Genomic DNA, 72,089 nt, shown 5'->3' with positions numbered 1-72,089 from the left:
CAATCGAACTCTGCACGATCTCCTTCGTTCCCTTCCACCTGAACAGAAACGCTCCTGGACTCGGTACTTGGCACAGGTGGTCTTTACGTATAACACCACTTGCCATCAGACTACTGGTGAGTCTCCTCACTTTTTGATGTTTGGGCAAACTCCACGGCTGCCGGTGGATTTTCTGCTAGCAGGAGTAGAGGATCCAGTTGGGGGCAGTGTGGAAGAATGGGTGGCTAGGCATCAGGAGGGACTAAGAGTAACATATGGACGGGTAAAAGCCCGTCTTGAAGCCGCTGCAGAACATAGGAAAAACTTGTATGATCAGACAGTAAAGGGTCAACCACTAATCGTGGGCCAGTTAGTACACTTGCGTGAGTGTGGAGTTCGGGGCCGTAACAAGATTCAGAATTTGTGGTCAACTGTTCTGTATCAAATAGTAAGAGCTCCTCAGGAAGGTGGTCAGGTGTATAGTATATCTTCATTGGAAGAGCCCACTCGGGTAAAACACGTGCATAGGTCCCTGTTGAAGCTGGCGCCCGAAACTGTACAACAGGCTTATCATGTTGATTTAGGTTTACAGGGACAAGATTGTCAGGAATGTTTGCAGGAGGGGGACTCTGTGATGGTGGTTATCGAACCTCTACCGCCTGCTGCTGTGGAGGTTGTTCCAAATGTGACATCTGAAGGGACCCTCCCCTTAGTTTCTGGTCTAAATTCGCCGTCTAGTGAGGTCTCTACTATGGGGGCACAGGGCGTACGGAGATCGACTAGGACAACGGCTGGGAAACATTCTAATCGTTATCATTTGCCCAGGACTGTAATTGGTGATGTATCCGCTAGCGTTTCATTGCCCGCTGAGAACTCCCTCCCGGGACCGGGAAGGGACTGTCATTTCCGCCCTTGGCTGTAGAAGGTTGAATCATTGGGACAATGATTGAAAATCCCGGGGTAGATTGTAGTGGGATTGCCCCTTTAACAATAGTTGGCGTAGCCCTTTAAAAGAGCAGACAGATTGCACCAGGTGCGTGGTTGCGTACGTCAGGCAATCACGTAGCTATATAGGCACAGGTGATTTCGCTTTCTTCGTGCCATTGTACTGATGTGACCTGTTGCTGTATATCGGCACAGGTGATTTCGCTTTCTTCATGCCATTTGTACTGATGTGACCTGTTGCTGTAGGTCTTGTATCTCCTTCACTCCTCGGTAAATGTAGGTTTGGTTAAATTGGAGGGTATAGATGGGAGGGAATTATAAATTAGAATACGGGTGTTCGTGGGGAAGTTTATTTAATTCACAGGTGTGATTAATGTGCTTGCTTGGTGTTATTTTAGATAAGTCGGATATATCCAGGCATCCGTTGTGAGTATGTGAGTGTTATACACGCAAAAGGTAATTTTATTTTCCCTACCCTTCTGGTGTGATTATAAATGGGAGAGGAGTGGGGAGGAAGAAGAAAAGCAAACGAATGTATGTCTAATGTTTTTCAGAGTGCCAGTTGCTGCTTTGCTGCGGTTAAATCGGCGTTCCCGTCTGAGAAGCGGGTTTGCAGTGCACGCTCGTGGTTTGTATTGAGCGCTCGCAAGTTCATTGAACATTCTTAATGCCTGTACGAGGCCCATTGGAGCCGCTCTAAACCCGCAACTTGATTTTGGGATTTCATGGTGTTCGCCACCTCGCTGGCGCAATTTTATGGATGGTTTATTAACTTAGTTATTTAAAAATCTGGGGTATTGTATTTGGGTTGCTTCCTGCATATTGACACCGCTCACTTACGGAGCAGATTAATAGTGACGCAATCCTTTTGATTTTCATTTTATTTGCCGATGGTACTTTGTTGGGTATGTGTGTTTAATTGAAATTGTGTTTGTTGAGACTTCCGGTATGCAGCTGATTGAGTGAGGTGCGTCCGGGAGCTGCTCCGTATATTTCATTTCTTTTTAATAGTTAACGGGAACATAAATTACTTTTAATACTTTAAGGCGACATCTACAACGCCAGAGATCACTTGATTGCTTGTTGGAGTTTGTTGCTATCGTTGTAATGCCGAAATCTAAACGTACTTTTCCTGCTCCTGATGAAACTGACGAAGCCAGCAACATGGCCGCGGCTGCCCCGGGGTTAACGCCAGCTCTTTTAAAAGAGATGCTTACCACTACAATTCGTGAGGAAATCGCGTCGTTAAGGACTGAGTTTCTCGCTGAAATACGCACCTCTACAGCTGCTCTTCAAGCCACTATTTCCAGTCAAGGCTCCAAAATTAGAGACCTTGAAGCTTCGATGAACAGCGTGGACGAAAGGCTAGACATTTTGGAGCGCAAATGCCAGTCCCTGGAAAAAGATAACGAGGAGTTAAAGAGTAAGGCGGATGATCTGGAAAACCGCTCGCGTCGGAATAATCTCCGTATATTGGGTATCCCCGAGAATGTCGAAACGTCAAAACCCTCTCAGTTCATGGCATCGTTCTTCACAGAACTTTTCGGGGATAAGCTACCTTCGACGCCGGAGATTGAGCGTGCACATCGGTCCCTCGCACCTAAACCACGATCCGGCGCTCCACCGAGACCCATGATTGTACGCTTCCTACGTTTCCAAACCAAGGAAAACATTTTACGGTTGACACGCGAGCATGGAGAATTACGCTACAAAGATTCCAAGATTTTGATCTTTCCTGATTTCTCCGCGGAACTCAAAAAACGACGAGATCAGTTTAAATCAGTCAAGGCGGAATTGCATGGAGCAGGTGTCAAATTCAGGATGTTATATCCCTGCAGACTTCTCCTTTCATTCAACGGCGAATCGCACAGCTTTGACAGCCCCGATGCTGTGTCTACGTTCATTACCACCGCGGTTAAACCCAAATAGTAAAGCGAAGTAGCTACTGGGATCACAGGTAAATAAATGAACACTTTTGGACAGTGGTGTGCTGCTCGGGGCAGTTGCCTATATGAGCCAGTTCTTTCTTCTGCTCGGCTTGACATTGAAGTAGGTCTACAGCGTTGTATCAGTTTCTGTGGACTTTTTGCATTATAATCACGCACAGATCATGCAATGTTGTCATTATAGTTATTTTAATATATGGTCTGTGACTTATTTGTTCCCATTTTTATACTTACTAGTTGTATTTACTAGTTGTTACGGAGCTCTCTCCATAAGTTCAGTGGAGAGAAGTTTTGTTGTGCTGTGTTATGGGTAACGTTTGTACTTACGTACAGGTTTTTTTTTTTTTTTTTTTTCCTCTTTTTTCTTTTTTTTCTTTTTTTTTCTCTTTCTGCATTCTATCTCACTATATCAGACATGTCAATACAGAAGAAAAACAAACCCATGCTTTCATTATGTATACTTGTTGTTGTTGTTATAACCAATGACCACTAGTTTAGGCAAAGCTCAGTCTTCATGTGTAAATTTTACCAGCTGGAATGTCAAAGGGTTAAACAATGTAATCAAACTCAATAAGGTCCTGTCACATTTAAAACATTTAAATACTCATATTGGTTTTTTGCAGGAGACCCATTTAAAAAATCTAGATCATGCTAGACTTTGTAAGAAATGGATCGGACAAGTATTTCACTCTAAATTTCTCAGTAAATCTAGAGGGGTAGCAATTGTTATAAACAAATGTATACCATTCTCTCCTTCACAAACCTTAGTTGATTCCGGTGGTAGATATGTTATTGTTTCAGGCCTTCTTTATGGTTTAACCGTTACTCTGGCTAATATATACGCACCAAACTATGATGATGAAAATTTTATTCAGAAAATATTTTCTTTACTCCCTGACCTAAATTCACACTATCTCATTATGGGAGGTGATTTTAATTGCGCTCTGAACCCTTCTCTAGACCGTTCATCTACTAAACCTGCTCAACCTTCTAAAACTGCAACTATACTTCAATCACTTTTAACTACATGCGGCCAGGCCGATGTGTGGCGTTTTTTATATCCCACAGCACGACAGTACTCATTTTTCTCCCATGTCCACCACAATTACTCCCGTATTGATTATTTTTTCTTAGATAAAAAATTATTGTCTAAAGTGAAGGATTGCTCATATGCCAGTATTGTTATATCTGATCACGCTCCACTCTCACTTTCTCTCCAGTTTCAAGATAAGATGTTGGGTTCTCCAAGTTGGAAATTTAATTCTTTACTGCTCTCTGATAAAGCATTTTGTGATTCATTAAAAAATCAACTAGATATGTTTTTGGAGATAAATACCACCCCTGAGACCTCACCTTCTATAATTTGGGAAACATTTAAAGCATACGCTCGGGGTCAAGTAATTTCATATTCAGCTTGTGTAAACAGACAAAGAAGGAAGGAGCTAGAAAAATTATCTATTGAAATAATTCGCCTTGACTCAGCCTATGCAACTTGTCCAGACCCCGGAATTTACAAAAAAAGACTCAAGCTTCAATCAGAGTTTAACATGTTATCAACTCATCAGGCTGAAAAAATATTGCTGAAGGCTAAACATGGACTTTTTGAACATGGTGACAAGCCAAGTAAACTTCTTGCACTTCAGTTAAAGGAAAAGTCAGCTCAGAATTTAATTTCTAAGATTCGTTCATCCAATGGCGATTTGATCACTGACACTGTCAGTATTACTAAACATTTTGAAGACTATTACTCTTTGCTATACAAATCAGAACCCCCTTCGGAAAGGTCCCTTATGGATCGCTTTTTTGATCCACTGCCCATACCTACGATAACGGACGCAATGAGAGAAGAGCTAGAATTACCTTTTTCCACAGAGGAAATAGTTCAAGCAATTGAGAGTATGCAGAATGGCAAGACCCCAGGGCCAGATGGGTTCCCTGCTGAATTTTTTAAGAGGTTTTCTCAAACACTTAAAACGCCGCTCCTTAACATGTTATTGGACTCCCTTAATAATGGCAGCCTGCCTCCAACTCTTCGTCAGTCTTCTATTTCTTTGATTTTGAAAAAAGACAAAGACCCATACGAATGTGGTTCGTATAGGCCAATCAGTCTTTTGAATGTAGATGTAAAGATACTGGCTAAAATGCTTGCGAAGCGTCTTGAATCTGTTTTGCCAACAATTATACACAGCGACCAAACTGGTTTTATTAAAAACAGATTACTGTGTCATAATATTAGAAGGGCATTTAATATAATTTACTCCTCTCATTCTCACCCATCAGAGGCTCTTCTTCTGCTTGACGCAGAGAAGGCCTTTGATCGGGTGGAATGGGATTACCTCTTTTATGCGTTACAGAAATTTGGTTTTGGCAAAACATTCATATCCTGGATAAAACTTTTATATGCCTCCCCAGTAAGCTCTGTGCGGGCCAATGGAGTATCCTCCGCTACTTTCCCTTTAAAGCGTGGCACTAGGCAAGGCTGCCCCCTTTCACCTTTGCTTTTTGCACTGGTAATTGAGCCACTGGCAATTGCTATTCGTAGCGAGCAGGCTATACAAGGAATTAAGAGAGCGGACGTTATTCATAAAATCTCATTATACGCCGATGATGTGTTGCTTTACATCTCAGACCCGGCTGTCTCCCTACCTGAAACTCTGAAAATTCTAAACTCCTTTAGCCTCTTCTCCGGCTACAAATTGAATATAAATAAAAGTGAGTTGTATCCAATCAATTTTCCCATTTCTAATTTACCAACGAGTTCATCAATGTTTAAAGTCGCATCCCATAGTTTTAAATATTTAGGAGTAACAATTACACGTAAGTGTTCAGATCTATTTAAGGCTAATTTTACCACGCTTCTCCAACGAGTCCAGAAAGATTTTGATCGATGGTCAGCTCTTCCTCTCTCATTGGCTGGACGTGTGAATTCTGTGAAGATGAACGTTTTACCTAGATTCGTATATTTATTTCAATGTGTCCCAATTTTTATACCCAAATCTTTCTTTAAGATTCTAAACCAGCACATTTCATCTTTTATTTGGAATAAAGGACCAGCCAGAATTCGTAGAGAAATACTTCAGAAACCAAAGCTTGAGGGCGGGCTCGCCCTTCCTAATTTCTTATTTTACTACTGGGCAGCAAATATACACTCGACTTTATTCTGGTTTCAAAGTCATTTTGGGCTCAGTGACTGGGTCCCGTCTTGGGTCAGTATTGAAGAGGGTTCCTGCTCCCCTGCCTCGCCTGCTGCACTATTGTGTGGCCCTCTTACTGCCACCTCGCGTTGTCCCTATGGTAATTTTATAGTCCGGCAATCGTTACGAATCTGGTCCCAATTCCGGACCCATTTTGGCCTTCAGCGATTACCAGTGGTTTCACCTATTAATCGCAACCCTTTATTTCCCCCTTCACTTAATGACAAGGCATTTAACATCTGGCAGAGAGCAGGTATTTCAACGATCAATGATATCTACATTGATAATGTTTTTTCCTGCTTTTCTCAATTGCAACAAAAATTTTCCCTCTCTAGTACACAATTTTTTAGATATTTGCAGCTCCGAAATTTCGTTAAAAATTCATTCCCTGACTTTCCCAATCTTCCGCCAAAATCTTCACTTGATCAGATTCTTGAAGTAACCTTGGATAAAAAGGGTGTGTTATCTACATTATACAGACTAATTTCCTCAATTTCCACTCCCTCCCTCTCTTTTATTAAACAACAATGGGAGTCAGATCTCTCTCTTGCATTTGATGACGAGACCTGGAACCAGATCCTGTCCCGTGTTCATACTTCCTCTATTTGTGCACGTCATAGCCTTATCCAATTAAAATTTATTCATAGAATTTACTGGACAAAAGTGAGGTTGGCAAAAATCAAGCCTAGTATTGACCCTCTCTGTGATCGTTGCCTTCAGGCCCCTGCAGATTTAATACATATGTTTTGGTTATGTCCATCCATAACTCCTTTTTGGCTTTCAATCTTTAATTGTCTTTCTTTAGTGACAAAGAAACAGATCGAGCCTTGCCCTTTGATTGCACTTTTTGGACTTCCTTCAAAAGTTACTGGCTTACCCAGAAATACTGCAAAGGCTTTTGCCTTCTTAACATTATTAGCTAGACGCCGCATTCTCCTGCTGTGGAAACAAAAACTCCCTCCCTCTTTCGACGACTGGGTGAAAGATGTCATGAGCTTCATACATTTGGAAAAGATTAGGTATACGTTAAAGGGCAACACTAGTATATTTTCTGAGGTCTGGGATCCCTTCATTGCTTTTCTTTCTGAAAATATCAATACTTCTTAGAGTAACTTAATACCTAGGTTGACATAATGTGTACGTGGCTAGATTCTGGTTAGATGTGGATGTAGATACTTATGTATGCATATGTATATATACACTTTAAAGCTGTAAGGTTTTGTTGTTCTTTCTTAAAAACTTTTATGCTCCAATGTACACTGTATACTCTGGACATTTGTCTTGACACCTATTGCTTTTCAATATGTATTGAGTGTTTTATTCATTTATTTAAATTTTTTACTATTATTTATTTTCTTTTCATTTTTGTCTTTTTTATCCAGTTTGTTTGAATTTACTTTAATATAGTTTTCTATTTTTTTTTCTTTCCTTTTTTTTCATTTTTTTTTTTTTTTTTTCTCTTTCCTGTTTTTGCTCTTTTGGGGGGGTGGGTCAGGGCTAAAAAAAAAAAAATCTTGTTCATGATTCTCCTGTATATTTTTGTAAGAGGTCAATAAACAGATTTAAAAAAAAAAAAAAAAAAAAAGAAATTGTGTTTGTTTGTTTGTTTCTTTATTTTATTTCGGTTTTGTTGAAATTATCAGCTATTATCATTTAGATTTGTTTATTAATTGATTTAGTCATTTCAGTTATTTTGGGGTTTGTTATTTCTTTTTGTCTTCTCTTGTATGGATACTGCTAACGGAGCAGATCAAGTGTAATCTTTTTGACGTGTTTATTTGCTCAATTGTAATTGTTCTGTGTGTACAATGAAGTTAATGTAAGGTTGTGTTTTTCTTTTACTGACATTATCTGGTATTATTATTTAGACCTGTCTATTTATTGATTTATTTCGGTTATTTTGGAATTTGGGGTTTGTGATATTTCTTGTTTTTTGTATTAATGCTGCTCATTTGATTTTGTTATAATCCTTTGGTTTGTGTGTATTTGTTGGTTGTATGTGTGTGGTGTGTGTGAGTTGTGTTGAAATTTCGTCTTTGGTTGCTTTATTTTTTTCATTATTAGTACAAGTATAATAGTTTTACTAGGCTTTGTTTTTTTTAATTGATTTAGTATTTTGATTTTGTTATTCGAGTTGTATTATTTCTTTGATCTGCTTTACATTAAAACTGCTCCAGAATGTAGTGTAGTTATTGTGGGGATTGTGTTTTTTTATTTAATTTGTCTTTTGACTTATTTGGTTTGTGTTGGGTGGATTTACATAATTTTGGTTCTTTATTTGGTTTGAAGTGTGTGTTTATTAGTTGAGCAGTAAATTGTTTATTGCAATCAGAGAAAATTAACTTGATTAGTTGTTTTTTTTATTTTCCTTTTCTTGTATTTTTGAATTTGTTTGTGTTGGTCAGTGTATGGTGGACGGCCCATGTAAGCCAACCACAACAAAGCCTATTTCATTGACCTGTTTCCATTGGTCAAAAGGGTCTTTTAAAATTTACCGTCTCGCTCAATGTGGTTTTAGTAATTTAATTGATTAATAAATTTGTTATCTGTGACTTTGTCTCTGCTTGTCCTTTTCATTTGGTTGAAAGCCTGGAGTGCGGGCCTTATTAGTATTTGACTGTAATCCAGTCACAAAATGAACAAGCACAGCGTAACAAACACAAGGACCTTAAATAGGGGAGAACTAATGAGGACAACAGGTGACATAGGTTAAACAATAAGGATGACAAGGGAGTGAGGGAAAAGTGACAAGACACCAGGAACACGCGGTGTAGTAAAACCAATACTGAGACCACGTGATCCCACACAAAACATGGGTCTGTCAACTAGATTAAACAAAGGACAAGATGGCAGAATCATGACAATATCTGCCTAGAAAATCACAACTTTTCATTTTCTGTCAGTCTTAGTACACGATGTAACTACAGAAGAGTCAAGTTTTAAACAGGAAAAATATTTAAAGTCTTTGGTTATTTTTTAGCGTGATGCTAATGGTCTAATCAGATTCAATGGATATGCTAAAAGTGGTGCTGCCGGACCTGGAGATCGGCTGGATGAGTTCCGAGACGGTAGAAATCTAATATTTAACTCTACAGGAGCTGGAGAATGAGCATGTTTTCGAAAGGAAGTGGAGTGTCCCTTTAAAATTACCATTCTTGTGAGGAAAATGAGTCTCGTTTTTGGACGGAATATATATATACAGTAAATTGTATATATATTTAATGTACAACAATTTAAGTGAATTTGTGCTTAAAACTGGAAAAAAACTGCCAATGGTCTAAGAATTTTATTTAAAAAAATTTTTACTTAAGTGTTTAAGAAGATTTTTTTACCCCACTGGCAAATTTTTTTGCTTGTTTTAAGCACAAATTCACTTAAATTGTATATTTATTGTATATATATTTTTTTTGTCTAAAAACTAGACTTATTTTCATCATAAGAATGGTTAAATTTTATGTTATGTTTTCGGTCTTAAAAAAGTATTTTCTTAGGTCACTTTGCTCATCAAGAAATTCATCTTTATTTAAGAATTTTTTAGATATTTGTACAGAAAACAAAACAAAAATACTAAGTACATTGCAAAAAATGATTTTCAAGAAAAAAATTCTTAGTATTTTTGTCTTGTTTTCAGTAAAAATATCTAAAACCATAATTTCTAAAATAAGATGCTTTTTCTTGATGAGCAAAAAAAATATTAAATTTAAGTGATTTGTAAGCAAATTTTTCTTGAATTTTTCTTGAATTTATTGTTTTGTTTAAGAAAAATGTTCAAGATTTTTTGCTTACCCCACTGGCAGAAATTTTTTGCTTGTTTTATGCACAAAATCACTTAAATTTGATATTTTTGGTCTAAAACTAGACTTATTTTCTCGGGTTGTTTTTTGCTTATCAAGAAAAAGCATCTTTATTTAAGAATTTTTAAAGATATTTTTACTGAAAACAAGACAAAAATACTAAGAACATTTTTTCTTGAAAATCATTTTTTGTCGTGTGTGTTTCAAGACACGAAAAATGCCGTTGTCTTTTAAACGAACAGCCACAAAAGAGTGAATTAGGTAAAAGGTAGATTGGTAAAAGTGTTGTGGTTTATTGTTGGTGCTGATGTGGGTGGATCTCCGGCGCCTGAGCTTCTGCTGAGATGAGCCACAAATCTCCTGACAGCTCAGCACGTCTCACAGCAGGTGCTCAAATGTGTGAACTTCACTGGCAGTTCATCAGATAACTGCAAAAGCGACACAGCGCGGGGATCATTTTTCAATCCCTCAGTCCAGATCAGACATCATCAGAGTCACGTGTCAGTCTGCCGACTCGGAGGTGGCCGGATGTTAAACTTGAGCTCTGTATCAATGATTTAATTGTCCTGAGAAGCATGAGAGGAGACTCTGTGTGTGATTGCAGCTGGAACAGATGAAGGGTGTTTTTTTTTGGTTTAGTCACGTTACAATCTCCTCCCCTCAGCCACCAAATGCCCTCTAATCTCCCAGCATGCACCAGGACGCCACCCTTACTCCATCTCTAATCCGCTTCCTGCACTTTGATCCGTGTTTGGCACCATCTGAAAGAGTTTTGCTCCTCAACACGGCTTTCTTTGAGGGGAAATTAACATGCAGGTTCTGTTTCTGAGCTAATTTGTGGTCTATTGCCTACATAGGGCGCTTTCAGTGATGCTATGCTGTCTAGACAGTGAGCGCACTAGGGTTTGAAAAGGAGCTCCTGCCTAATAAAATTCAGTTGCATTCACTTCCTCTTAGTCAGACAGCACACACCTTCAAAGCAAACAGAGACGATTCTTTTGCATGATCTGATCATTTCTGTAATGCCGTATCATATCTGACTGATTATTTAAACACAGATCTAAAGTAAACACAGATGATTCTGCAACTAACAGACAGGCTCCGTTCAGTCGACTCAACAACATGAACATGATTTCTCTTGACGTCTCCCCTTAAGCACAAATAACTCGCTCACCACTTACTCTTAATTCATTGGTATTAAACATAACCAGATGTCCAGTCTCCTTTAATTCAAGCAACAACAGCAGCCATAGCAATACACAAGTATTCAAGTATCTATCCTCTGAGGTCAAAGAGGAACAATGTATTGAATGAACCTGTGCTTGATGTTATCCAAAGGTGGCAGATATGAGTGGGAGACAATCACATTAGAAAGGGTGTAACCTTTCCTTCAGGAGTTGTCACACCCCTCATTCAAAACATCATTCTGACTTCTGTATAAACATCATTCATCCCAACTGACTCATACCCACAGATCCACACAAAGATCCCAATGACCTCCTCACATCTAAACAAAAACATCTGTGAGGATTCCTTCACTCCATCATTAAACGATCTCAAATTCTCGATTTGTGTTTAATCAGACCACGACAAGTCGACCACATGCACACAAAGAAAAGAAGAATCATCTCGACCACCGAGATGAAAGATTGACCTTCAGCTCGGCGGATGGAGAAAAACAGTAAGACATTGTTTTCAACACCGGAAAATACCACAGATGAAGGAATGAACCTCACTATCCCATTTATTTCATTCCTAAACTCCCTTAGGTTTAAATTCATTCAGAAACTTTAAAAAAAAAAGGTGAGGTTTGGAGAACAAAGGTTTGTACGTTCTATCATTCACGCATTCCTTAAAGATGTTAAAAATGCTTGATATAAAACTAATAGTTATGATCCTAGATGCTACAATCTTAAAAATAAAAGTGCTATTGACGGTTTCAGCAGTTACAACATAAACAAGCGGCTTTTGTGGAACAAAGTTAACTTCCGGTAAACTCCGCCGAGAATCAATAACAACAGAGTTTATTTCTAATAACACGCAAAATAAATAACAAGTTGATTACATTAGTTCAAATCATAGCTAAAGTGTATCAAAAACTTCACTTGAGCCCTATTCATACCGGATTAGTTTTAAAGGGGTAGATGGCGTAATGTAATTTTACCACAGGACGTCTGTAATATTAATGGTCAATTCGGACGGGATTAATAATCTCAGTAAAACATTTAGAAGTATGAGGGGTAACTCGTTTGCGCAGCGCGTCACCTCTCGTCGTCACATGCACATTACCTTGCTTCCTGATATCACATGTGCAAAACAAAGAGACACAGCCGAGGAAAACGCGAAACACTGTTTAATTTCAGTTTGTGAAAGTGAATTTGACTTTTTTTAAAGTTTGTGTCGTGTTATTCAGGAACTAGTCTCAGCCTCAGACGTCACGCCCACAAACCGCTGGCTGAACGTCTGATGTTTTTCGTACACTTTTCTGGAAACCCTGTGAGAATGTTAAAGTCGCCTTTGATTGGTTGAAAAAAAACGGATTTCCAGGAGACGCGAGTGTCGCGATTAGTTTCGGTCCCTGGAAAACAAAGCTCTGATGTTCCATTGAGGAAGAGAATCAGTCGTGTTCACATGGATAATAATGAGCAGTTATCATGATCAGCTAAACATTGGATTCTCAAAAATATGCAAAGTTCGCGGCATCGACTCTCTAAAAGACGTCCAAGAGTTTTGCTTAAGGCAGTTAGTGGAGTCAAAAAGTTTGGTTCTCCTGAATTGCTTGTATGTGTTAAAAAGTGGAGAGATAAGCTTCAAACAGACGTTTAACGGGAGCGTCTCATTGGTGTGGCTGTTGATAAAGTGCACAACGTTGTCCTATGGTGAGTAATGTTGTTTATTTAGATGCTATTCGGTTGCGGCTGGTGATTTCAATAACTGACTTGTTGCCAGCCGGCTCGTTATTGTGGGGAGTCCGAAACGTGACGCTAGATGAAACAAACTGTGATTGGTTGTTTGACATGTCGGTCAAACAGCTCGTGGGCGGGCTTTGTCCAGAAAAAGCAGCGAGGAACACCAGACCTTCGGTGTTGAAGGTCTGGCTACGCGAGACTATTCAGGAACTGACTTGTCACGGACAATTGTTTTCCACCTAGAACGCAAGTAAATGCTTCTTTAAGCGCTTTTATATCTAAAAGAAACCCACAAATTAACAGGAAACGAACCAATTTATGTGTACATTTACAGCTGGTCTATTAGTATTACCTGAGGTAATTTCTCCGGACCTTTTTACAGAAGGTAAAAGTTGCCGTAATCTTTACTGACATTGTCCGTAATGATTACTGACATGGAGCATTCAGACAGGACTAAAATCACTGAGAAACTCTGATAAAAATTGTTTTACCCTACATCCCTATGTAAAAATCCCGTCCGAATAGCTAATATTACTGTGTAAAATGTTTACTATGTAATGTATACATTCATGTAAACTACAGATTGGCTGCCAAACCTCCCTTCACGTAGCGGTAATCTACGTTCGCCCTCTTCTGTCGACTTTAGGAAACCAAAATATTTGTTATTTTCCAGAGTTCAGTTTAGCAGCTAGTCAGACCATTAAACAAACAGAGACCGGAAGTTAAGGTCCGCTCAGACGCGTAACAGCGTCACCGCACGTGCGTCCAATAAAAAACAGTCTATACACAATACCACAAAGAACCTCCAAAAAACCTTTCACTAAAGCTTCTTTAGGTTAAGAAAAGATATAAAAGAAATGGTTCCTTTAATGCTCAACCCTATACCTAAAGGCATTTCGTGCTACAGTCACAAAATATTTGGTTATTTATTCGTGTTTATGGACACGATTTTCTGCTTTTTTTGTGACACTCAGCACACATTTGTATAAACAGTTTTTCGTGTGTGTTGCTCAACTTTCTTTTTGTGTCATTTTATGTATTGTGTTTTTTTCTTTTTTTTCTATTGTCGCTTGGGGTTAGAATTATTTTCTTACATTTCAGATATCCTAACCTAAACCCTTAAGCAAAAATGGTTTAAAAAACAGCAAAAAAATATACATATAGAAACCAAGACTTAAATGATATCCTAACCCAAACCCCAAATCCAACCCTAAGCGACAATGATATAAAACTATAAAAAAAAATGAGGAAAATAACATAAAATATGAAAAATAAAGTTTTGCTAAGGACATGAAAAACTATTTATAGAAATTGTGCTGAGTGCCAGGAAAACATTGTGTCCATGAACACAAATAAATAAATTAAATATTGTGTACTATACCATGAAATGCCTTGAGGTAAAAAATTACTCTCTTACTTTTTTTATACTTTTTTTTTCTTGTTTTCAGTAGAAATATCTAAAAAATCTTAAAAAAAGAAGTATTTTCTAGATGAGCAAAATGACCTCAGAAAAACATCTAAAAAATCTAGTTCTAGTACAATTTAAGTCAATTTATGCCTAAAGCAAGCAAAAATATCTGCGGGGTTAGAAAAAAAATTAAATGTTTACTTTTCTCTTAAACATTTAATTAAAGAAAATTTAAGGCATAAATTGACTTAAATTATATATTTTTGGTCTAAGAACTAGATTTTTTTTCTTCTTGATTTAAGATTTTTTAGATATTTCTACTGAAAACAAAACAAAAATACTAAGTAAGAAAGTCGACTTTTAAAACCTTAAACCTTAAAATACAAAATGTAGGCGAAAGACAAAAGCAAAAATGGTTATAAATAATAAACTGTATTTTTAATGAAACCCCTCGTGGTTGATTGTAAAATGCTTGCAAACATTTTCCACTTGAACACACAAATAAACTCTCAACAGCTCTCAACGATTTTTTAGCCTGTTATTCAAATCATTACGCTGGTAGCAAGGGATCGACCTCGACTGATTTAAATGTCAAAAGATAATTTGTATGGGTATGTTTGGGAGTTATTTTAATTACCCAGAAACCCTATAGGCAGAAAGAAATTGAACACGAGTAATTTTCGTGAAATGTCAAGCTTTCTGATGCATTCACTTTCAGTTAATCAACCTGATGTGAACTGGCTTTTGTTAGGCTGACCCATTACATCCGTTGGGCTTATTTGGTTATTTCAGCTTTAACATATGAATAGATAAGAAAGTGGGTGCCGATTGTTTGTCATGTTTGCTTTGGGAAGAGACCGAGTTGATTTTTCTTCAGCCGTTTTGTATCCGGGACTCACGCGGACTCTCTCCTTATCTACGACCTTGAGCTGTTTGCCGTGAAATACAACAGACACATCCACCAGGACTGAAATGAACAGGATTACCGGTAACACCTGCACTGTGTGGGTGTGTGAAAACACTGATAATAAACACACACAATCGCTTCACAAAAGAAATACAAAAACAGTCCCGCAGACAACCACCAAACATGAAAAACAGACGCTTGTGTTGGACGTTTAAGTGGATTTAACTTGCAAAATGAATCCATAAAGAAGAATTATACAAAGTGTGTTTAATAGATTTGTATTTTTGTGGTTTCGATAAGAGTGTTTCCACAGTGTTTACTCGCTGTAAATGAGAAGTATGATGTGTCTTATTCTGACTGCCAGTGTTTGATATGAACAAGGTGACATTCATATCTAATCTGACTTCCTTTAGTGTGGGCTGAGAGACAACAGCAGCTGTGCTAATGAAGACTGGTGTGACCCACTCAAGGGTGAGCTGCTGGAACAGGTGCAGACCGGGACGAGAGACACACAAATGAGAGAGAGAGAGAGAGAGCAGGATCATTCAACCATAACAGACAGTAGTGTTGATCCCATGGCAAAGTCAAGTTTCAGGACATTTAGTGGTAAACCCTCTCTCACCCTCTTTGTTGTTTTGTTTGTAGAGTTAACAGATAACAGATTGTGCTCATGGTCCATCTGACCAGCAGCTGACCTCCTCTAAGTACAGAGAGAGAGACCGTACATGATGTGTCTGCATCAGCTCTTTCATCAGCAATCAAGTTAATGACAAATATCCTTACACAACCTCACTGAAAAATATTTTACCAGATATCCAGCTGGATTTTTTTATTGGTTAATATGACAATCATTATATCGTTAGTAACAGCTTGTCATCAAGAATCCTCTAGATCCTCTATACAGCAGTGTGCTGTCTAGAGATTATAGGCGAGACACAAGAAAAGAAATAATTACTGATAACTTCTAAGCATCTTCTTTTGCACATTTTCTTTTTTGTGCATTATTTTAAAGGAATAGTTCTCCCCAGTCGCAGCCGGTGACTTCTCTTCTGAAGGCACAAATTCAAAATATGTGTTCGTTGCGTCATGTGAACCATGTGCATTATGCGTCTTGTCAAAATAAGTGCCTGCTGCACACGCTTCAAAGGGTTTATGATAAAAGAGACAAAATACTCAGTTAAAGGAATATTCCATTTTCTTAAAAGAAAAATCCTGATAATTTACTCACAACCATGTCATCCAAAATGTTGATGTCTTTCTTTGTTCTGTTCAGAAGAATTTTTTTTTTTTTTTTTTGAGGAAAACATTGCAGGATTTTTCTCATTTTAATGGACTTTAATAGAGTCCAACATTTAATACTTAACTCAACACTAAACAGTTTTTTTCAATGGAGTTTCAAAGGACTATAAACGATCCCAAACGAGGCATAAGGGTCTTGTCTAGCGGGGCGATGGTCATTTTTGACAATAAGGATTACAAATGTGCATTTTTAAAGCACAGCTTCTCGTCTAGATCCCGTCCTGAAAGCGTCAGCGTGACCCCACGCAATACGTCATGACGTCAAGAGGTCACAGAGGACGAACACGAAACTCCACCCCAGTGTTTACAAATGTGTTGAAAGAGGACCGTTCCGATGTTGTTGTATGTGGAATGATACTAATTAATGTCTTTGTGTCAGTTTATTGTTTACAATGATCCGCAAATGTGCGTTTTATATATGTAACACGTGACCTCCCTACGTCACCACGCATTTACGTTAGGTCGCGCTGGACCGGATCTAGACGAGAAGCTGTGCCCCAAAAGTGTATATTTGTTATTTTTATTGTCAAAAATGACAATCGTTTTGCTAGATAAGACCCTTATGCCTCGTTTGGGATCGTTTATAGTCCTTTGAAACCCAGTTGAAAAAAACTGTTAAAGGAACAGTATGTAAGAAATTTATATCAATTAATCATAAAATGGTCCTGATATGTCACTAGACATTAAGAAATAATTTTCATTTTAAATACTTATATCACTGACAATAGTGGTCTGGCCTAGATATTGTCATTTAAAAAGTGGAGTTGCAGCACTCAACTGATGTTTATGTTGTCATTTTGTGTATTGGCCACCAGTTGTGTGATTGCAGTACCAGTTTTGGCAACAATCCTACATACTGTTACTTTAAGTGTTGAGTTAAGTGTTAAGTGTTGGTGTCCATTAAAGTCCATTAAAATGAGAAAAATCCTGCAATGTTTTCCTAAAAAAAACATAATTTCTTATCGACCGAACAAAGAAAGACATCAACATTTGTGATGACATGATGGTGAGTAAATAATCTGGATTTTTCTTTTAAGAAAATCGACTATTCCTTTAACATTCACTTTACAGTAAACTCTGATTATACATGAGATTATGCAAGTATCTGGTAAACGCGAGCGTCACTTTTATCACAAACCCTTTAGCCGCGTGTGCAGCAGACACTTATTTTGACAAGACGCATGATGCACATGCTTCACATGAAGCGTCGAATACATATTTTGAAATGACAAACCACACCCATGACGGGCTAAATACATGTTGTGACGAGCTTCACACCGTGCACCCTCGAAGAAAGTCACTGGCCGCCACTGTCCAAGTATAGCCCAAAAGTTTCTCGTCCAGGTGAGGTAGACGTTTGGTCGGAGGACAAGACAGAAGAGGTGTCTTGTGACATCACAAGAACCATCAAGTGCATGACATTTAAATACGGTTAGGATGATTCGCGATTCGACAGCTGTTTATGATTTCAAGCCAATCTTGTGGTATTTTGATATCATCCGCACATCGGTCTGCGCGGTACCATATGAAGTTGAACCAACATGATCTCACGGAAAGTCACGTTATATTGACGAAAAAATTGATTAATTTATTTGTGTCCATGGCATGAAATTCATGCCTTGAGCACAAATTTCTATTAATAGTTTTTCTGTCCATGGCACAACTTTTTTCGTGTCATTTTATGTATTGTTTTCCACGGAGCCCCTAAGGCAGTGCTTCTCAAATAGTGGGGCGGGACCCCCAGGGGGGCCTCGAAGCGACACCAGGGGGGGCGCGCGAGACCCCAGGGAAAATACTTTTTCAGGAAGTGATTTTTAAAGACATTACACCCCAATCACGCTGATAAGCCGCTTGTGTTTTTTATTATTATTTATTGATTATATTTAATTTTTCAGTATCAAATGGTCAAAAAATATTATACTTTAAATAAGGATTGATTTTATTATTTCAGGCAAATTGATGCATTTTAAGTCTTTTCTGTTACAGACTAAAAAACAATGTTAAAAAAGTTATTCTTTGTTGTAAGTTGATCGATATTTCTTTTTTTGTGTTTTCTTTTTGTGTTTTCTTAATGTTAATAAGGATACAATGTTTTGCAGATGTGTAATTTTATAGACAAATTATACTATTTACAGTCGCGGCGGAGAGTTGGGGGGGCGCAAAATGTTTACCTCTTCTTAGGGGGGGCGTGACAGAAAATAATTGAGAAGCACTGCCCTAAGGGGACATGGAGCAAAAATTAAATAAAGTTTAGTTTCGCGTGCTCACGTGAAACTGTCGCGTGCTCAACTTTCCGTGAGATCAGTCTGAGTTGAACAAACATGTTGCGTGGTTTTTGGAATTAATTATCACGAGACAACAAAATTATGTATTAGTAGCATGACATCGTTTAATCGAAACACCTTTATTTTTTTTTGTCAATAATTAGAAAAAAACACTAACGTTTTCAGCAAATCTTTAATGGAAACGCTTGTGATAGCTCCACGTTAATACCCAAGATTATTGGTACTCGAGAGTCTTGTGACGTGTTGTCATATGCATCATGTCAAAACATGCTTGCTGTCACAAGGCATGCAAGAACCGTAGATGTGAAGCAGGCATGTGACGTATTGATTCCTAAACATGCTAAAAATACTGTTTTCTCTCACAGATGTATTGTGGGTGTGTACTATTATTTCAAGTTGTTATCTATTAAATAGCCACTTACATGCTTTTAACGATGCTATACAGGCGGTACAATCATTGTAATTTTCTAATTGCTGGTTAATCTGTGTGATCATTGACTCACCAGCAGTGGTGTAGAATTAAACTAAAGGTTGATACCAGACCAGCAGATATAAGATAGAACGCTGAAAATGAGCCTGATAAAGTGCAGAGGGCCAGGTAACCTTCAGCATCTGTTTCAGATGAGCAGTCGCGCTTTGTGCGCTTACACGGCAAGATCTTTCAAAAGAACTGAATAGATATAAGATACACGGGTCTGAGTTCACTAATTCACTTTATTTAACATGTTTAGATCCAGAACAGCTAACATTGTGGGTGTTTTCATTTTAAAAGAACCAAACCCAGTTCCTTTTGGTGTTCACAATACAGTGGACTCAAAAGAGGACCCAGTAGGGCTGTCACACTGATTATATAATCGTCTCACTGCAATTGTTTGACCTCATCGCGATGATTTCCGATCACCGCAATGATTGCACATCTCTCTAAAAAACACAAGGGGGAGCTGCAGCGCCTGTATAAATGAGACTGGATCAGATTACTTTTAAATATGTGTTATATTTACTGCCAGATAAACCCTGCAAAAGATTTAATTTAAATAATCACAACAATGTGTGAAAATTATTTCATGAACAAACAAAAAATTTATGAGAATTAAATGTCAAAGTATATTCTATATTGTCATCACCTGGACACTTGTTAATTATCACATCATTCATTCCACCTGTGTGTCATTAGTCTTTGTGTATTTATACCAGTGTTTGTGTCACACTCATGGCCGGATTATTGTCATTACTACCCTGTCTGTTCCCCGTGTCACATTTTGATGTTCCTGTGTTTTGCTTACCTGTACTCCTCGTGTTTTGTTCCAGTTTTACTATTAAATGTTATTTATTTGTCCGAACTCTGCGTTTGTGTTCTCCCTCCACTCCCGCGTCGTGACAGAATCATCCGGCCAGCATTGGACGCAGCAAGTTCACGGAGGGCGGCTCCTCCAGGAGTTTCGTCGAGGGGGAGTAGTGACATCAGGGTTCATTCCCCATCAGCCCCGATGTCTATTGGGGACCACCGTGAGCGATCGCTCGCTCCTGCGGGAGGAGGATCGGCCCAGGCGGTCCCCCAACGGTTGAGTCGTCGTCGACGGTCCCTCGGACGACCACCGTCCCGCTCGTAGGGTGATCCGGAACGGACCACGCCCGATCATTTCCTCGGGGTGGCTACCGAGTGAGGGTCTCCATTTCCGCGAGGGGACCGGAGATGACTTCCGGGGGGCACCTCATCGTTGACGATTCCCAGAAGGGGGGGTCATTCGTCTGCCTCGGTTCTCGGAGCGATCGCTCCGGTTCTCCTGGCGCTGTCCGGCCCACCATCCTGTTGGTTTCGTCCCGGCGGCTGCCGGCTTCGCCAGGGTCCCCAAGCCCTCCACCCCTCCCTTGGACTCTCGCTACCAGACTTTGTTTTGTTTTGTGTTTATGTGAGTGTCTGGTAGCCACTCGTCGAGGGGTTATGTCACGGTGATCCGTGTCATGTTTTGTGTCTGTTCTATATTGTCATCACCTGGACACTTGTTAATTATCATCATTCATTCCACCTGTGTGTCATTAGTCTTTGTGTATTTATACCAGTGTTTGTGTCACACTCATGGCCGGATTATTGTCATTACTACCCTGTCTGTTCCCCGTGTCACATTTTGATGTTCCTGTGTTTTGCTTACCTGTACTCCTCGTGTTTTGTTCCAGTTTTATTATTAAATGTTATTTATTTGTCCGAACACTGCGTTTGTGTCCTCCCTCCACTCCCGCGTCGTGACAAAAACAGGCAATAAATCATAAAAATCGTCACAATTTCTTAGTCAATTAACCGACAGCCAAATTTCATAATCGTGACAGCTCTAGGACCCAGTTCTTTTTTGGGTCCTCTTCAGAACTGAAGTGATCTCAGACCCGTTCCTGTTCACATTACAACTTCATAAGAACTCAGACCCCAACTTTCTGTGCAGCGGTTAAATTTGATACTTATCAAAACCACAGGCGAAGCAAACCGGGACCTCATTGCTTTCACATGTCAAAAAGAAATCGAACCACAAAAGAAAACCGTACTCAGCTCCAGATGTGGTCCAAGTACGGTTCGCCTTTGGGTCCTTTTAGGGAGATCTGAGATCATTGGGTTTGGTCGCATATACACATTTACTTGCTCCGAGACCGTTTGGGGGGCTCACACGAACTAGGTGTGAAAACTGTAGTCCTTATACATTCTTAAAAAAACAACCATTTCTTACTTTTTTTTTATGAGAATCATACAGCCTGACATCGCAAATGTCCAGATTTAAAAAAAAATCAGGATTGGGTGTAGCATAAATAATAGTCACGATGGTGCAAAAACTGCCACAAAATGATGTGACTCCATCCTGCAGTAGTGTGACAAACAGTAAGGTTAGTAAACATATGAGATCAGCAGCTATAAGAGTTACAGTCCTGGCAGAGACCTTCAATTACACACAGGAAGAGGGGATAAGAGGTGTGTTTGTGTGTGTGTGTGTGTGTGTGTGTGTGTGTGTGTGTGTGTGTGTGTGTGTGTGTGTGTGTGTGTGTGTGTGTGTGTGTGTGGACAAAAAATAGATCACCAGGGTGTGTCTGTATAGCGATGGGCAAGAGAGTGAGTCAGCCTGCCGTTTTTACATGCCATTACCCATAATGCAACACCAGGCCCTTGAAAATGAATCTGAGCTAGTGATGTGTGTCACTGTACACTGCAACACACACACACACACACACACACACAGTTGCATCTGTCAACATGACTTCATATGTTTCTACTAACCCTCCAGCGCATGGCCACACACACAATGATCACATCACAAACCAACTCAACCTCAAAAGCCCTTAAAAAAACAGTACACAAAAAATTATTACCATCATCACGTCTTTCCAAACTGAATTTTTTTTTGCTGAAAAATAACCACATGAATATCAGAAGCTGTCCGCATCTATAAGGGTCACGTGTATCCAGTCACACACCCTACATGGTGGTCTTGCATTAGATGTTCATTTGATTTAGCGTCTGGGTTTTAATTAAGTTAGCTGACTCTCGGTCTGTTCATAACCGTTGCTGTCTCTCTGTGACCGCTGTGACAGTGACAGATTATTCTAGGAAACAACTTCTACTTATAGCTCAGGAAGACGGGTGAGCAGATCACGGACCGAACGGTGAGAGACGCTCGCCAGCGGAAGAGTGAAAGACGAGCAGAAACGCACGCCGTGGTCACACACGCTTACACACACAGTGTTGTGTAGCAGAAAGTGTCCAGAGCGCACAAATGTCTCACATTCTCACTACAGCGGGATTCCATTCACAGCCAGATCAACTGATGACATGAAGCAGAAATCTTGCTCAGCATTTTCGTAAAATATGCTCACGTGAAAAAAATGTCACCTTGGCACAAACGTTTGAAGGTTTAAATTCAATACTGAGGTTTGTTACCTTATCATAACGTTAAAGGGACACTCCACCTTTTTGAAAATACGCTCATTTTCCAGCTCCCCTAGACCTAAACACCCGAATCCCACCGTTTTGGAATCCACTCAGCTGATATCCGGGTCTGGCGCTAGCACCCCCAGCATAGCCCAGCAAAATCCATTGAATCTGATTAGACCATTAGACTTAAAAATAACCAAAGAGATGCAATGTTATTCCTATTTAAAACTTGACTCTTCTGTAGTTACATTGTGTACTAAGATTGACAGGAAATTAAAAGTTGCGATTTTCTAGGCAGATATGTCTAGGAACTATATTCTCAAACTGGCGTAATAATTAAAGACTTTGCTGTCGTAACATGGTTGCAAGAGGCGCAATGATATCGCACACTGCCCGAAAATAGTCCCCTGCCATTGAAAGTATCCAAGGGGACTATTTTTGGGCAGTGCGTAGTATCACTACGCCTGCTGCAGCCATGTTACGGCAGCACAGTCCTTGATTATTACGCCAGAATGAGAGTATAGTTCCTTGTCATATCGGCTTAGAAAATCGCAACTTTAAATTTTTTGTCGGTCTTAGTACACGATGCAACTACAGATGAGTCAAGTTTTAAATGAGAAAAATATCGAAACTCTTTGGTTGTTTTTTGGCGTGATGCTGATGGTCTAATTCAATGGATTATGCTAAGCTATGCTAAAAGTGCTAGCGCCAGACCCAGAGATCAGCTGAATGGATTCCAAAACAGTAAAAATCAAATGTTTAATTCTAGGGGAGCTGGAAAATGAGCATATTTTCAAAAAAGTGAATTGTCCCTTTAAGAAAGCACACCTAAGAGACCACAGCTTTACTCTCTGTACCATAAAAAAACTTAAAACATTAAATCAAACCAAGACAAAGAGGTCATGTTCATTTTAAATGGAATGTATATTTTAAAGGTATTAAAGTAGCATTCACATCAGCTTAACAAATGACTCCAGTCCTTCAAAAAACAAAATACAATTCATGTCACACAAAAAACTGACAGCTCGTTTGCTCACTCGTGTTGGTATTTTCACCATGCATTTAACTGAGAAGTTTAGTCTGATGTAATATTGATCAAAATACATCGATCAACATCATTGGTCAGAGTAGACACCATATTTAATGTGTGATGGATAAGGCAGAAACGTAATTTTAAAAAACGTGGATTGCAAACATTAAATTAAATTCGCATGGGTTTGACAAAGATAAAATATACTCTTTGGCTTAAACAAAAAAATAATGCAATTAAATAAACAATTAATTATTTGCACCAAAACCTGAAAACCATTGTTGGTCAAAAGCAAATCTTAGAAACATGAATCAAACAAAAGATTACGGAAGCATTTTCATACAATTAATAATATTCAACAGTCATTTCAGAGACATAATTCAACGTTGAAATGTAAATGACCACTTAAAAAATATATACAAATAAATTAATAATCAAAAAAGGAAAACATTGATGGACAGCACATCTGAATCTATTTGCAATTTTGTCGCTCCTCAAATATGAATATGAACAAAATATGAACTCCAGCTCTGAAGGTAATGAAGCTGTGAGGTCGAGATCCGGATGAGCTTTCAAAGAGTCTGCAAAGATCTGATTATCCAGCAAATGTCTATTTAACCTGCAGACAGGACACACATCAGTCAGGGGTCCCGCTCAGGTGGTCTCTTCGAATCTCGATCTCGTAACACATCCCACCAGAAGATATTGATTATGTGTCTGGGGGTCACACAAAACTGACAAACGCAAGTGCACTGAAATGGAAAATGAACACAGGCTTTCTGTTGCAGCAGTCAGAAATAATGAGACGCATGGCATTTTAACACAAACACACAGAGGACACAAGTTTTAAACTTAAATATATCTGTCATATACTGGAAGTAATTGGGCAGCAAAAGATACAGCTCATTTAACACGCGTGTCGCGTGCGTATGCATTGCATGTGGCAATGTATGGGGCAAGTTGTCACAGTGGAAACCTGTTGTTGACACTGAAGAAAACCTTGGCTTTGAAATGTGAATTGTTTAACTTTCTAAGTTTTGTTCACAAACCTGTACGAAACTAAAAAAGCATCATATCTGTGTAGTTGTATAAAATAAAAATATTAAAAAAGAAACAAATTAAGATTTACGCAATTAGAGAAACCATCCCCGTGACAACCTGCCCCGATGTGCTTTATAGTCTTTAAGGAGAAATTCCTCGCTTGCATGGTGGCTTCAGCAATGACGTCTGTTAGGAAACGCATGAAGTGCATGCATCTGTGCGCTCCGGGCGCGTCAACGCGCACAAGGTGACACAAACATCCACAACCTGGTATCACGGCTTTGCGCATCCAGCATCTTTTTTACGCAAGGGAAATTCCTTGAAGACTCTACTGCGCGTTCCGGACCATCTTTTGCGCAGAGACGACGAGCAGCTGCTGCTTTTGGCGGCTGGATTTGACGGCCAGTATCGCCTGTCGGTTCTTATACTGGACCATCTGTAAAGTGATCTCGGCGTTCCAGCCCTCGTCCTGTGGGCACCTGAAGTCGATCTCCTTGCCCTCCGACATCACCACGGTGAAGTACACGTACTTGCCCTTCCTCTCCACGCAGTCCACGGTCTTCATGTTGGCGAAGTGGAGCTCCTTCGCCCTGCAGCCCGTGTCGTGGGGGTGCTGCTGCTGGTGGTCGTGGTGGTGATGTTTGGGTGGGTGAAGCATCAATCCGTCCTCGGTGAGCACGCAGCGCTTCTTCTTCCACAGCTGCAGCAGCCCGTCGCTGCGCTTCTCCAGCACGCCCTCCTTTAGCACCTTCACGCCGGACTCCAGCATGGCCGCGGAAGCCGCGCACGGGTGAGGATCGCGCATTGAGCCCGGGTGGATGGACGCGTCTGTCCCTTGCGGTCTCTACGAGCGATGTGACGAGCGGGATTGTCCGCGCGAGGGGTGGGCAGTGGGGGGAGTTTCTCACACGCGCGCACCTCCTACCGCACGCGCGCTGAACTCGCCGAACATCAGCGGCCGCGTCACAAAACCTACCGAGCTGCCTACATAGACGGCATTTTTTTGATTTCCCAAGTAGTAATATCATATTAACACAAATGTTTTTTATAAAACATAAATGGAACGATCAATTACCGTGACGTCGCATGTAGGACTATAACGTGAATAAATTCAGTGTAGTTTTTAACCTTATATGTAATAGTAAATAAAGGGGATATTTCACAATATCTTTTAAGATGTAAAATAAATCTTTGGTGTCTCCAGAGTACATATGTGAAGTTTAAGCTCAAAATACCAGACGATTTCAGCATTAACAACATAAACAAGCGGCTGTCGCGGTCCGCACGTAACTTCCGGTAAACTCCGCTAATAATAAATAACCACAAAGTACTTTAAACGAAGTTTATTTATATAACAAGCAAAAAACAACACGTATATTACATAGGAAACCAAAACATTTGTTATTTTCGACGAGGCATTTGTTCAAGAGATCAGTTTAGCAACTAGTCAGACCATTAAAAAAACGAAACCGGAAGTAAAGTTCTGATTCAGACGTGTATCACGTGCGTCCGATGAAACCGTCTATAGAAAATTTATTATAACATGATAAAAATGCCACTTTGGGTGTGTCCTTCAAAATGCAAATGAGTTGATCTCTGCACTAAATGGCAGTGTTGTGGTTGGATAGTGCAGATTAAGGGGCGGTATTATCCCTTATGATGTCACAAGGGGAGCCAAATTTCAATGATCTATTTTTTCCATACTTGCAGAGAATGGTTTACCAAAACTAAGTTACTGGGTTGATCTTATTCACATTTTCTAGCTTGATAGAAGCACTGGGGACCCAATTATAGCACTTGAACATTCAAATAATACGGTTTATAAAAATTCTACAAAATATTAAACTGCAAAAAATGTCAAATCAACATATATTTTTCTGTTACTTAAACTTAACTTGTCAAACCAAGTTGTTTTAACTTCATGCTGCCTTTTTAAAGTGTAAAGTAGGCTACACATAAACAAAATGTATAATTCTTATACAAAAAAAATACAAATACATTGCGGTTTACCACATTAAACCGTATACTGGGTTAGATAGCTTAGGTTTTCATGTGGATACTTTTGTGTTTAATATTAATGTATTAAATGTAAATATTATATGCCATTAAGAATACTAATGAAACATTTAAAATGCATTACTTCCCTTCATATCATGTGATTACAATCACTAAAAAGAATGCAAACATATACCGGTAATATAACTTCCGTTTGCCATTTAATTTTTCTTAAACTACAAATTATAAAACAAGGATAAGTAGTAACTTCTCATAGCTCTTTGGTGAAATCATCATCATAACCTGCTGTGTTAATAGATTAAGGTATGACCATGACAAGATCATAAATGATTATCAACATATTTTCTGTAAGACACAGACCTACACGTTCAACATTTTAAGAATGTCGTGCATATTTGATCAATTCAGCTGCTTTAAAGCATACCTGTCTGTAAGCAGTCATTATTTTCACATCTGATTTGCATTATCTACATTACATGGCCACATATATTAAACTTTTAAATAATTTAACCTTTATAAAGTATTAAAGCTGTACATAATCAGCTAAAAAACCGGCATGTTTATTAGATATTGGTTGTATTTGTTAAACATTACATAAAAATCTTGATCAGAGTAATCATTTCTATGTTACAAGCAACTTGTCCAACACCGCCACCTAATGGACATCAGTGGTGTTGATTCAAAGTCAATTACCAAATAAAAAACTTTGAACAAAAAACTGAATTAAGGATGGTTGCTATTAAATATTTAAGGTAGATTAAATCATGCTTTTTAATATAAAGCTGGTATTCTGCATATCAGATGTTATCCCATCACCACCCAAACAATAACACAGTGACACATTTTACCAATTTATTTCATGAATATACATCCACGTACAGTTATTGAGTACATTAGTATTTTGTAGCATGGCATTTTGCTTTGACAACAGCTGCTGAGAGGGACCGCACAGATCCCTGCTGAATCAACCGCCCGACAGACAACTAAACTACAAGACGGTCTGCGCTACACACGTGCACAGATCTGCGCTGCAAGACACAGGAATACTGCAGGGTTTGGGCTTACTGGGTGAAAATATTGCTTTCTGCTTCAGACCTGCTGGACTGGGCTACAAGGGAAGAGAAGGACTCGAAGACCCGCCTCTGAATGTACACACACGCACGTACGCACGCTCATTCAGACACACCCCTTCACAGTGATAGGCCTGCCAAACAGAGGGTGCCGTGACACCGCAAACTACTCAACAAACATCACTCAGGGCCACAACCTCACCAACAACCAGAATGTCACACGTAACCGGCTCCACCGATCAGATTCTCGAATACCGAGCCTGATTCTCCAATAAGGTGGTTTGGGGGTCACTTCAGGAAGTTGGTTTGTTCGAAAAGTGCTGAAATTTAAGTCTGGTTATCATAAGCGCTAAAACTGGTGAATTTCAAATCTGTGCGGAACGGACGCTACCGATGCATGACGAAAATACAAAGTGCTCATAGAAAATAAAAAAGATGTCATGCATCAGAGCGTCTATTACAACAGGGACAAACCGCTGTTATGAATGTGGAATGCACCGATTTAGTTTCCTGTCAGAAATGAATGCAACAGAGCTGACCGATGGTGATTATTCGCTCTAATATAGACCGACGCAGAATTGAAAAACTGTTTTTCTGAAGGAATCTGTGGAATGTATTGAATGAGACTCAAGTTGGACCAAATTACGAACATTCAGTGCTATATTGGGGGACAGTTATGGATTTGAAGAAAGAAAAGCACCTTTGTGCCGCCCTGCTGAGACGCCGGTCTATACGATACCAGAGACGTCGCTGCTTTGGTTGCTCAGAGCGTAAAGGAACCACGATCACTCACGTTACGCAAACGTCACCTCCGGACAGTCTTACCACAGCTGTTGTCTAAGAGCAATACAATAGACTTCACAAGAACCCGACTAGTTTAGCAGTGAAGAAACAAGTGTCATGCTGTGAGGGATATTCTGCATACTAACTATTTATACAGTGAAAAGAAAAAGAAACCGGTCTAGTAAAATACTATGCGCCATGAGCCGCGGCTCCCAATAAGAGTTGTTTCTTTGTAACAAAAATCTTGAAATCCTTAAATTTAATATTTTTTTCAATTATTTCTACCAAGAAAAATACAAAACATTGTAAGGCGGTAAGTAACTATGTTTGTTTGAAGCCGTTACAGTGTAGAGGATCCTGACAGAAGTGGGCGCGCCATCACTGCTGTTTGCACTCTTCTGGGGGGTTGGCATCCTTCTGTAAAACACCAAAGGGAAAAGTGAGTTATGTATTCAATATACAGGCACCAAATGAAGACAAACCCAGTTTATTTATCACTTCAGCATTACATACTACGCAGTCCATTTAGGGATACACCAATAAAATAATTCTTACATCTTAACTTTGATAGCCAATGATCTTATGATGAGCACAACATCTATAACTTTTTTTTACAATCACAACTTGCATTTAAATGATTGATTGAAATAGTTTAGACTAGTGATAGACATGCAGCGCCACGTCGCATCTAGGACAACGGAGGTATCGTACACCAGAATTGCACATTAAATAGCGCGAGCTTAGTCACATAGCGTCTACTTCAAAATAGGCCTGTCACGATAACAAATTTTGCTAGGCGATAAATTGCCACAGCATTTGTCGCGATAGACGATAACATTGATGCTCCGGGACCATTATAATAATGCAGATACACCTTTTCAAAGATCTATAAACTTTTATTTCTAAACAATAAGTAATACTGGAACTGGAAGACATTTTAAATATCCACAAGAAATGAACAAAATAACAGGATGATTGCGTTTTAGGTGCATATGCATGTTTGTCGTGTTGCCACTTTTAAGTGCTACGTTTTTACCACAAATGCGACATAACGGCTCGTTCAGGTTTAGTGGTTCACCTCGGTCATTAGGTTTAAATCCAAAGTACTCCCACACTGCAGCTGTAGCGTTTGGTTTTGAAACTTGGCTGTTAACACGTGGTATAAGTGGACGAGAGAGACATATCACGTTTACACCTGGTATTTAAATCCGTCTCTTTTGTCCACTTTCGACCGCTTCTGTCCTGAATACTGTGAGGGGGTGGTCTGTCGAGATGGTGGGCGAGTCTCTCTGCTGTCATTTAAACGCCAGCGGGAGTAATTATGAGTTTATACGGACCCAAACTAATATTATGTCCACTGCTTGTTTAGCAAGTAAACATGCTGCACAGTATTTTCTACATGTATATGTTAGAGCTTTCTCTGAATTTTCAGCACAATTGATGAAATAAGATCGCGCAACTTTCACACGCTTGCAAAATGAAACTGCGGAGATCACCCGCTTTAGTTTATCAATGAAAGGCTAAAAATAGCACTGTTCATCTTGTGTCAGAAAAGACGTAAAACATTATGATCCGATCGATGAAAACGCATGTTAATGACAAGTGTAAACAGCCTCTAGTAAATCCATCTTTTTCTCCAACTCTCGTCTCAACTAGTGTTTTATCCTGCTACACTCCTTACGCGGCGCTCGCTCATCCTCCTCAGTACGCCTACTGTGATAGGCTACGCCAGGAGTCCCCCCTCCCCACACAGATCATGCGACTGACAAATGACTGACGAGGGTTCACTCCTTGTCACTCGTTGCACGGAGCGGTCATCCAGTCTCTTCGGTAGAGAGAGAGAGACAAGGAAAACAAACAAGCATGCAAATGTGAATTATCGCGGCGTAAAAAATTATCAAGCTCATTTTATTTACCGTGCGATTAATCGATTTATCGTTTATCGCGACAGGCCTACTTCAAAATGCAAAATATACGTTAGCAGCCAACGTTAATTGTTAATGATTTGGGACACATATGATGTTATTTAATGTTAAACTATGTGAGTGGCATGGCAGGGATTTGAGCAACTTATTAAAAATAATCTTGCTTGACTTATATGCTGTAAAGCGGGTGAATTTAAAACATGATTTTGAATGGAAGTCAATGACGCCGTCTACCAGTTGGGTATACCAAGATGGCGGCTCGAACTCCAGTCATATACAGATCAGTGGTTGCAATTCACAATCTCACCACTAGATGCTGCTAACATATACGCAGTGGACTTGTAAGAATGTAAAAAATATTTACATATCCAAATATATTCTGCACAATAAATATTTAGTTTAAAAAAAATTTTTGCTCATCTACCACTCACTGTAACATTTGTGTTATATCAGCCACATTGCTTTTTTAGTATAGGTCATAAAAAATATTGGTTGACCACATTTAGCAGACACTTTTGTCCAAAGCAACTTTCAAAGATTAGAAAAAAAACTATATGTCATAGGGAAACAATAGTACAAAAGATGCCTACAAGTTATCACTATTTCTAAACAATACATGTAAGTATGTAAGTTTGAGAATTAATGGCCCAATATGGGGTTTTATTAGGCTTGATTTATGGCGCTTTTCCATTGCATAGTACCCCACAGTTTAGTTTAGTTTGGGTTGGGTCAGCTCACCTCACTTTGGCATGGTTAGCTTTTCCATTGAGTTTAGTATCACTTCGCAGTGGGAGGGATTATAGACGTGTCATTATATTTGCGCTGCCTACAGCTGTGACATCATACAAGTGAGAGGAGAGCGTCGTTGTATATTTCCATAGATTTATTTATTTCTCAGGCCACTACAAAATTAAAATTGGCCACCACAAATAGATGTTTGCACATCGCGTTTATCACTACCTCTGTCTCACTTGACAGTTTCTGTTCAAACACCAAAGGCGTCAGCCGACAGCGCTCCGCTGAGCCTCACCGAAGTTGCATTTAAGCATATAATGCTGACGTGCTCATCGCGAATGTTCTGCCACAAACTGCAAGTCTGGAAAAAACTGTTATGGTGTCGCTGATTCTCAACATGTGGATGTTTTTCATCGCTAAAAGGGAGTTTGGGAACTTATAGCAGAGCACAGATGACAACATGTTTGCTCGAGACAGCGCAAGCTAGCACTAAAGGTAAAGCTAACAGAATGGTGCTGTTAGTGACATTTTTTTCAGACCAATCAGTGATCTACTGTGTTTTTGTGTTATGTTTGGTATCAGCCTGGATCGCTTAGAACCCCAACCGAGGTGGTACGAAAAAAAGTATCGGGTACCACGTACTGCACCTAATGGAAAGGCTCCCAAAAGTAAGCTGACCCGACCCAAACTAAACCAAACCAAACCGTGGGGTACTATGCAATGAAACAGCGCCATTAGAGTTATGTCCTCCAGGGTTCCCACACCTTAGTTAATTTCGAAATCAAGGACCTTCAAGGACTTTCCAGGTCTAATACCCTCAAATTCAAGGACTAAATGTGGGGACACATTTCAAGTGAGAGCAAGGTAACATTGTGTTACCTTTAAAAATACAAGGTTACAGTTCCCTTTTGAGGGAACTCACACTGCGTGACTGTGGTGACACTTTGTGGATGCAAGTAGAAGAGATTACAGACCCAGTCAAGGCAAAGACGCGATCAGACGGGGCGATGCGAATGATGCCATATGGGTGGCGTGTTTCCGTGGAAAAGCACTATTCGCCTCAAATAAGTCTTTGCTTAAGTTGAAAATATTCAACTTAAGCGAAAAATTTGCATGACACGAAGTTGAATCCCACGAGTAATCTAGAACGAGTAACGCAATGCCTCGCGTTTGGTGTGTGCAGTGCATAAGGGTAAGTGCGTCTGAATGTGTATATCAAATTTAGCCAATGTTGAGACTTAACGACAAAGACAGGGTGACGCAGGAGCCAATATTGCCAAAGACAGCAGTATGGCAAGAGAGACACAGGCCTCGTTCCCTTCTCAGGGAACAACAGTTACATACGTAACCAGAGACACTTTCATGTGTCAAACACAACTATAAAAAAGCATTTTGGTACGAATCAACATTCGCATACAGAAGATATAAGCATTTAAAGCAAACAGTTTAGCACGTGTGCTTATAAAGTCTAGAATTTTTATGATATTATCCTACACTACTAGGGCTGGGTATTGGCAAGGGCCTCCCAATACGCATCACGAAACATGGGTCATGATACAATACGTTGCATGCTGCGATACATTGCAATACTTTTTCTTTTTTTAATCAAAAATGTAAAAAAAATAGAGCTGAACACCTGAACACCTCTTCTCCTTCTAACTTCTGAGACATTGGCCGGACGGCAGACAACTGGACAGTGACAACTACAGCAGCGGCGAGGAGGTCGTTTGACACACACATTGGGATTTGATGGGGTTTTAAAATATCGCAAGTAGAGATCGAAATATCGATACAGGCAACTATCACGATAGTTAGCTGTATCGATATTTTTGCACAGCCCTATACACTACACAGGGAATAATAGATTTTTTTTCCAGAAAAATTCTTGCAAAAAATAGATTCAAGCACTTTCAATGACCTGTATTTATGCATAGCCCTTTTCACACAGAAATTCCGTTAAATACCCGTAAAATGCATCCTGGATTTTTCCGGAATAGTTAGAGGTTTTTTTCGTTCACACTGCCAAGATTACACGGCATCTGATGGTCCCGGAAAGACACTTGACATGTTGAAAGTCCCGCCCTCTCTTCCACGCAGCGTCTGAAGTTTGCATATTATATATTATTTCTCTCTCCAGAAACAACTCGCGTGCATTTTTGTTTATGATAAGACAACAAAGGAGCGCGTGAATGCACAGTTCTATGCTGGTGAATGATCTCAGCTTCAGAGTGGATATTTGACGAGCTCCCTGATTTCTGCTTTGATACAGTTTTCAGACATTTCTCATCGTGATTGTTTATATGCATTTAAAACCCGCATTTTGAGGAGCTGAACAATATATCTCGTTGGGATGACATGCGGGTATTTTCGTTTATTATAGCTCAAATGAGCACGTGACGCGATATTCTTTTATGCGGCTGAATGATCTCCGTTTCAACACAGTAAGTAACGAGCTAACTTACCTGATATCTGCTTCAGTCCAGTTTGCTGACATTTCTCGTCGTGAATGTTGTAAATCCCTCATTTTAAAGAGTTGAACCAACTTCATGTTGCCATGACACGCGCGTCCTCACTATGGCACGTGCGTCATTGTTTATGCGTCTCATATATAATTTTCTGATAACTGCTTCAATCTAGTTTGCAACATTTCTCGTGGTGAATTTTTATATGCATGTTATCTCTCGTTGTAATTAAGGAGCTGAACCATAACTTGTGTTGTGATGATGACGCGCGCGTCCTCACTTCGACACGCCCTTTACGGCATTCTTGTTCACACAGAGGGTTACCCGCGTATCTTACTAGGTCCTCTTTCCGGCAACGATCCCAGAAGATTAACGGAACGAGTTTTTGTTCACACAGACGCTTGTCTGGCAATTTTACGGGTATTTTCTGGGACCAGAGGTCTGTGTGAATGGGGTACATGTTTATTTATTTTCAAAAACTTCCCAGGGCCTTGAATCCCCCCCAAGATTCATAATCTTTAATGATTAAGGACCCGTGGAAACCCTGGGCCTTGTTTAGTGGACTGTTTTTAGTGGACAGAAAAAAGGGATAAGAAAAAGAAATGCGGTCAATATCCATGTCAAGTATTTGTGGAAGAGATGGGTTTTTAATCGACCACTACAAGAGACCAATAAAATACTCATTACATCATAAAAATTATATTAAAGTCTTAAATAATGCAGATTGTTTCAGGAGGTCAAATGCATGTGGATCATAATCTCTTCAGCTAATCCAATCAAATCAAAACAGCCACAAATTGAGGGATGACACACTAATGACTGACACAGGGCTCAACCAATGGCATTGCAGGTCGAAGGAAAAAACTCCAGAGTTTCATTTTAAACAGATGCTTCAACATACAGACACAATACAGATGTTATGGAAACACGCTATGGTTAAAGTGGAACTCAAATAAAATACACAGCTGGGTATGTTAGTTATTAGTGTGTGAGAGGATTGGTTAAGGTTGACTACTCAAGCGTGAATACATGAGGGTTAAAGAGGGATAGATTCACTCGAGCATTACCTACCAGAAAAGGGTTACTACAGACATCATTTACACCTAGCGAGGAGAAATTTAGAGAGAACTCACAAGGTGTCAGAAGAGCTTGTAACTTCACATTTAATTATCTGTTGATTGCACAAATTGTGCCTAACCTGACCTAAACTAGTCTTGCCCGGATCGATTACTTTTCTGCATGCATTAAGAACATCTAAAACACTAGCATGCTAAAGATGTTTGTGGAAAAAAAAATGACTCTGACCAAGGTGGTTAATGATATCATGCAATATTGTCCCTTTAACTAAAACAGCTTAATAATAAAAAGGTTAAAAAATACACTAAACTTGAAGTATTTAAACTGCACAAAGAGTTTGTGTGGGCTGGTGCAATGATAAGTATTTGAAAAGAGAGCGAGGCAGAGATGCATGAGCGGAGGTGACAGCATATGTTCTGTATGTTGAGATCTCTACATCAGACTGACTGAAAAACACTGATGGAGAGGTCAGTCCTACCTTGGGTTCATAGTCTGGATCATTTTCTTCATCTGCCTCCTCTTCCCCCTCCTGTCAATCACAAACACATCATTTATAAAACACACAGGGGCATCGACATAAGAGAGAAAAAAGTAAACGAGACACCGACTAACCTCATCATCTGCTTCCTCTCCCTCTTCATCATACTGTAAAACCAAAGCACAAACATGCATCAGACCTTCGGAAATAAGTGACTGCTAACTATATTAGAGGATGTGTTGCTTTTCACTCACATCATCATCATCATCTTCAATGGCCTCCCCAGTGAAATAGAGCACCGCCCTGGGCACGATACGCTCACGGATGAAGTGTCCGATCTCAAAGTCTGCTGCTAACACTGCTTCAGAGTCCTCATCCTGTACAAACACAAACCATCAGATACTTATCAATAACACACGGCCTTTAGGGCACAAGCCATCTGTGGTTGACTGATATGGATGATTAAATGTAAAGGGAACGATAAAATGCAAGATATGATAACTGTTAACATTAGTGCATGTTAGCAAAGTAGTCAAATGACTGTAACCTAAAAACATTCATAATTGCAATTGAATCGGCTATTAAAATATCTGACCTCACTAGTAGCCATACATATTAACATAAAAGTCAAGCTAAAAATGAGATGCAAGGATTACAGTGATGATCTAAATCAGGGGTTCCCAAACTTTTTTTCCTGCGCACCCCCTTCTATGCCCCAACCGGGTTGGCGCACCCCCAATCCACACTTCAAAAAAAAAAAAAAACTAAAAAGATTTGTTTTTAAAGACTCATGTTTAATCTTGCGCAAATAACCAGGGGCCGGTTGCAACTACGTCTGACATTGTGAAAAATATTTACGTGTGTTGCACCATCTGAAACTATCCAGATAGCAATGAGTCGGCGGACCAACGGCGGTGCTCTGGCGGCAGTAAGCGTCATAAGGGCGTAATCGCAAACAGGTCTGCATGCTGGCGGCATCTCGCAACAAATGAGAGTGACGTATTCGCCGGCAAAAGTTTCATCCCCGCCAGTGGGACGCACCTATAGCCGACAGCTTGGGGCTGGCGACATAAAGAAGCCATGCAGATATTTTTTGCTATCTGGGCGTATACGACCAAACTCAGCTATGCTCAGCGTAGATGCGCGCCCCTGTGCATGCGTTTAACCACTGTGATATTTAGATGCCATTCGAGTTTCCTATGGTAAAAAATTTACACTTACTGCCATCAGCTAATAGAAGATATATGAGAGTTTCCTCATGTTTAGCAGTGCGCTCTCCTTCTAGATGCGTGCATAACGTGCAGACCCATCATTCACGAAAGCCTTTACTGTTCGCACAAAAGGTGTATAATAGTTTGCAGATTCATTATAACAGCTCAAGTTTAAAACAAAATTAAATGAAAGCTTTTAATAAGTTCTCTACAGTGTCTTTGTAAGTATTTATGTATTTTATTATATAATTCATTGGCGGTCTCTTTACCATGCATGAAAACACATTGCTTGCGTATCTTGTGCATTAGACGTGCCCATGTCTCGTCACATTTCATTATTTCTATTTTTGCCATAAAAACGTCTCTCTCTCTTGGTCCCTCTCCTCCTTCGTGATTAACAACTTTATCATAAGACGTCCCACACTTGACAGTTTCCCTGATTTCAGCCAGTTAAGCATATTTATAATATATATGGAATGAATGAAACGAGTTGGCACGCATATGGTGGCTGCAGTGCATAACAGAAGAGCAGTGCGTAGAAAAAGACAGAAACGTAGAAGACAGCTGCTATCAAAAACTAATTTATTATAGTTTTTTATTTAAAATAAAAGCGATTACAAAGGAAATGTTTACTGTTCATTTTTTATTTTTTTATTGTATGGAAAATCCCATTTAAAGAAACAGACCGCCATTACATTTTTCCTCTCGCGCACCCCCTGGTGGCAGCTCGCGTACCCCTGGGGGTGCGCGCACCACACTTTGGGAATCCCTGGTCTAAATAATACATATGCTAAGAAAAATTATTTACTCACCAGGTCACCGCTTTCTGGAACTGAAAGAGCAAAAGAAAACAGAAAATCATCTTAGTGGTCATAATCTCTTACACGATAAACTGAATACTTAGCTAGATATGGTCGTTTTTAAATAACTGCATAAATTTAAGGTTAAACAGTGAACATACAGAAACCGAATTTGTTCCTAAAACGCAAACATTTGAGTACATTTAAAACCACTGGTTATGTTTTCATAAAGTTAGTGTTTAAACATTAGTTAGTGCTTTGGAGACAGATGTTTTCTACCTTCAGGTGGAGAGAAGAAATTAAAGAAGGAATCGTTGGGGACCGTCTTTGTGACCGTCCTCACTGTGCCACGCCCCTTATGTTTCTGCTTCTTTTTGATGGTTTTCAATGTGACGTTTTTTCCCTTACTCCAGTCGATTGTACACCTGAACAAACAGAGTCACTGAGTCACATTCAGTCCCATTACAAAACTAGGGTTCCCACACCTTAGTTGACTTTAAATTCAAGGACCTTTTCAAGGACTATCCAGGTCCAATACTCTCAAATTCAAGGACTAAATGTGGGGACACATTTCAAGTGAGAGCATTATAGTGCTGCACAATTAATCACATCGCAATCGCAATGTCAGCCTGTGCAATTATATGACAGCAAAATGTTGCAATTATATTAAATAAATCCATGTGTGGACTTGTTAACACCAACTTTCTGATAACAGTTTGATGATTTTCCTTGCTGTTTAAAAAAAGAAAGAAAAACGAACAAAAAAGGTAGTGCATGTGTGACATGCACGTGTGTGGTGTGCGTCGTCACTTGTGTGTGCGCAGCGCGGAAATACCAGAGCAAAGATGGATGTAGAGGAGGTTGACAGTGATCTGGTAGCTAAAAAAAAAACTCTACGTCTGTTGTATGGCAGTATTTTGGATTTAGGAATACTGACACTGAGCAGTTGCTACATCACGTGGCAATACGAAAACATTTCTAGTTTTACAAATACACATTTTAGGATTATCACTAAACTGTGTGTGGATTTTCCTTAAAACCCATCAAGTTGACTCATGATACCAGTTATTATAATCGCAATCGCACATCGCAATATTAGCATGAATAACCGCAATGGGAAAAATTACCCAAATCGTGCAGCCCTAGAGAGCAAGGTTACATTGTGTTACCTTTAAAGATATATTGTTACAGTTCCCTTTTGAGGGAACTCGCACTGCGTCACTGCAGTGACACTTTGGAGACGCCTCAAGGGGTAAGTGCGTCTGAATATGTATATCAAATTCAACCAATGGTGAGGCTTATCGACAAAGACAGGGTGACGTGGCAGCCAGGAAGTATATCGCTATCTAAAATATTGCCAAAAATGGGCATTAAATGAATGAAAAAAAATTGGCAAGGGAGACGTTGCGCCTCGTTCCCTTCTCAGGGAACAACAGTTACATATGTAACCCGAGACGTTTTCAAAACACAACTATGCAAAAAAGCATTTTGGTATGAATCAACATTTGCATACAGAAGATATAAGCATTTAAAGCGAATAGTTTAGCATGTGTGCTTAAAAGTTTAGAATTATGATGATATTATCCTACACTGAACAGGCAATATGGATTTTTTCCCAGAAAACTTCTTGCATAAAATAGATTCAAGCACTTTCAATGACCTGTATCTATGTATATTTTCAAAAACTTCCCAGGGCCTTGAATTTTTTCCCCAGATTCACAAACTTTCAAGGACCTGTGGGAACTCTGAAAACCTACTGAGCTGCCTGCATAAGGCATGAGTCTATCCCCACTATACCTTGCACCCACTACAATACAATTTTAATTTAAGATGGCAAACTGATTAACATCAACCCACTCATTTGTACAACAGAACCATGACTGACTAATGAAGCGCAATGAAACCCCTCATATGCTTTACATGAGCTATGATTGTCCATCACATACAAAGAAGTATTAATAAAGTTACCGACTACTTACACATACAGCTGTGAGTTTAACAAAGCCTTTAATTATCTGTTGTCTGATAATCAGGGCCCGTATTCATAAAGAATCTTAATGCAAAGAGTAGCTCCTAGTGACGCAATTCTAAGAAAATTCTTGGAAATGTGGGCGTTTACTCTTAAAATAACAGAAACAATCCTTATAAAGAAAAAAGTAATTCAGAAAGCATCTTAACCCTTAAAAGAGGTCTTTCAAAATGATCCTATACTTAAAAGCACTCTTTTGCTTCCTTCTTGTACAACCAACCAATCACAGTCTTCAAAAGATTGTGTCACACGCAGCAACGGGGTCAACCCCACCTCCTCACTAAAATAAAAGTTTGTCTTTTCCATACTCTCAGATCAGCCCCAAATCGCTCTTAAGCTAAGACTCCTACGTAAAAAAATTTTAAACTAAAGAGTTTTCCAAGATGACTCTTAGAATCTTTATGAATACGGGCCCTGATCTATCCGCTCATTTTAGTAAGAATTTGAAATGAAAACCTGTAATCAGACATTAAGATGTATAAAAATGCTGAACTGTACCCTGTGCAGCCCATGATCTCTGGTCCGTCAAAAGAGAATGGATCAGACTCGTCCGGTTCAGACCTCATTTTGTAGGTTTTTGTCAGGATTGTGTTTGTGAAGAAATCGTTGGGTTCAAAGTGAAATTCTAATGTGAAGCTCTGGAAGGAGACGCAGACGCGCAGCAGTGAGAAAACATTAAAACGCTAACAGATTATCAGACAGATGACCGACCGTTAGACTCACCATTGGCTGGCCTGCGTCAGAGAATTTGACTTTAATATCTTGTAAGTGCTTGAGGATTGGTTCATCATGTTCCTGGACAGAAGGCGGAAAGAAGAATGCATGAGTAAACTAAATGTCCCAAATAAACTTGATGGGACACCTCAAAGGCATTTTTGCATTTTTTATGCCATCTGTGACCATTTGAGGCTGTTTACACTTGGCATTAACATGCGTTTTCATCGATCGGATCACAAGTGGACGACGTTAATGCCAGGTGTAAACGGTGTTCAAAACGTTTTGAACACGTCCACTTTTGACCACTTTCAACCACATTCAGAGGTAGTCCCCTTTCGATCGGATTGCTTTTGTAGTGTAAACGCACATGTGGTTGAATGTGTTCGAACAGCCACACGCGACCGCCTTCTCTTCACCCATTTATCTAATCTGAGGTATTAAACACAAGTTTTACGTCTTTTCTGACTTCTGCCGTGAACACACAGTGAACAGCGCTATTATTAGCCTTTCATTGATAAAAGTAAAGCGTCTGATCTCTGTAGTTTCGTTTTGAAACGTGTGAAAGTTGCGCGATCTTATTTCATCAATTGCGCTGAAAATTCAGATAAAGCTCTAACATATACACGAACAAAACACTGTGCAGCATGTTTACTTGCTAAACAAGCAGCAGAACCCGACATAATATTAGTTCGCGTCCATATAAACTCATAATTACTCCCACTCTCGTTTGAATGACAGCAGAGAGACTGGGCCATCGTCTCACAGACCACTCCCTTAAAGTATTCAGGACAGAAGCGGTCGAAAGTGGACAAAAGAGACGGATTTAAATACCAGGTGTAAAAGTGATGTGTCTCTCTCGTCCACTTGTGATCCGATCAATGAAAACACATCTTAATACCAAGTGTAAACAGCCTCTTTGATAATATAAGCATACTGACCAGTGTAAACCCTAGATTCAATAAAGTGCTCTTTACCAACACTAGGTGGCAGCACAAACCAGCATTACTGGAACCATCTCAAGACTAGCTTTTGAACATAAGTGCCATCTCCTCTCCTCACCTGCAACATTTCACTGAGAAGATCCACATTCTTAAAAACTGTGAGCCAGAATTCTGGGATTCCTTTAGGGTCTTCTTTCTCCTCATCTTTCTTCTCCTCTTCCACTTTAGCTTTCTCCTTCATTTCCTCCTGAACAGAAACAGAGAGCTAAGTTATACCCGAACAAAACATCACAACAACAAGACCATTCAAACGCTAGTATTCAAGTTCTTTTATAAAATCAGCAGTTTACTTACATTTTTTAAATAAAATATGCATTTTTATTTCAAGGACTGTTAATACATCAGATTAAATTAGAGTTTTATTTTTGGCATCGTTGTACAACACATTGGTCATTGAAGGGGTGCACACATATGCTGGACGCTTGGTTTTCGTTTACTATTCCCAACTCAATTTTGGGATTACTTTTGTAAAGAAAGAATATTTAACAATTTACATTATTTGTTTGAACACGTTTGAATATTAACTAAGCTTACAAATAAGCAAATATGTCTAATGGTTGTGTACGTTAGTGATGCGCGGGCCGTCTCATAACTCGTTAAGGTTAAATACGTAGGCCTACGTAGCAACGTAACTTGCATGATGTTCACAAACCTTTGGCCTCATGCCAAGAAAGCGGCAAGGAGCTTGCACTCCCAATCACAACAAAACAAGCAGAGAAATAAAAGTGAAGATGAAAGACGAGGTGTGGGAGAAATTAAGATCGGAAATTTATGAATCAATGAATACAAACACAGCTTTGTAAAATGTTGAAAATGTTTAACATTATCCCATCTTATGAATTACCATGCTGGTTTTTATTAGGGATGCACCGATAGGATTTTTTGGGGCCGATACCAATTAAAACAGATAACTTCTGGCCGATACCGATATTAAACACTTGTATACAATACTATACAGTTGGTCTATTAGCTAGTTTATTTCTGCATCTAATTATTTTTTACTCAACATGGATTGGATCTAATTAACATTGAACTGACCAACATAATGAGAGAGGCACAAATTAAGCTAAAAAAATATAATAAGACAACATGACAACCTTCAAAGGTGGTTTTTGCCATTCAGCATTTCTTTTATAAACAACATTAACTAATTTTTTTACATATAATGGATTTCTTTAATAAACATAAATAATGCCAGTGCTATTGCTTTAGTTTAAACAGTATAAATATTGCTACTTCAAAAAAAGTTGGACTTCTTTCCCCCACTAAAGTGCAGTCTGTTTCTTTTATTGTCCAAGACATTTGAGCCAGCTCAACAAAGGTTTTCTGTCGGTGCTTAAGTACAGTGCACACCAGAACATTAAATCATTTTAATTGAACAACAGACATGAAACTTATTGCTTTTATGCGGTTAATTAATAAACAATCGGTATCAGCCTCTCTCATGCTTTTGCCGATGGTGTCAAATTCATCAAAAATCATCCGATAAATATCAGCGGCCGATACATCGGTGCATCACTAGTTTTTATGGTTTATAAGCATATGTTGGTTGCCAGTTTACAGGGCATATAATGTACAAAGTTCCCACACCTTAGTTAACTTCAAATTCAAGGACCTTTCAAGGACTTTCCAGATCCAATTCCCTCAAATTCAAGGACTAAATGTGGGAACATATTTCAAGTGAGAGCAATGTTACATCGTGGTACCTTTAAAGATATATTGTTACATTTCCCTTTTTGAGGGAACTCGCGCTGCATCAGTGCGTCTGAATGTGTATATCAAATTCAACCAATGGTGAGGCTTAACGACAAAGACAGGGTGACGCGGGAGCCAGGAAGTATATCGCTATCTGAAATATTGCCAAAGACGGCGTTACAGGGGCGCAGGAAGTTTGACAAGGGAGATGCAGCGTCTGGTTCCCTTCTTAGTGAACAACACATACATACGTAAAAGAGACGTTTTCATTTGTCAAACACAACTATGCAAAAAAGCATTTTGGCATGAATCAACATTCGCATACAGAAGATATAAGTAGAGATCGACCGATATATCTGTTTTCCGATATTTCCCCCGATATTTGAGCATTTTCCGATGATCGGACATCGGGTTTGTGATATCGGATTGACCGATAAACGAGAGAATTGAGAATTGCGCGCTGGACGCATCTGAGGAGAGGAGCTCACAGCAGCAGCAGCAGCGTGCACAGCAAATATGACGGTGGAGTGACGCGACTTCATTTAAAGGACTTTGAGTATACTTACTTTGCATCTGAGGCATTTATAACATCTTATTTGTGCATTAATGTATGTTATGTTAAATAAGTTGATATATTAAAAGCAATGTATGCAGTTTGTCCAAGAATAGAGACGAACTCACAAAATCACGTGCTGTTCACTTACCGGGGTTAAAGGCTGAAGCTTTTAACAAGATTTAACCTAAGTTATATTAACATTTACCAGATTTACCAAATATTATTTTGCTAAAATATCTATATAAGTGTCTGTGGATATGAATTAATTATTTATTACCTCCGCAAGCGGTCACAGTTTGATACAGTTAATGCGCGAGTAAATGCATAGATAGCAGCGCTGTCAACAGCCATTTCATAAGCTATAACAACAAAATATTAATTATTCTGACATCAAAAAACATTACCAGTTAAGAAATTCAGTGATATATAAGCCGTTTTGTTTGTTACTTTCATGAATGTAGTATTCCAGTCAGTGATATTATTTGTAAAACCTCTTTGCTAACTACTTGTTTTACTGCTGAAGGCTACATGTTGCTGGTCAAAACAACCATATTATTCCAAAAAAGGCACTTAATCCACCTGTTTTACTCTATAAACTATGTATAACGAGCAGCTAACTCCGCTATACTTTTCTCTCTCTCCCGCTGCCAACCGCAGCGCGACCTTTGGATCAGTCCATTTCTGACGAAATGATAGGGGTGTTTGGAATGGTCCATGTATTGGGAATATAGTTTCTACATTATTCATTAAATTAATATTATTCTTCACTCTTTCAGACCCCTCTATTTATTACTTTGTATGCAAAGAGGGAGTGATTGTGATGATGATTATTATAATAAGGGTTTGTTCAGTTCAGTAGTGTTGTAGTAATTATTATGTCAAAAACAGAAGTATAACAGTAAATAAAAATCGGTTCAGCATATCGGTTATCGGGCACAAAAGCATCCAAATATTTGTCATTGGCATCGGTTTAAAAAAATGAGTATCGGTCGATCTCTAGATATAAGCATTTAAAGCAAACAGTTTAGCATGCGTTTATGATATTATCCTACACTACACAGCGAATAATATGGATTTTAATCCAGTAAACTTCTTGCATAAAATAGATTCAAGAACTTTCAATGACCTGTATCTATGCATGTATTTTTTCAAAAACTTCCCAGGGTCTTGAAATTTTTCCCCAGATTCAAACTTTCAAGACCCGTGGGAACCCTGAATGTAATAGCCATTTTTAAAGCACTTGTAAATGAAAACAGGCTTTATTTAAGCTTAAATTACAATGCCTAGTATGTCTATTTAATGATCGCGGGTGCGGGTTGTAAAAATAAGTAAGAGTGGTGTGGGGCGGGCCAAGCGGGAACCATGGGTTGGAAAAAACCTGACCCATATCACACTATTGTAGGTAGGGTTGGGTACCGAAACGCGGTGCCATTATGGCACCGGAACCTATATGGGCGGTACCTACCGGACCGAATCAGAACACAGATTTCGGTGCCTCATTTCGGTGCCTCTTTAATGCATGAACAGTTGACTGAAGTATTTTGCTCTCTGTTGCGCAAACAGCATAATCACACAAGCACAGCACAATTGCTAGTTAAATTATACTGCACTCATATGATGTAAATAATTTCCTCACTTACAAAATTCACGTGAATGTGAAAGTCGGAAAGCTTTGATAATACATAGGATTCAAGTTTGATTTCTTCGCTTAACTTAGGTGAGTTTGTTCATATTTTACCTTATTGTAGTTTTATATTGATAAAAAAATGTAAACCAATCATGTGTTTTGAAAAATCTAAGGATCTTTAGATTTATTTATGTTATAGGGCGGGTAAAATGTTTTCCGTCTATTCGTTTTTGTTAAATGTTTTGTTTAATATAAGCGGTTCATTTGACTAATTTATTGTTGTTCTGTTTTAATAAAAAATAAAATGAACAAATAAGCATTCGTAGTAATGAAAAATTACGTCAATTAAATCTTACATGTATTTGTGTTTAAACGCAGATACCATCCGTTGAATTCGTTTTATTAATAAACAAGCAATATAAGCAAGTTTGTAATTGGAGCTACTATTTTATTGGAGTTGAGTTTTTCTTCAAGAGTAATAATGAACAAACATTTAAAAAATATATTTTATTAATAAATGGAAATATTAAATAATCTAATGTTAAAGATTAAATGTAGCCGACTTTTGAAATTTTCATTTAAAACATGCGCTGTGTTTAATAAGTTTAAAATGTAAAAAATCCTCATCTGCACATCCCTAATAATACAAATCGAACAAATTTTTTAAGAACATAACGTTATGTCCAGGTTATTTTTATATTCTGACTTAAAAGAACAATTTGGAAAATGAGATCCTCAGAGGAGCGCGTGAATGCCGCAATTGATCTGACGGCAGCTTATTTTGCTAATATGGTAACATTTCTTCAGAGAATTTGCTAAAACGTATTACCTCACTAATGTTTTTATTAGTACTTCGGCTGATATCGGCCTGAGATGGACCGCGGCAGTCACGGGTGTCAAGTTCATCGGAGATAAGCAGAAAGCGTCAAAACGTGAATGGTTTCACAAGCCGAGAAAATATTTGGGGTGAATGCCAAATGCCGTTTTGCGTCAAGGCACTTCACGAAGAGGATGTCACATGAACAGTCGATCCAAATAAAAGAAAAACACGCTGTATTTTATTGCTCTATTTGCCAAGTGTGTTTAATTAGCCACACTATGAGACACAATTGAGCAACTTACTCTTCAAGAGATCTGATCTTCGAAGGGAATAATAATAATAATAATAATAATAATAATAAGTTTAATTTATATAGCGCCTTTCCATAGCTCAAGGAAGCTTCACAATAACAGTTAGGAGTAAACAGTAAATACATACAGTAGCAGACAATGGACAACAGGGAGGATCACTTTCGATTAGAACTCGCCCTTTATCTTTTTGTGAGCGGCAGCCGCGTAGGCTTTAACCAATCATTGAACAGATTATTAACAACCAATCATAGAACATTTTTCTGAGCTCAAAGTGGAGTGTTGAGAAGATTTTATTTAATTCACAAATCAAAAATCTTATAAAGAAGAAATCAAGAATGCAGGTCTTAAAAGATGATGGTGCTTTAGGCAAATCATTAATAAACAAATTATGACAAACAGAGAAGAATTTTCATTGTGTTTTATGCTGTACTTTCATCTACCATCTTTTTGTGACTCTTTTTTCAAAGTATCGCTTTAGGCACCGTTTAGGCACCGGAACCGTTTTAAAAGTATCGATTTGGCACCGGTATCGAAAAAACCCCAAACAATACCCATCCCTAATTGTAGGTGAATGAGGTGTTTTTTTATAAAGAGCATGCAGGTATGGATCACCTGTACCTGCTTACTTACTGTCAACTCTTCCTCTTCATCTTGTTTCCACTCGCACTCCTCATCTGTGGGTTCATATGCTGCTCTCACGATTTCACTCCGCTAAACAGATACAAACAAAGTTAACATCTTCAGACATGTTTAGAAAGCCAAACTACTTTATTACATTATTCTTTTGCTCCATTTTAAATTACAAAGCACACCTGTATTAGTCACAAAATGTCTATAATAGTAAGAGCTGGCCGAAATTAACAGTACCATTCTTATTGGATGGCTTCTGCATAATGGTTTTTAATTAGGCTGCTGAGAAATAAATCCAATTTATCCAACTCAGAAAGGCTAATTTGCAATATACCCCCACACAGTAGGCCAATGGGCTTTGCCAAACATACATTTTGGTCAAGGACCAGGGTCTATTAGATGGCAATAGCTTGTAAACTTAAAAACCTTGTGTACATAAATAATTTCCCTGACATTTGTCTGTCAGACGCCACAGCAGGAGTGGTTTTCCACTGGGAGACAGAAAGCGGACTGAGGGAGGATAAACAGCCACACCTCAAAGTTTATTTTTTGTTAAACGTTCATTTGTCTGCTGTTCTCTTTGCGTTGCGGACAGACCCCAAGCTTTCAAGCAGTGGACAAAACTGAAGTGTTGTGCAGATGGAAACTGCTTCTTCAGCATACTTTATGTTCACTTTGTAATTGTTGTTTCATATGCTTGTATTTAAAACCAATCCACCTTAAAAATGAGACTAATATGTGAAGACAGTGACCTTGTCAAAAAGAGGCTGGTACAGAGCAGCGTATTTGCGTTCCAGTTCATGAACTTCTTCGTAAAACTTGGCTTCAATGTGGGCACATTTGACCTGCAGGTTCTTGAGGGCATTGACGCGTCTCTTCACCACCTTTGGTAAACTGAACAGAGACCAAAAACACAAGGCATTATAAACACCACAGCAGGATGAAAAATCCCAGGACTACAGATGACTCACGACCAGCATCACACACTGACGCCATGTCTGGTTTACAGAAGTCTTTCCAAATTTAACAAATGGGCAGTTTGTGTCAACACATCTGGGTGGCATAAATGGCATCATTAAAAAGGTCAATATAAATTGCTTTTACCTCTCCATATACCCTGAGGGAGACCCCACAAGCCCATCCAACCTCTCCTGCAGTGCCGCAAGAATCTGAGGATTCTGCATCATCTGCATGGTCAGCTGACGCGCTAAAACCAGAGCAAACAGAATCGAAACGTGTCAGATATCAATCATGCTTACGCAAAAATACATTACAAACCACACTTACCCCTGGCTAGTAATCTACCATTTACAAACAATGATCAAAAAAGGGGTTGGCCTTGGTACTTGTGCACATCCATAAAATGAGAGTTGTAGAGTACTCAAAGGGACATTGACGATCAATCATTGACGAATGATGGAAAAAACCCAGGTAAATAAAATGCATCAAAATCTTGGGAAAACGATCTGCTGTCAAATGTCACTGACTGATGAAGCCACACCCACTCACGGGAAAGCGGTTCTCTTAACTTTCAAATACAGCTACAACCTGAATGGATGCTTGCGTTGTTGGGAGCAGGGCCATGCGCAGTGGCTTAAGTGCATCATAGAGCCACCATTTTAAGGCCACTTAAACAATCCTGAACTCATAAATGGTGAAAAACTGTTTATCAATCTTACTCTGCAATTTGGTACTACATAGCTTACAGTCTTCAGGGTGTGTTTCAGCAATACATTAACATTGATTATGAGTTTTAAACATGGTTCATCCAATAATTTTTGTGATGTATATGGTTTTAAGCATTGTGATTTTCAACATGTGAAGTAGCGTTTTACATTATTACAACATTTATTATGAAAAATTATCTTTTGCTTTCTGTAGATCAACTTCTAAATCCAAATATGGAAGCAGATTTTACTTGTATAGTATTTTATTGGAATAACCAAAAAGAAAAGATGTAGGGCTGGGTGGTATAACGATATATTCATTACCGCAAAATAAAGTTTCTATTCGTGCATACTGCGGAATGTAAATAAGTGGGCATGGCCAACTCTGCACTCCCGTATGTTAGACTGAGTGTGACGAAGAAACATGTAAAATAATCCATTCATAACAAATTAAAGCGTAAATTCAATCATTTCATAAGTGCCAGTGAATCCACCGCATACTCTCTCACTTGCTCTCTTTTTGTGCTCATGCAGCAGCAGGTCTCTTGGGTGAGGTATCTCGATGTGTACGCGAGGAGCTGCGTCACCAAATAAAGAAAGTACTTCTTGCACATAATGCCAATAGTTGTAAAGTTTTCAGAGCTTTAAGCAGACTAAGACAAAACTTGTGTTTAAATCAGTGACACATGCGCTGCTGGAGTGAAGTAGTTTGATGCGCCATTTGCTTATAGTACAAACTTCTTTGATCAGAAAGATGAGAAAGAAATGCAACGTTTAAGGTCTAATAGAAAGTAAAGAGCATCAAGACCTTAAAACAGACTCATGGTCATCACCTCATTGCATTATTTATCGAGCCATTGAATATACATAAAATGAATGGCAAAGTCTCCTTCAGGTATCAACTGAGAATGCACTATTTAAAATTGTGAGTAAGGAATGTATGACTGTAATCATTTATTCTGAATAATTTCTGATGATGGTTATAATGATGTTTACAATGTTTTACTGCTGTTAGATTATTATTGTATGCTATTTATTTATTTTGTGGACCCCAGGAAGACTAGCTTCTCACTTTGGTGACAGCTAATGGGGATCCTTTAAACAATAAAGAAACCTCATAGCACTGGTCACATTTATAATCGTCATATCTAGAGATCCATCTCTTATAATACAGGTATTAAGGTTTGTGCATAAATTATTTCACTCATTTCATTTGACATATTGCCTATTTTTAATGTACTGTATACATAATTACAAAACACAATGCAAACCATAGCTTTAATATTTTATAAAATTAATAATGGATTTAAAAACAAGATTTTGTCCATCAAGACTAAATCTGTTGATATCTTCTGGGAATTTTCACTCTAATACTAACTTTAACTTGCACATATTTTAAAACTGTTGTAAGCATTCAGTTAGCTATAGTGAGTGGAAAATGTCTGCAATTTTTTATATTCCAAAAACAACAAACTGAAAAACAAATACTGTGAAATATACAGTTACTGTAAAATAAAATTACTCATTACACGTTCACTTGAATGTGCAAAACTAAGGGGAAGGGGTAAGACTGAGAAATGGGATTGGGCCTAAGACCTTGTTTATACTGTCGGTCCAAATCTGATTTTGGTGCATATCTGATTTGACAGACTCATTGTCCACATTGGGTATCACAGTTGTTCAGATCCGATCTGTGCATCCTGTTTTCCGGACTATCGGCGGTTTCCATGGAAATGGCGTTGTGGTAGCACAACAGTAGTGTTTACGTGACGCAACCGAAAAGCTACACAAATGCGATCTGACTGAAATGGATTTCCGGAAATGCAATTCAAAGAGGATTTCAAACCACCTCTGGATGTAGCCTGAAAAGGATTAGGAAAAAAACTGATTTCATGTGGTTTTTGGCAGCTTACACACTCCAAATATGAATGAATTCCAATCAGATATGCGCCAACATCGAATTTGGACTGACAGTGTAAACAAGGTCAAAGAGTTTGAAAATAAGTGCACCTTTTGCATTAAGGGTCAAAGCTTAAAATGCTCTTTAACCCAAAAAATAAAACAGGCGAGTTGTGCTACTAAAGCAATCAGAGCAAGGCACATTTAGTCAAGCCAGTAATGCCTGTATTCAATATTAAACACATTTTCACCAGCACTAACATTTACTGATGGCTCTCTGGCTCGGTCCGGCTGCGCAAAAGTAAGGTCAAAGAGGTCACTGACTGATATCGCGTTACCCAACACAAGAATGTGCCAGAACAAACATGCACACACAACTCTTTCTAATGAATGTGATCCAGTGTCAGTGTGTGTCAGCCATAAGAGCCCACGACAGACAGCATTTCAATTTCCCCTACATCGAATTTACAGAAGTTAAACCTGATCACAATCGACATAGAAGAGGTCTATTTAAATGAATGGGTGGCAAAAAGACACACTGGTGACCAACAGCTTTAGCAACTAAAAGACCCTTTTCCCTTTAACCTGCGTTTTAATTATTGGTCAATACCAGTAAGAATGGATGGGGCGTGTAAGGAATTCATTGATGATACCTTTACTGTTGTCCTCAGCAGTGTCCTCCTCCTCCACTTCTTCAACATCCTCCATATCAGCCGGGTCCATTTCAGTCTGCTCTTTACTGCAAACACACAACAGAGAAAGTCCTTTTGAATTGTAATTTTATAGAAAGCAGCTTTAACAGAGCATTTCAAGTTAAACTGGTGCTGCCATTCAAGCAGGCATTGAGAGGAACCATTAGGAACCTGCACATGATCTAAACCCATCTAATTGTCATCACATCATAGGAAACATAATTTTGATGGCAATGTAACAGCGCTAAGGAAACAGGAAGCGCCTGTGGTAAGCAACAGGTGTATGGACGACCCAACAGCTTGATTCAGAGAGGTGCTGAGTGACTGAAACCTGGCATGAAGAGTTGCAAACACATGTTTGGAAAGGCAGAAATGTTTAGGATGCCACACCGAGCATGACACCGAACAGAGGGAGTGTGTTACTGGCTACAGATCAGACATGAGACCTCACGGAGAGAAAAGGGGGTCAAACACATCAGGTTTTTAAAGGGATGATATAAAAGCCAACCGAGAGGTGGTTGTGCACTGTTTATTGCACAGACAAAAGATATGATGAACAGTCTCCAGTGTACAAAGATGTCAACAATATAAACTGCCTAACTGGGAAATAATATCTGATCAAAAGACACAGACAACAAAACCAACTAGATAGAAAAGTTTGTTGACAAACTTTATGTTGGCTTGACAAAGCCTGGCCTGAACGTTTAAAACGGTTTGACAGAAGTTTAGTTTAGTAGGCTATCTGGCTGTTAGTATATTTAAGTATGAAGCTAGCCTGATTTAGCATGAAGCTAGCATGATTAGCCTGAAGCTAGCAGGAAGCTAACATGATTAGCATGAAGCTAGCATCAAGTTAGCATGATTAGCATGAAGCTAGCATGATGCTAACATGAATTAGCATGAAGCTAGCATGATGCTAACATGAATTAGCATGAAGCTAGCATAATGTTAGCATAATTTAGCATGAAGCTAGCATGATGCTAACATGAATTAGCATGAAGCTAGCATGATGCTAACATGAATTAGCATGAAACTAGCATGATGCTAACATGAGTTAGCATTAAGCTAGCATGATGTTAACATGAATTAGCATGAAGCTAACATGATGCTAACATGAATTAGAATGAAGTTAGCATGACGCTAGCATGATGCTAACATGAATTAGCATGAAGCTAGCATGATGCTAACATGAATTAGCATGAAACTAGCATGATGCTAACATGAATTAGCATGAAGCTAGCATGATGGTAACATGAATTAGCATGAAGTTAGCATGATGCTAACATGAATTAGCATGAAGTTAGCATGAAGTTAGCATGAAGCTAACATGAATAAGCATGAAGCTAACATGATGCTAACATAAATTAGCATGAAGCTAGCATGATGCTAACACGAATTAACATGATGCTAACATGAATTAGCATGAAGCTAGCATGATGCTAGCATGAAGCTAGCATGATGCTAACACGAATTAACATGATGCTAACATGAATTAGCATGAAGCTAGCATGATGCTAACATGAATTAGCATGAAGCTAGCATGATGCTAACATGAATTAGCATGAAGCTAGCATGATGCTAACATGAATTAGCATGAAGCTAGCATGATGCTAACATGAATTAGCATGAAGCTAGCATGATGCTAACATGAATTAGCATGAAGCTAGCATGATGCTAACATGAATTAGCATGAAACTAGCATGATGCTAACATGAGTTAGCATTAAGCTAGCATGATGCTAACATGAATTAGCATGAAGCTAACATGATGCTAACATGAATTAGAATGAAGTTAGCATGACGCTAGCATGATGCTAACATGAATTAGCATGAAGCTAGCATGATGCAAACATGAATTAGCATGAAACTAGCATGATGCTAACATGAATTAGCATGAAGCTAGCATGATGGTAACATGAATTAGCATGAAGTTAGCATGATGCTAACATGAATTAGCATGAAGTTAGCATGAAGCTAGCATGATGCTAACACGAATAAGCATGAAGCTAGCATGATGCTAACATGAATTAGCATGAAGCTAGCATGATGCTAACATGAATTAACATGATGCTAACATGAATTAGCATGAAGCTAGCATGATGCTAACATGAATTAGCATGAAGCTAGCATGATGCTAACATGAATTAGCATGAAGCTAGCATGATGCTAACATGAATTAGCATGAAGCTAGCATGATGCTAACATGAATTAGCATGAAGCTAGCATGATGCTAACATGAATTAGCATGAAGCTAGCATGATGCTAACATGAATTAGCATGAAGCTAGCATGATGCTAACATGAATAAGCATGAAGTTAGCAAGATTTATTATGAAATTAGCATAAAGCTAGCATGAAACTAGCACGAAGCTAGTATGACTTAGCATGAAGCTAGCATGAAGCTAACATGACCAAAAGACCCAACCCCCATGTCTCTATGATGTTCGGATCCAGAGATATAACTGTTTGAATTTTATGTTGCTAGGGTGCTCAAAAGTGGTTGCTAGGGGCGTGGCTTAATACCTATGTAAGGATCCTGAGAGACTGATTGGATGTCTGGTTAAAATGAGCCCACCCCCATGTCTCTGTGACACTGTGCTGCAAAGATATCCATCTGGGCATTTTATAATGGCAGTCTATGGGAGATGTTGCTAGGGTGCACACAAATGGTTGCTAGGGGCGTGGCTTAATAGCTATGGGACGATCCAGAGAGACTGATTGGATGCCTGAGTAAAATGAGCCCACCCACATATCTCTACGACACTCTAAAGTAAAGATATTCCATCTGGGACGCTTTTATTCCCTTATATGGGCATGTTTCCTGCCCCATTATAAGTCAAAGGGGAAATTTGGGTGCCTCTTACACCCCAGGGGTGAAACTTACACCCCAATGTGATGTATGTTCTTACAGAGCCTGCCAGCCTCTTCAACTGTGATAACCCACAAGTTTCTACAAATTTCTCGCTTGCAGCTATGAACCGTCAAAGTTTGTCGCAATGTTAAGTCAATGGAAAATTTGGGGTGTTTGAGCGCCCCGTTTAGGAATTCGGTAGGTCCCATCAGTTAGAAAAGTCATAGCACCAATCTACGTACCAGTCTTAAAAGTTTTGTAAAGTTTTGTGGGTGTAGCTTGAAAGCTCTAGGAGGAGTTACTGTGAGAAAAAGTGTGGACCAGAAGAATAATAATAATAATAACTAGATAGAAAAGTTTGAAGACAAACTTTATGTTGGCTTGACAAAACCTGGCCTGAACGTTTAAAAAAGTTTTGGAGAAACTTAAAACAAGTTTAGTTTAGTAGTCTAACTTTCCGTAAACATGATTTAACATAAACTTAGCATGTTAACATGATTTAGCACTAAGTTAGCATGATGTTAACATGAATAAGCATGAGTAAACATGATGCTAAGATGAATTAGCATGAAGCTAGCATGATGCTAACATGAATTAGCATGAAGCTAGCATGATGCTAACATGAATTAGCATGAAGCTAGCGTGATGCTAACATGAATTAGCATGAAGCTAGCGTGATGCTAACATGAATTAGCATGAAGCTAGCGTGATGCTAACATGAAGCTAGCAAGATGCTAACATGAATTAGCATGATGCTAACATGAATTAGCATGAAGCTAGCATGATGCTAACATGAATTAACATGATGCTAACATGAATTAGCATGATGCTAACATGAATTAGCATGAAGCTAGCATGATGCTAACATGAATTAGCATGAAGCTAGCATGATGCTAACATGAATTACCATGAAGCTAGCATGATGCTAACATGAATTAGCATGAAGCTAGCATGATGCTAACATGAATTAGCATGAAGCTAGCATGATGCTAACATGAATTAGCATGAAGCTAGCATGATGCTAACATGAATTAGCATGAAGCTAGCATGATGCTAGCATGATGCTAACATGAATTAGCATGAAGCTAGCATGATGCTAACATGAATTAGCATGAAGCTAGCATGATGCTAACATGAATTAGCATGAAGCTAGCATGATGCTAACATGAATTAGCACGAAGTTAGCATGATGCTAACATGAATTAGCACGAAGCTAGCATGATGCTAACATGAATTAGCACGAAGCTAGCATGATGCTAACATGATTTAGCATGAAGTTAGCAAGATTTATTATGAAATTAGCATAAAGCTAGCAAGAAACTAGCATGAAGCTAGTATGACTTAGCATGAAGCTAGCATAAGGCTAACATGACCAAAAGACCCAACGACCATGTCTCTATGATTTTCGGATCCAGAGATATAACGCTTTGTTTATTATGTTGCTAGGGTGCTCATATTTGGTTGCTAGGGGCGTGGCTTAATACCTCAATAAGAATCCTCAGAGACTGATTGGATGCCTGAGTAAAATGAGCCCACCCCCATATCTCTATGACACTCTAAAGTGAAGATATTCAATCTGGGACGCTTTTATTCCCTTATATGGGCATGTTTCCTGCCCCATTATAAGTCAATGGGTAAATTTGGGTGCCTCTTACACCCCAGGGGTGAAACTTACACCCCAATGTGATGTATGTTCTTACAGAGCCTGCCAGCCTCTTCCACTGTGATAACCCTCAAGTTTCTACAAATTTCTCGCTTGCAGCTATGACCCGTCAAAGTTTGTTGCAATGTTAAGTCAATGGAAAATTTGGGGTCTTTGAGCACCCCCTTTAGGAATTCGGTAGGTCCCATCAGTTAGAAAAGTCATAGCAACAATCTACGTACCAGTCTTAAAAGTTTTGTAAAGTTTTGTGGGTGTAGCTTGAAAGCTCTAGGAGGAGTTACTGTGAGAAAAAGTTTGTACCAGAAGAATAATAATAACTAGATAGGTACATTTCCTGAAGAAAATGTGAAGTGGTGCTTGCCGTGGCAAATTTCTGGGGACAGTATATGATTATACTTCCAGTTACGAGTAAAACGATCCAACCCCCGTGTCTCTACGATGTTCTGATGCGGAGATATAAGGCTTTGTTTACTCTGTTGCTAGGGTACAGTATTTGGTTGCTAGGGAAAAAATTGGCATCCCATAATGATTACACTCCGAGTCACGAGTCAAACGGTCCAACCTCCGTGTCTCTACGAGGTTCTGATGCTGAGATATAAGGCTTTGTTTACTCTGTTGCTAGGGTACTGTATTTGGTTGCTAGGGAAAAAATTGGCATGCCATAATGATTACACTCCGAGTCACGAGTCAAACGGTCCAACCCCTGTGTCTCTACAATGTTCTGATGCCGAGATATAAGGCTTTGTTTACTCTGTTGCTAGGGTACTGTATTTGGTTGCTAGGGAAAAAATTGGCATCCCATAATGATTACACGCCGAGTCATTAGTCATACGGTCCAACCCCCGTGTCTCTACGACGTTCTGATGCGGAGATATAAGGATTTGTTTACTCTGTTGTTAGGTTAATTTTTTTGTTTGCTTGGTAAAAAATTGGCATCCAATATTTATTACACTCCTAGTAATTAGTAATACGGTCAAACCCCCGTGTATCTACGACTTTCTGATGCGTATATATAAGGCTTTGTTTACTCTGTTGCTAGGGTACTGTATTTGGTTGCTAGGGAAAAAATTGGCATCCCATAATGATTACACTCTGAGTCATTAGTCATACGGCCCAACCCCTGTGTCTCTACGACGTTCTGAAACGGAGATATAAGGCTTTGTTTACTCTGTTGCTAGGGTACTGTATTTGGTTGCTAGGGAAAAAATTGGCATCCCATAATGATTACACTCTGAGTCACGAGTCAAACGGTCCAACCCCCGTGTCTCTACGATGTTCTGATGTGGAGATATAAGGCTTTGTTTACTCTGTTGCTAGGGTACTGTGTTTGGTTGCTAGGGAAAAAATTGGCATCCCATAATGATTACACTCTGAGTCACGAGTCAAACGGTCCAACCCCCGTGTCTCTACGATGTTCTGGTCCGGAGATATAAGCCTTTGTTTACTCTGTTGCTAGGGTACTGTATTTGGTTGCTAGGGAAAAAATTGGCATCCCATAATGATTACACTCCGAGTCACGAGTCAAACGGTCCAACCCCCGTGTCTCTACGATGTTCTGATGCGGAGATATAACTGTTTGAATTTTATGTTGCTAGGGTGCTCAAAAATGGTTGCTAGGGGCGTGGCTTAATATCTATGTAAGGATCATGAGAGACTGATTGGATGCCTGAGTAAAATGAGCCCACCCCCATGTCTCTATGACACTGTGGTGCAAAGATATCCATCTGGGCATTTTATAATCGCAGTCTATGGGAGATGTTGCTAGGGTGCCCAAAATTGTTGCTAGGGGCGTGGCTTAATAGCTCTGGGATGATCCTGAGGGACTGATTGGATGCCCGAGTGAAATGAGCCCAACCACTTATCTCTACGACACTGTAAAGCAAAGATATCCCATCTGGAACTGTTTTATTCCCTTATATGGGCATGTTTCCTGCCCCATTATAAGTCAATGGGAATTTTCGGATGCCTCTTACACCCCAGGGGTACAACTTACACCCCATTGTCATGTATGTTCTTACAGAGCCTACCACCCTCTTCAAATAATGTAACCCACATGTTTCTACAAAATCCTCGCTCATACCAATGACCCGTCAAAATTTTTGCAATGGTAAGTCTATGGGATTTTGCCCCATTGACTTTTCATTGGGCATTTTTGGGCACCTCTTACACCCCAGGGGTACAACTTACACCCCATTGTGATCCATGTTCTTACAGAGCCTACCACCCTCTTCAAATGTTGTAACCCACATGTTTCTACAAAATCCTCGAGCGGAGCTATGACTCGTCAAAGTTTGGCGCAATGTTAAGTCAATGGGATTTTTCGGGTGGTTTTTCGCCCCCCTTTCAGAAATCCTGCACCCGATCCCTTATAAAAGTCATAGCACACCTCTCCTCAATAATCCGGTCGATTTGAGCCCTCTTTCGTGGGACTACGTTAAACCGTGCGGGACGAGTTACGCGCCGAAAAAGTGTCCAGAAAAAGAAGAATAATTATAAATAATAAGTATGAGCAATAGTAATAGTGATGCTTTGCATAAATGCAAGCACCACTAATAATAAGCTTAGATCGAAGAACAGTATGTTGGCTTTGTCAAGCCAACATAATAATAATAAGCTTAGATCGAAGAACAGTATGTTGGCTTTGTCAAGCCAACATAACTAGATACACTCTTTAACAAAGACGGCAGTACTTACTTGTCAGGATCTGCCATGCTGTTTCACTGTGTTATTTCCTGGAAAGAAAGGACAGAAGAGAATGTTAATGTTTTCCATTATGAACAACATCCTAAACAGCCTCAAGCAAACACAATCGCTGATGTTAATTCACGCAAGTGATTCAAGTTTAACCATCCACATACAACATCAGGATCAATTACGTGGGACCAACAACCATCAAAGCATGCACATCTCCCTGCAATATGCCATTCAGCTACCCTGCTAGAAAATCCAATCCTTTGGGTTTATGACAAAAATTTGCTACAAACATCAAAGGTGCGAATCCACCATCTCCAGCTCCAAATCTCATTGGATCCATCTGTCAGATCAGTCCTTACAACTCGTAGACAAGACCGTTTCGAAGCCTCCACGCTGCAGTCTCAGACATCTACAGAGACTTACAGCACAGAGATTGACCAACTTCATTCAAGATGCGTTCGCTATAGACAGGATGTTCTTCTTTAGGTACTTCTTTAGATCAATAATTCAATGCCACCCTGGCAGCATCAATACTTGGCACATTTTAGGGCACATCTCCTCCTCTTCCTCCTGCTATCCATGTCAAGAGCCCATGGATGTGCTATTCAGGGTTCCCACACCTTAGTTCACTTCAAATTCAAGGACCTTTCAAGGACTTTCCAGGTCCAATACCCTCAAATTCAAGGACTAAATGTGGGGACACATTTCAAGTGAGAGCAAGGTTACAACATGTTACGTTTTAAGATACATTGTTACAGTTCCCTTTCGATGGAACTCGCGCTGTGTCACTGCGGTGACACTTTGGGGACACCTCCAGGGGTAAGTGCATCCGATGTGTATACCAAATTCAACCAATGGTGAGGCTTAACGACGAAGACAGTGTGAGCCAGGAAGTATATCGCTATCTGAAATATTGCCAAAGACGGCGTTACAGGGACGCAGGAAGTATGGCAAGGGAAACGCAGCGTCTCGTTCCTTTCTCAGGGAACAAAAGTTACATGCGTAACCAGAGACGTTTTAATTTGTCAAAGACAACTATGCAAAAAAGCATTTTGGTCTGAATCAACTAGGGATGCACCGATCCGATATTCTGGATCCGTATTGGGGCCGATCCGGCCTTTTTTGCTGGATCAGATATCGGACTAACAGGACCGATCCAGTTCAGATACTGCGCGTTACCCATGGTTGTTACTGACAAGCGATTAAAACGACAAAGTATTATAAAAGCACCATAAACGTTTTTATGCATTATAATCAAAGTCATCTTACACTCAATAGCTTCATGTGAAGGAACAAACGCACATTTAAAGATAATTAAGTTCACAGAAACACTAACTTACTTGCAAACTGAGTTAATCCACTGGTGAAGCGGACGGAAGAAACGCGTCATTTAACACACCACACACACACACAATAACTGTAGGCTTTATTAAAGATCTGATTTTATGTAGTAAGCTGTTGGATGGATGCAATTTAGTATGTGCTGAGCACATGATGCATCTAATCTCTTTGTGTTTTAACAGTTATGAACTTAACTTTCCTTTGCGAAGCGAGTATTCCCATGTGAGGATGCTTCTAGAGCATCAATGCTGCACCCAGGAAGCACAGTATTGTGCACTCAAAATGATTTAGGCGCATCAATTCTGCACCCGGAATGTGCATACATTTTGCGCAATTAAGGAAAACATAGTTAGCATACTTATTTGATCAAACGTGCCTATTTTATTTTCTCCTAATCTCTGCCATGGTTAATTATTACTAATGTTCTGTAACTTATAAACCGTTTTAAATTATTGGTTTTTACATTTAAAATTATACTAGATGTAGCAGAAAGCACTATAGACATTTAACTGGAGGCAGACACTACTTGAGCACTTTGAGTAAATTTTCCAAGCATCTGTGCTTCAAAGTGTTTGTCTTGAGGAAAACTTTACTAAAAAATGTTCACTACATTCTAAAGCATAGAATCATACTGTGTATTCCTTTTATATGGCATATTAAAATTGATTTAATACCTAATTACATAAAAATTTCACTTTCTTGAGTAAAAGTACAAAAGTTCTTTTTACTTAAGTAAAAAAAAACACTAGATGTTAAATGTACTTAAATATTAAATATAATATGAAATGTAGGGGAGTAAAAATTATGGTAATATGCTTTGGAATCTATGTTTTCCAAAGAAAAACACTAATAAAATACGTAACTTAAAATTTTACTTTTATGTATAAAGTAAAAATACTTTAGTGTCCGCCTCTGCATTTAACATTGTGTGTGCGTGCGTGCATGATTTAAATTGTTCAAGAAAAATATTATCGGATCGGCAGGTATCGGTATTGGCCGATACTCAGAATTCGGGAATCGGATCGAAGATGGAAAAAGTGGTATCGGTGCATCCCTAGAATCAACATTCGCATACAGAAGATTTAAGCATTTAAAACGAACAGTTAGCACGCATGCTTAAATAGTCTAGAATTTGTATGATATAGCAGCACGACCGACAAAGAAGCAGCAGCTTGGCAAGTTAACCCACAAACAAAGAAACAGCAACTTGTGTATGATTTGAGAAAACCGTCAATGATGGAACTAAATAAACAGTGACTATTGTTGCACATTGAGATAAATCACTCCTCAACTGGGCTCATCTTTGTTTTCACCGTCGCAAACGGAAATACCTATGATGCAGTTTTTAACCTGACGGGAGGGGTTCTGGTGGACCAATCACAGCGCTTGCGGTCTGCGTAGATTTGACGCGCTGTTAAAAATTTTGCGGGGTGCACGTCAGGCTACGAATAACCTACGGCGTAGGGCTTACACACGACTATAAGTCGGGCTTAAGAGTAGGGCTGAAACGATTCATCGAGTTACTCGATTAAAAAAATTCCTAGAGGCAAAAATTCTGCCTCGAAGCCTCGTTAAATTCCTATGACACGCACTACACGCGCCGAGATCTGATTCACACGGACCGTTGTTCAATGTTTAGGAAGCACATCATAGCACGTGGTACATTTTGAATTCAGTTGGCGCGATGGCGGAGCGAATATGTCCATAAACGGCAGAGAGAGAATGTCTAAAGTTTGGGATCATTACACTATCATTACATTCAGCATCTGAACCGAAAACATCCACTGCTGTTTCACCAAGCGTCGATGAAACAAGGTAACGTAGCTTCCGCTGATTTTAATCCCATACTGTATTTGTAGCGATGTCGTTTTGTGGTTTGACTAGATATGATGTTTAGCTTTGATGTTTTTAAGTAGAAAACGTATTCACGTTCAATTGCAGGAGAGTATAGCTTAAAAAATAACTCCTTCACACACACGCATGCACTTTACAGGTGTGTGTACCAAAAAACGGCACCACAGTGCAATCATATATGGGCAACTTGTAATCTGACATATTTTGTTCAATAATAATAAATCTTTGTCTTATTGTAGTTTAGCATAAGTTATTCTCTCTCACGCGAGTCAGACCGAACGCGCAATGCATCACATATGCTTAAACTTTTATGTAGCCACGCAACAATAATTTCAGCATGCATTCACTGTATACAGCGGGACGTGATGTTGTGATTTTTCGAACGGATTCTTAACCTAAAATGCACCGCAATGCAAGTGATGCAAACCAAATGCAGCGTTCTATTAAAAAGGAATGTATTTATTTCTGCCGTACCAAAATGCAATGAAGCAACTGAACGTCTGACTGGGGTGTCACTCTTCCTCGCGCACAGAACGCGTGCACACACACACAAACACAAGTGCACGTGCGCGCATACACACAGGTTGTTACCATAGCAAATAGGCTCACCCCAGAAATGATATATTATATGTTAGTAGCCTAATGGTAAATGCTGCAGGTGTAGAAATGTACATAAACCAGATATTTACGTTGATGTCAGGGCTAGATTACAGCATGAAACCTGTTGTGCATATTAATAAATTAAAGTGTTTAATTGTTGGCACTGGCACTTATAAACACTAAATGGGTAAAAATTGAAATAAATAGGCTTATTTTTTGGAGCCAAATACCTCTGTTTTTTTTAGAAATAAAATCCAAATGCTTGAACATTTTACAGCCACGTCATTTTCGTTATGCATTATTTGTTTTGGTTGTTTAAAAACACATACAAAATTTTTATCCGATTACTCGATTAATCGATCGATTTAGTGCTAGATTAATCGATTACAAAAAAAATCGATAGCTGCAGCCCTACTTAAGAGCTTTAACGTCACAGCACAGTCAAAATTGCTGGCACATCACCTCCAGTCTCTAAATTCAATGATGACAATTCTTTAGTGGTGAAAGCTGATGGTTATCTATAACCCAGAAAGCCAAAAGTTCTGTGCACTTATGTATCCCAAACAAATACTGTCCATCACTGTGAACAGAAAACAAAACAAAAGTTTAAAGGAACCTATAAGCAGCAGTATGTAAATTCACCCCACCCTATTTAAATTAGCATGAACCATGGGGACACCCCTTTAGGACAGTCAAAATAAAAACCCAGACAAAATAATGTTGATGATGAAACATTAATGAATACACAGCTTTGTTAATATGAGTGGCTCAGGCTCAACCTATACAGATTTAAAAAAAAAAAACTAAACATCACACAAATGTCATTGTTAGGCCACTTCCACAATTCCCCATCCATAAACTGGGTTAATGGTTTTGTGTGGGATCTGATCCACAGGACAGTGCAGTGATCAGTTCCCACCAGGCCCGGCCCTGCACTACCACGTGTTTCCTCCACAGATGCACAGGCTAATGCCGTTAGCTGGACAGTATCCGTATAGCACACACGAGACACTACCGATGTGATGAGACCACTCCAGTGCATCAGATCCAGTTGTTTTAATGAAAAAAATCAATGGTTTTAAACACTGGACACGTGCACAGTGATCAGACTGGCACAGACAACTCTGCTACCTATGCTAAACTAAACTGGCTAATGACAACACATTTCTGCATTGTAAAGCTCGTGCACGATGATGATCTGATAACTTGTATTTAAGACAGATTAAGATACTATTAAATAAGATTAAATACACAGATAAGCGTTCACTTTTGAATTTAGAAAAAAAAAAATATTAAAAGCATGCGCAGTTTAAATCAAGCAAATGAGCTAACATAGCGTACCAGCTTTCTTTTAAAAAAAAAAATATTACATTAGTCTAAACTGCTTTTAAACTACCAGACTGGGGTATAGGTAAAAGATTAAATAGTATGTTGTTTATACGTCAATACATATTTACACCGTCATAGCACGAGAGCTGTTCTCGTTAAAATAATCAAACTAGTTAAATCATCCGGGTTAATTTCAATTTCTATCCGACAACGTGATCAGACACCCACCGGAAAAAAAAAAACTTACCCGCCAGAGAATCACCATCCTCCCAATGTGAGACATACATACTGACAGAAATACCCCAACCACTCAAACCAGTTAACAAAAAACGACTAGTTTAGTTCATATGGGCGGTTAAATCATACAGTGCGTGATATTTTAAACAAGAACAGCCATTTTCATCTCCATCATGGTGGAATGAGCTTCAATGGCTGCTCACTGACTGACTGACAGACAGACTAACGGTTAGCTCGCGTGCTAAATGTCTGATACTGACGTCGAAAACCATCAACATTCCACTCATAAACATACAAGCGAATTTATAAAGCCGCAGAAAGCGGTTTATAAGCTCAAACCCGACTTACCGAGATACGATGCGTGTCTGTGCGTGAGGCGGCGGTGCTACTGCGCAGTGAACAGCGCGAGGCTCCCGCTCTGATGGCGCTAAAAGGGAAAGAGATCCCGCCGCGTGCGCTCATATACATCTGGCGTCATCACGTAACCCGGGACGCGCTTTGACAACTTCTACTACGTTGAAGGCCCGTCTCATGAATATTAATACATATCGGACGCACGTTGGTAAATTGGCGCTGGGCCATTTGACGAATCATATTGAAGCGTAAGCTTCGCTTTTGAATATTCATTAGGTAAAGCGTCTTTACGCTGCAGAAAGGTTACCAGGCAACGTCAGCACAAGCTGTTTAATATTCATAAGCAAGGCATTTGCCATAGTAGGATTCGTAAAAACTGCAACTGCAAGGGAGGGGCTGACGGAAATAGTTGAGGGTGAATAGTATACCATTGTTCCAGAATGGGCTGAGGTGGAGGTTCCCGTCAAACCATTACATATTAACAATTATATCAACCAGTTGTAAAATATTTTTGAGATGTGTCTGCATATCTATCTAACTATCTTTCTGTCTACTTGCGTGTTTGTCTGTCTGTCTGTATAAGTGTCTGTCTATCCATCATGTATCCACTGGAATAATAAATTAAAGGATTCACTCCCATAACTGTGTAAACTGTCATGCACTTTTATGGGTTTATATTTACTGGATTAACCCTGGGTCATTTTTAATCCCAGGCAAACATTTAACATCTAATCTCAGGCAAAAAATTATGTGTGATCGGCAATGATAACACTGTTTAATCCCTCTTTTGTTGGATAATATTTTGTTAGACATTTGTTAGATAAGTCGAGTACAAAAGCAATTAAGGTTGATTAAATGATTAAAGCTGTGCTTTGAGCTTTTTCGGAGTTCTTACAAAACCATTTTGATCTCACCTCGCTGGCCACATTGACCTCTGATTCTCATCTATTGTTGATTTTTGTGTTTAGTAAGTGTGTCATTTCTGTGATAATTACCTCATCAAAATTCCCAAAATTTGGGAAACTGCATGTGGTTAAACAAACAGTTCCCCCTTAAATGTTGGCCTTATAGACCTGACTATTAAAGGGATAGTTCACCCAAAAATAAAACTTCTGTCATAATTATCTGGGTCATTCTACGGAAATGTTAATTTTTCTGTCCCTAGCCTTTACAGAAATATTACACTTGAAAACCCTTTAGGGTTAATTTTTTTATATTTTAAAATGAAACAATATGTTATCTGAACAATTACACCTACTTGAGCCATCAGTGTAGCAATATCCACAGAAGTGCTCGTCCCCACAGTCATGTACAGAGGCAAAATGCTTTATTTTGAGATCAAAAACAGTGTTTTCTTCCATTAAAAATACAATAATGTGTCCATAACTATAGAATATATGACATTAAAAAACAAAATGCTAAATAAATATTATAAAATATATAATGAAAGTAGTGGTCCCCTGGAGTTGTGTCACTGGTGTTACCGTTTAACAAAAAAGCTCTTATTTTGTAATAAAAATCACACTGATGACATCACTTGACTTCCTTCTTTCAATTTCCTGGAGATCTATGAAGAGGTGAGTCCACTGTCTCTTTTCAGTTATCAGAAATCTTCTCATTTATCTCATGATTTCATATGAAGCTTTTAGTTTAAGTCACTGGTATGACCTCCTTTATTGTTTGGGAATTGTAAAAAACTATACAAACGGATTAAATGTAGTATACAATCATTGACAACATGTTGTTTGATACTTTGCAGCAGCCATTTTGTAAAAAGCAGGTTTCATAAAAATTGTCACTGGTGTTACCATAGACATGTATAAAGGCTAGATGTCTCGCCGCGCCGCTGGCCGCATGTGGCGGCCATCTTACCACAGGGTGCTCACTCACTCGTAGCATTGTGTTTAATGGTGCAGGTACTTTTAAATGACCATAACTTTTCAATTTTCTACCGATTTTCAAACGGTTTGTTATAAACGTCAGAGATGTACCTATGACACTGCATACTTAATTAATAATTTTCATGAATCATGTTAAAGCATCCAGAATTATAGCCACGTTAATAATGTTTGTAAGAAACCAAACCGTTTGAAAATCGGTAGAACATTGAGCAAGTTATGGGCATTTAAAAGTACCTGCACCATTAAACACAATGCTACGAGTGAGCGAGCTGTCTGAGGTAAGATGGCCGCCAGGTGATGATGTTAACACATCTAGCCTTTATACATATCTATAGGTGTTAATGTCACTGGTGTTACCTTCCTTATGGGTAACACCAGTAAGATTAGTAACACCAGTGACTGGTGATTTGTTGTGTCACTGGTGTAACTGTTTTTTTTTCTTTCACATTAAATAAAATCTTTCACATGTGAAATGATGATAATTTTAAATTCATTGAATTCTGCTACACATAAGAATTAAGCTTTAAAGCTGAACATTTTTTAAAATAATATTTCATAAACACCTTAATATTTGCTAAAGAAAAATGGTGCATGCAGTCTTTAAGTACATGGGTGATTCTCACGAAAACTTGGTTTTAAAAATGTCAAGCATGAAAATGTAAAAATTGCTTACATTTACTTTTTTTCCCACCAGACATTGAAATACAAAGTCTGGAGTAAATTGGAACATTAATTTAAAAACTTTTACTTATCATTTAACACTTTTTGTAACATAATTAAAAAAAAATTGTCCTAAAAAATCTCATTACCGCAACAGTCAAAAAACATCAACACTGACATATTTTCAAAATGACATGACAAACCTGAAAGAACATAATTTGGAGATTCTGCACATGCATTTAAAATCAAAGTATTATGCTTCTATTAATTAAATTAACATTTAATAAGCATCTGTTGCGGTAATGATAATCAAAAAGTCGTGTAAGCATTCTGACAAGTCAATATTTCAAATTAACTGTAAAAAAATGATCTTACCTGGTAGCCATCTTGAAGTAACTGGTCCATGTGCTTGGTCACTCAAAATCAAACTTTATTAAAATTCTGTATGTGTGCTTAAACTGTTCTCAAAAAGTGTTGCGGAGGATGAGAACATCAGGCATGGACACATAATTTTCCTAATTTTTCTTCATCATTATTTTACATGAATATTCAGTAAAAAATTTTCTGTCATCTAAAGTAGTCTAGCAAAACATCCATTTTTTTTTTTTTTTTTTTTTTAATATTTTTGTGTTAATTTGATTAAATTACAACATAACGCATGTTCAAACACAGCCGGACACATTGCGGTAATGAGAATTTCAGCAGAAAATGAGATAAAATTTACAATTATAAATTCTTATGTTGAAATCACACATTGTGCAAGGTAGAACACAGTATTGTGTTAATTCTGATGCTTTTTAATGTTACTATATTACACATTTTAAAGCTAAAATCATTAGTGCCATGGTGTTTCAATGGTTTCGTGAGAATCACCCACATGCACACAAAAAATAAAAAATCATTAAGCTGTCATTTATGTGTACTCATAAAGTCAAAGAGTAATCTAATAATGTGGTCTAAGTTTAAATGTTAGAAAAAGAAATCAGTTTTAAGACATCTTGCCATTTACCAAAAGTGGACGTTTTTGTAGAATGACCATCATCATGTTGTTGTAAACCTGTATTAATTAGGTTTTTTTTCTGATAAACAAAAAATAAGATATTTTATAAACTCATACAGGTTTAGAACAACATGAGGATGAGAAAATGATGACAGAAGTTTTATTTTTGGTGGAACTATCCCTTTATTCTGCAATTTTACATAATAAAAACTACATCATTCAGCTTTAATAATTATAAAGGGCAAATAAACTCAGTAAAAATAAATAATCATGTCACAACATTAAAAGAAAGGAAGTCAGACAGGAAGATGATGTTAGAGATTAACAGCTGTATCTAATTTATAATCTTTTGGTTACCTTTTATCAACATTTGTTCTTAGTTGCTTTAATCTGTTCATGATATGCAAATGAGGCTAGAATCTTAGAGGCTGTTTACACTTGGCATTAACATGTGTTTTCATCGATCGGATCACAAGTGGACGACGTTAATGCCAGGTGTAAACGGTGTTCAAAACGTTTTGAGCTCGTCCACTTTCGACCACTTTCAACCACATCCAGAGGTGGTCGAAACCACTTTCGATCGGATCGCTTTGGAGCTGCGGAACGCGCATGTGGTTGAATGCGTTCGAACAGCCACACGCGACCGCCTTCTCTCCGCCCATTTATCTAATCTGAGGTATTAAACACAAGTTTTACGTCTATTTTTTACTTCTGTCGTGAATATTCGGTGAACAGCGCTATTTTTAGCCTTTCATTGATAAAACTAAGCGGCGGATCTCCGTAGTTTCGTTTTGAAAGCGTGTGAAAGTTGCGCGATCCTATTTCATCAATTGCGCTGAAAATTCAAAGAAAGCTCTTACATACTCATGTACAAAACACTGTGCAGCATGTTTACTTGCTAAACAAGCAGTGCACTCTCACATAATATTAGTTTGTGTCCATATAAACTCATAATTACTCTCGCTCGTATTTGAATGACAGCAGAGAGACTCGCCCACCGTCTCACAGACCACCCCCTCATAGTATTCAGCACAGAAGCGGTCGAAAGTGGACAAAAGAGACGGATTTAAATACCAGGTGTAAATGTCACCACTAGGGGCTGGCTGTGTTTGGCTAAAGCCACGCCCCTTCTCAACTCCCACCTCGAGGAGGTCCCCAAAGCCGACCCAATGACCAGACAAACACGGAAACAGGTAAGTAAAATTTAAAACAAGCTTTATTGAAATCTTAAATACTTAAAAGGATGGGGGGGAAATTTCGGGGAAAGGGGAATTTTAAAACTAATGGCTTCTTCTACTCCCTCCAGGGAGACTACAGCCACGGGTGACAGGGATGGGAAAACGGGGGTGCCAACCACCATCAACGGGGGAAAAAGGAAACGTCAGGCTCCCGCCTGGACCCTGCTGGCCGTGGCGCCCTCCTTCTTCTCTTCCTGGAGGCAGACAACTTCTGGTGTGGCTGTTAGGGGTTTCTCCACTGTCCGTGCCCAATGGCTTACTCTCGCCTTCTTCTCTTTCCACAGGCGGCCATCTTGTCTTCTTCTCTCTCTCCACAGGTGATCGCTAGGACACAGAAACACTGTTATTGGTCTTTGAATGGTTCTCACCAGCTCCGCTGCTTACAGCTCTCGGGGTAAGTTTCACGTTCACAGTCGGCTCTTTACTGACTCTCTCTCGTCTTCCTTTCTCTCTCCACAGGTGGTCGCTAGGACACAGAAACACTGTTATTGGTCTTTGATTGGTTCTCACCAGCTCCGCTGCTTACAGCTCTCGGGGTAAGTATCACGTTCACAGTCGGCTCTTTACTGACTCTCTCTCGTTTTCCTTTCTCTCTCCACAGGTGATCGCTAGGACACAGAAACACTGTTATTGGCCTTTGAATGGTTCTCACCAGCTCCGCTGCTTACAGCTCTCTGGGTACGTATCACGTTCACAGTCGGCTCTTTACTGACTCTCTCTCGTCTTCCTTTCTCTCTCCACAGGTGGTCGCTAGGACACAGAAACACTGTTATTGGTCTTTGAATGGTTCTCACCAGCTCCGCTGCTTACAGCTCTCGGGGTAAGTATCACGTTCACAGTCGGCTCTTTACTGACTCTCTCTCGTTTTCCTTTCTCTCTCCACAGGTGATCGCTAGGACACAGAAACACTGTTATTGGTCTTTGAATGGTTCTCACCAGCTCCGCTGCTTACAGCTCTCGGGGTAAGTATCACGTTCACAGTCGGCTCTTTACTGCTGGTCAGCAGGGGGGCGAAGGCCACACACCACCTCGCCGGGTCGAGCGCCGCCCTATCCCCACGGTCCGTGGGCCGATCGAATTCCGGAGAGGGGCGCCCTTTCGTAGAGACCACGGGGGTAGCGGACCCGTTCGCCTCCGACTCTGCGATGATACAAACACGGGTAAGCTTATACCACAATTGCTTTTACTATGTTACTCACGGTCGTTCCTTCTGTAGGTCAGCAGGGGGGCGAAGGTCACACACCACCTCGCCGGGTCGAGCGCTGCCTTATCGCCACTGTCCGTAGGCCGATCAAATCCCAGATAAGGGCGCCCTTTCGTAGGGACCCGGGGGCAGCGGACCCGTTCGCCTCCGACTCTGCGATGACACACACACAGGTAAGTTTACACCACAATTGCTTTCACTATAATACTCACAGTCCTCCACAGTACTTGGCCTGCGTCTCTTCACTCTCTTGAACAGCACACCGCGTATGATGGCAATAAGGTCTACGGTCGTTGGCCCCGGCGTCCTCCTTCCAAGGGAGAGAATGGATGGTGCGGGGTTCCTCTGACAAGACACACGGCAACCCACGGCAAATACACAGCACCACTCTATCGTGAAAAAGCTTATAATATGTAAAATCTCACTCACCACACTGCAAGTGCAACACCACGAGGGGAAACGCCCGATCTCTTCCACTGTGCTTGGGGCTAACGTAGAGGCGATGGCAGAAACGACCAGACCAGAGTCGCGTTGCGGTGGCTGTATGAAATATATATGCTGCTGGCGGCTCGCCCACCACGCTACTGATAGGGGTAGGGCCGCCTTCCTACTCCTGGAGGACTCCAACGAATCACAACATGCAAGTTTCCGCTAGTTACACTACACCATGGGCATACTCACAGCGGATAGCCTTTGTGTACGTTGTGCAGTGCGATCAAATCGCTTCTCGTTTTTCTCCGTTCAAATTACTAGTTGGACTGTAGTTCCTTTTTCACCCATAGGGTTGTTCCTTAAATCCAGCCGGTCCACCGTAACTGCCACGAGAGAAGGGGGAAAGAGAGAGAAATATATCCAGCCACCACGTCTAGCAATGAGCACAGCTCCGTTCCTCAGCACACACTTCGCTTCCCAACTGTCATCTAACTGTGCTTTTTGTACTTCTCCTTACGCTCCCATTATCCAATTACCCGGCGATCTCGTTAACTAGCCACAGCTGTGCTCAATCCGCTGATTACAGCCTTCGCAACGCTGCCGGATGTCCGGTGTTTCCATTTTTCCGGTCGGGGCGGAAACATCCGGGCGGAACCAACTTCCTCAATTTTTGGTTCCGCCCTGACAAGTCGTCACCCTGTGACATCCTCCCCCGCCAATACATTCCAGTCCCTGGAATGCCTTTGAGTAGTCCACTCACCATAGCGGGAAGGGGGCCGGCCGCGGTTCTCCCGTTGGGAGCGTCTTACAGGGGAGTCAGGTGCAGCGGGCTCGGGCACAACCTCAGGTTGTCCTTGTGCGGCCAGGGGTTCGGCTGGCTCTGGTGCTGGTCCTGGCTGCCTCTGGGCGGCCGGGGGGTCAATTGGCTCAGGTGCAAGATCGGGCTCTCCAGGGGCGACTGGGGGTGGCGCCACCACAGGTAAACCTGGTACTACAGCCCATCCTTCCATCCAGGGGGCTGTCGGTGCCGGCTCCGCGACTACCTCCTCCGTGACCTCGGGGAAATTTGGACAAGGGCGAATCATATTTCGGTGTACCACCCGCTCCGGGCCGGCCTCTCCTTCCGGCCGGATGGTATACACCGGCTGACCCGGTCTCTGCTGCCTACAGACTACGTACGGGATGGCCTCCCAACGGTCGCTCAGCTTTCCTTTGCCTTGCCGCCGGTTATCTCGTACCAGGACTCTCTCTCCTGGCAGCAAGGGGGCTTCCCGGGCTGTTCGGTCGTACAACCGCTTGTTCTTTTCTCCGGTGGCCCGTATTTTCTGAGATACCTGCTCATAGGCAAAGTGCAGCCGTTGGTGGTGGCGCCCTACCCACTCAGTCACACTTCCTTCCTCCTGGCTCGCGGCCGCTCCCAGGACCAGGTCCGTCGGCATCCGCACATGCCTACCGAACATCAGATAAGTGGGGGCATACCCCGTCGTGCTATGAATGCTGTTGTTATAAGCTTGTAAGAGGTTCGGTAGAGCACTCACCCAATCACTCTGCTTGCGTTGATCCAAGGTCCCTAAGAGCCCCAGCAGGGTTTGATTAAACCTCTCGCAGCAGCCGTTTCCTTGAGGGTGGTAGGACGTCGTATGGGTCTTCGTGCACCCGTACAGCTGGCATAATTCCCGGATCACCTTTGATTCGAAGTTTGCCCCTTGGTCTGAGTGTAAGAACTCTGGACATCCAAATGTTTGGAAGACGTGCCGCCATAAAGCCGTTGCGGTGGTACTTGCCGTCTGATCGAGGGTGGGGATTGCCCATGCATATTTCGTAAACAGGTCGGTGATTACTAAGATGTTCGGATAACGGTCCTGTGGCCGGCCCAGGGTCAGGA

The 72,089-nt window shown here is 39.6% G+C and overlaps 2 protein-coding genes across 4 annotated transcripts; both read right to left on the bottom strand.

Annotated features, from left to right (window-relative positions):
• Positions 1-23,481: 23,481 nt before the first annotated feature.
• On the bottom strand, positions 23,482-25,541 carry phlda1 (pleckstrin homology-like domain, family A, member 1). Its single transcript, XM_055191281.2, has one exon. It carries the CDS (start codon positions 25,450-25,452, stop codon positions 24,976-24,978), a length of 477 nt encoding a protein of 158 aa, XP_055047256.2. The 5' UTR covers positions 25,453-25,541; the 3' UTR covers positions 23,482-24,975.
• A 1,960-nt stretch (positions 25,542-27,501) lies between these two features.
• Positions 27,502-63,888, bottom strand: nap1l1 (nucleosome assembly protein 1-like 1). 3 transcript variants are annotated; one of them, XM_055191264.2, is made up of 16 exons: positions 63,764-63,888; positions 58,055-58,092; positions 50,810-50,895; positions 47,695-47,797; positions 47,343-47,484; positions 46,579-46,671; positions 41,010-41,138; positions 39,957-40,028; positions 39,732-39,871; positions 37,484-37,629; positions 37,217-37,236; positions 35,448-35,570; positions 35,328-35,360; positions 35,194-35,244; positions 34,710-34,741; positions 27,502-28,933 (listed from the first exon to the last, which is right to left on the bottom strand). In XM_055191264.2, exons 2-15 carry the CDS (start codon positions 58,069-58,071, stop codon positions 34,736-34,738), a joined length of 1,161 nt encoding a protein of 386 aa, XP_055047239.1. In that variant the 5' UTR covers positions 58,072-58,092; positions 63,764-63,888; the 3' UTR covers positions 27,502-28,933; positions 34,710-34,735. The 3 variants fall into 3 exon arrangements, with proteins under 3 accessions (XP_055047239.1, XP_055047236.1, XP_055047238.1); XM_055191261.2 differs by lacking the exon at positions 34,710-34,741 and having other exon boundaries at positions 63,764-63,887; XM_055191263.2 differs by lacking the exon at positions 34,710-34,741 and having other exon boundaries at positions 46,591-46,671; positions 63,764-63,886.
• Between the last annotated feature and the right edge of the window lie 8,201 nt (positions 63,889-72,089).

Source organism: Misgurnus anguillicaudatus, chromosome 1 (genome assembly GCF_027580225.2).
Source record: "Misgurnus anguillicaudatus chromosome 1, ASM2758022v2, whole genome shotgun sequence".
NCBI lineage: Eukaryota > Metazoa > Chordata > Actinopteri > Cypriniformes > Cobitidae > Misgurnus > Misgurnus anguillicaudatus.
Note: the sequence above shows the minus strand (reverse complement) of the source record. Positions and strands in the feature narration are given on the sequence as shown.

Excerpts from the sequence above, each read along its gene's own strand:
- phlda1 (XM_055191281.2), bottom strand. The coding sequence starts at position 25,452 with ATGCGCGATCCTCACCCGTGCGCGGCTTCCGCGGCCATGCTGGAGTCC.
- nap1l1 (XM_055191261.2), bottom strand. Across the intron at positions 47,798-50,809 it reads TGCTGAGGACAACAGTAAAG|CGCGTCAGCTGACCATGCAG; the intron begins GTATCATCAATG and ends CTCTGGTTTTAG. Across the intron at positions 41,139-46,578 it reads AGTTGACAGTAAGTAAGCAG|GAGGAAATGAAGGAGAAAGC; the intron begins GTACAGGTGATC and ends GTTTCTGTTCAG.